Below are 72,089 nucleotides of genomic sequence, written 5' to 3'. Positions count from 1 at the left end.
TCCTGTCCTATCTTCTTGTTGTGGTTTAACCCCAGCCGGCAGCTCAACCCCACCCAGCCGCTTGCTTGCTCCCCCCCGGAGGGATGGGGGTGAGAATCTGAAGGGTAAAAGTGAGAAAACCCGTGGATTGAGATAAAGACAGTTTAATAGGTAAAGCAAAAGCCACAGGCACAAGCTAAGCAAAACAAGGAATTCATTCACCGCTTCCCATTGGCAGGCAGGTGTTCAGCCATCTCCAGGAAAGCAGGGATCCATCACGTGCAACGCTTACTTGGGAAGACAAACGCCATCACTCCGAACGTCCCCCCCTTCCTTCTTCTTCCCCAGCTTTATGTGCTGAGCATGACGTCATATGGTATGGAATACCCCGTTGGCCAGTTGGCGTCAGCTGTCCCGGCTATGCTCCCTCCCAGCCCCTGAAGAGTCCTTGACTAGCAGGGTACTTAGCAACAACTGAAAACATCCGTGTGTTATCAACATTCTTCTACTAAATCCAAAACACAGCACTATACCAGCTACTAGGAAGAAAATTAACTCTATCCCAACTGAAACCAGGACACTTGTCTGCCTTTCCCACCCACTTCTTCGCCCCTCTGACACACACTTCCTTCCTTCCCCCAACAATCAGTTTGGAACGGTGGAAACTCAGCGTTTCTTTCCACCATCTACAAGCCCATACAGATCCTGGACAACCTTTCTCAGTCACCTCTCGCAAAACACATGTAATGCCCTAGAGATTCTCCTGTTCCTCTACTTCTGGAGGGAAGCAGCACCATCAGTAGTCCAGGCGAGAGCCGTAAGATGGCTGTGGAGTCTGCAGAAGGTATTGTCCTCACTCACCGAGGCGTATCAGAGAGCAACAGCAAGCAGCTGAGCGTCTTCCCCAATCCCTCCACATTAAGGTATGATGATGGCTACAACCATGGACATACCTAACTAGGATATATGGGTGGCAAGATGGGGGGGCCTGAATGCACGGTTAGTGGAAGGAGGGCAAGAAACAGACTAGAGCAAAGTAGGAATTGAATGAGTAAGTCCGTGCCATTAAATAACTTCTCAGATGGATTATATCCATCCCCGAGCTTTCTTTTGGAGTGTGCAGAAGTGGTTCCTTCGAAAACAGTCATCCCTGAGTGTGAAGACCATTTTGCTTCAGGAACACCGTCTATGAGCCCACCAAGTGGTGTCTTCCTGCCCCAGAGTCCTCTAACATCACCGAAGCAAAGCACAAGTTGCACCCTTGGGCACCAGAATACACCCCCACCATCACCCCCAGGCATGCAACATGTACCTCACCTTCCTGCCCCGGGAACACTACTGCAGCGAGCTGCCCCACAGCCCCCTGCTATCAGACGCTTCCAGAAAGGAAAGGAGGGAACACACAGCCGTGTGTGTTCCTACCCTGCTGGAGGGTAGGAAGGCTCTGCAGAGGGACCTGGACAGGCTGGATCGATGGGCTGAGGCCAACTGTATGAGGTTCAACAAGGCCAAGTGCCAGGTCCTGCACTTGGGTCACAACAACCCCAGGCAACGCTACAGGCTTGGGGAAGAGTGGCTGGAAAGCTGCCCAGAGGAAAAGGACCTGGGGGTGCTGGTTGACAGCCGGCTGAACATGAGCTGGCAGTGTGCCCAGGTGGCCAAGAGGGCCAATGGCATCCTGGCCTGTATCAGAACTAGTGTGGCCAGCAGGAGCAGGGAGGTGATCGTGCCCCTGTACTCGGCACTGGTGAGGCCGCACCTCGAATCCTGTGTTCAGTTTTGGGCCCCTCACTACAAGAAGGACATGGAGGTGCTGGAGCGTGTCCAGAGGAGGGCAACGAAGCTGGTGAAGGGCCTGGAGCACAAGTCTTATGAGGAGCGGCTGAGGGAACTGGGGTTGTGTAGCCTGGAGAAGAGGAGGCTGAGGGGAGACCTCATCGCGCTCTACAACTACCTGAAAGGAGGTTGTAGTGAGGTGGGGGTTGGTCTCTTCTGCCAAGTAACAAGCGATAGGACGAGAGGAAATGGCCTCAAGTTGCGCCAAGGGAGGTTTAGATTGGACATTAGGAGAAATTTCTTTACTGAAAGAGTGGTCAGGCCTTGGAACAGGCTGCCCAGGGAAGTGGTGGAGTCACCATCCCTGGAAGTATTTAAAAGACGTGTAGATGAGGTGCTTAGGGACATGGTTTAGTGGGCGTGGTGGTGTTGCGTTGTTGGTTGGACTCGATGATCTTAGAGGTCTTTTCCAACCTTAATGATTCTATGATTCTATGTGTTTGTCTTACGACAGGGGCAGTACACAGGTGGTGGAGGCGATCCAAAGTCAAATGCAATGTAGTGCAGATCCAGCCCGTCTAGAGGGGACAGCTCTGAGCACTGTGGGTGCAACCTTTTGGGTGGTGGTGGGAAAAGAGCCAGGGGGAGGGAATCACTCCCTGGAGCAAGTGTATTTGTCAGTATAGATGTAGCCTGTACATTGGAGAGATTCAAGTCTTAGCCTACATCTTATTTACGAGAAGAAACTTTTCTATCCCTAAACCAAAATGCATAAGCTCTTCCTAACTTCATTAACAACACTTCACAGATGCACAGAATGTACTTGCCTGCTTGTAAAATAAAAAAAGGTATTTATCAAAAAAAAGAGGTATGAGATTTAATTAAAATGCTTCTACATCAAAAGGGGCTGTTTTAATAAGGTATTACAGACTTTGTTGTGCATCCCAATACATCAGCTGAAGTAGTAATAAGCTAACATTCTTATCAGCATAGCCCTAGAAAAAACTTCACTAGATCTTGATTTTTCTTACCACTACTATATATACAGTCTTTATGGTACAATACCTTAAATTTGCAGTTTAAGCAGTCAAAATAAATAGGAAAAAAGTTTTAAGATGAAGATCTGTATGGAAATTATTTCTGATTGTTCAACATGCAATAGATTTTTCTATTCTTAAAAAAAATGAAGATGAAAAACTATATCCAAAACTTTACTCTTACCATGAAACACCATCCAGGATTATTTAAAGATTTATTATCTGCTACTGATCATGTGAAATGGCCAAAGTTTCCATTTCCTGAATTCACTGATTAAAAATAGGAACTTTTAAGTGCAGTAGCGAAAACTCAAAAAGGTTCAGAAAAGAGCAAAAAATTTAGAAATCTGGGAAATCTGTGCTTCACCAAAAGCCTACAGAAGACCAATCGATTTAGTTGATCAAGAAGCATATAATCATAATGTAGAGAACAGAGGTGGAAAAGATTCCTCACAACTTCTTAAGTTAATTCTCACTAAGATTTCTACTGAGAGGAAGCCAGAGCTAAACATAGATGTAAATATATTTACTACTGGGAAATGTAACATCGCTGTTAGAATTCCTGCAGAACAGAAAGAATATAAATAAACAAGTGAAAAGGTCCTTAGCCCACCGTGTTTACAATAAGGCATTAGAGAGACTACATCCATACGAATATGAGAGTCAAATGGTAGAGTGCTCAGTATGGCAGGCAGCTGTCTCAGAACAGCACCTAACCCTGATGAAAAACCCAAACTTACCAGATCTGACACAAAGAGAGAGTTTTAATGAAGGTTTCCGAGGGTAATGAGTTCATTTTTAACAGATGTTCAGGAGAGACTCCAAACAGCAGCTGTGCTCAGGGCAGTGGCAGTAAATAGATGACTTTATACAGATGGGCTGCTTGTGTATGTTGTCATATCATGATTTACTAGAAAATAAACACAACGTTTCAGTTTGGGCATGAAGCTCTTTTTTTTTGGGGGGGGGGCATTTTTTGCCATTTTTTAGTATCTTAGTTTAGAAGTGGGCAAGCAAAGTCTACCACTCTGATCCTTTTTTTTTTAGTCTACTTATATTTAATATATTTCAGTAAAATTAGATCCCATTTTTGCTTCAAAAAAATCAGTTTATAGTCAAATATTGATTCTTAGATATCTTGAAGAAATGAAGTTTTATTCCATTTTACAGTAAAGAGACATATTACTTGTTCCCTCCCTACCAACTGTGTGTTTAAGTATTGCTAGCCAACGAAAGTTTAACTAGCAAAAAAAATTCTCAGGATTAAAGTTACCAAGGGTACAATTTAAACTGTTCCTACAAAGCACTTAAAATCCTTATAAAATGTTAAAGTCGTCTTATCACATTGAGAATAAATTAGGAGCAAGTTTCCCCACGTTCCCGTATTTACCAGTCAGTTGAGTAGGTGTCATAGTGTACGTCCAATGTACTTAAAACCAAGAGTGATAAAACAGTACTCAGAATACTTCCTTTTGCTTAATATTTTGTTACATGTCTGTGACAGAAGTCATAAGAACACCACATATTGGCAAACCTTCAAGTAGCAGAAGATAAAATTTTCACGTAGCGTGCTGACTTTGGGAAATACTATTTTCAGGGCTATTTAAGCACTTAATTACTTTATAATCCTTGAGAATTAGAAAATCATTTTTTAAGTGGGATATTCTCACCCGATTCACTTTCATAGTTTTGATATTTCTTTTTTTTTATTCATAATCTCAAAAAGTTTGGATTCTTACGCTCTGTGAAGTTTTCCTATTCTACGTAAAATACGAAGACCGATCTCCATGTCTCCAGAAACCCCTGAGATCGGACTCTGTCCTATGTAATGTTTGTTATGACAATTTAGTTGTCAGAGAGGCACAGTTTATCTTCATAATATCAATTAAGCTTTTGGGCCTTCACAGAAGCGTTCTCCGAATTAGAGGATTGGGTGAATCCTCTTTCCCCGGAGAATATCATCTGTAAGACTTGCCTGGTACCTTTCCACACCTAAGAAAATGCCATCCTGTGCACCCGCTAGACGATACCCTTGTGAAGCATTCCTAGCTGCAGCTAACCCTGACCATGCAAATTCCTTAAAGCACAAAACAGCACGATATTCCCTACTCCGCGCGTTTACAGCTCGGAGTGAAGAACAGGCTCTGTTTAAAGCAGTGAAAAATTACGTACCTGCTCCTGATACTAGATCTAAGCAAAGGGAGCCTGAACTTACTCCGCCCTTAGAGACCAAGGCAGTCTTGCAATAACCCTTGTTCGGACCCAGCAGCTCTTCAACGCTGCATTCAGACGGGTGCATCTAACAAATTTAACTACCGAGCAAAAAGTCACCTCCTATAAAACAAACAAAAAAGGAGGGAGATCCTTGTGAACATTTCTGGATCCTTGTGAACATTGTCCGGTGAACCCGGTTCACTGGATAATCCCTTCTTCTGTTTACTGTCTACAAATAAGGTTGGTACTCTGGAAACTCTGGCAAAAAAAAGGTCCTTCATACCTCTGTCTTTGTTACACTTGGAGGATTCACTCCTTTCCTGTATCCTCAAACTAAGGCCACCAAAGACACCCTCTCTGCTTTTGCCTTACTGGCACTTGCTTCTCTATTCTCCTTCCTTGGGAGGGAAAACTCCTCCTTTACTTCTGAGGAGGCAAGTAGGAGTGAAAGACAAAGAATTCCTTTATTGCAATTAAAGGAATTCTGCATTTCCTTTTGTCTGAAGGGAACCTACTGGAATGCTCTGATTTCCAAATTTGAACAAAGCTCTGCACCTTAGTTTTGTGAGTGGATTAAAAAAAAATTCAAGGACCAATACTATACCCCACAAAATAAATATAAATTTGTCATAAACGTGTTCTTCTGTTTGCTTTCGGTGTCTTTTAAACATGGCAATCTAGAAAGTCCCAAAACATCTGTTTCTAACAATGTAAGTGCCAAAGTGTTTTTATTCCTGGAAAAAAATGGACAAAGTCCAGTTAAAAAAACCTACATCACCACAACATCACCAAAACATCAAAACATCATCATAAGCCTAGTAATTCTTATTTTCTGACACTCAGGTGTACGCGGTAGGGACCACAAGCTCCGAAAAAGGAAAAACACAGTGGAGGTAGTGACCTGCCAACATTTTCTGTACAGATAGACGGGCAGATCTATATGTGTGTGTGTGTCTGATAACAGGACTTAATACTGCAGGCTGCATTAATCAGTCTCTATGGGAGTACATAAAACTTTATCACAGAAATAGCAATACTAAATTCCTGCACGTACGTTCACCGCACAGTAATCTCAAGCTGTGGGGAACACCTTTTTGTGCTTAGGACAACACTAAAATGTGTTCTGCTTACTCCCTTTTTTTTTTTTCCAAATTGTTCGTTAGAAGGTAGCTAGCCCTTGTGTCTACAGGGGCGATCTTCAAGAAGGGAAATCAGTGATGGTTTTGTCAAAGCAGTTCTTTGTTCCGATCATGCAGCCAGCCGGTATATTCCTGAGCACCAGCAACGCTCTGGACAGCACATGAGGGCCAGAATGTCTCCATACATGGAGGCCTCAGACTTTTTTGTTCTCTACGAACTGAGACAAACACACCACCAGCCTGGTAGGACCCTACAACACTGCGAGAACATCCCACCACGAGAGTGGAGGAAGGAAGACACCTTTCAATAATCAGCTCCTTCATTTAAGTAACATTGCTTTAAATAGCATTTATATTAATTGTATCAAAATAGTTTGGGGTAGGGGGAGATATGCCTCATCATTAAAATTTAAATTTTGGACCCAAAACTTTGAAGAAGCCTGGAGTACTTGACAGAAAAAAGGAAGACTCCAACAGAATAAAGAAGCAGTTCACTGAAATGGAGAATTCTTCAGTAAGTAATGTTCCGTTCTTAGGTAAATGTCATCAGGTCCTTGGAAGTGGAAGTTTCTCTTCAACATTGCAATTTGAATTAATACATGTCTTTAAAATACAATGTATTCTACAATACAGGCAAGCATTCTGCAGTTGAATGCAATCATTATCGCCCCTGCTGACGAGGTAACAGGTATTGACGGGCTTGGTTCTGCGCAGAAGCTTTCCCCCAAGTCCGACGGGAGTTGTGAAGGCAAGAGGTAGCTGCCCAGAACAGGTCAAACAGATGCCATGGACTAGTGACGCCATCACTCCCCTGCAGCTCAAAACCTAACCAGTCCACGCTTCCAGAAATTCAACACCAAGCAGCAGAATATGAAGTAGAGTTTGAAAAATTTGGCACATTTCAAGTAAACAAATAATGCAGGAACATGAACGTCAGTAGTAGCATTTGAAAGCGTATATTCTAGCAGTTAAACACCCCGAGCTGTTCCTGATTAACTCCACATGAGAAAACGAGTATCTTGTTTCCATTTAGCTTAAAACACGTTCACTTATTTGGGCATAAATGCATATAAAACTAATCTGGAGCCATTTTTGGACCCAAAGTTCAACATAAAGCACAACGTACAAGTAAAATAATGGAAAATGTTCTTATCATTCTGCCACTTACTCTCTAGCGGTACACATTGCACATACGGTGGTATTTAGGCATTGAGAATGGAAGAGAAAGTTTATATGGCAAAATTAACAAAACTAAAGATGTGTCTGCATTTTAATGTCATCCCAAGAAGTTAAGACAAAAACGGAAGTCCAATCCTGCTCTCCCTGGAGCTTAAACTGGCTTCAGCAGCTTTGTTTACATACATAATATACTAATAAGTATAAATCCCACTTACGCATAACTCCCTTGTAGAAAACAAGAATTTCTCACATTATTGAAAATACGCAGCAGGCATATTAACCAAAATTAAGTATTTTCTGAATGCTGCTCAACTGGAATTATAAACAACCTATTTTATTCTTAAAAAGTTGAAGTTTATTAACATGCATCAAAATGAGCATAAAAATTTTGTCATCTCTAATGCAAATCTAGCATTTTAAGGATTTATCATTAGAACTTCTAAACGATATGGTCTAACTACATAAGTGCAGTGGCAAACAGTCCTGTATGAAACTGTTTGTGCAAAGTAGGGCTCTGTTACTAGCATATAGCTGTCATTTTGTCGTGGTTTAACCCAGCAGGCAGCCAAACACCATGCAGCCACTTGCTCACTCCCCTTTCCTCCCCCCCCCGGAGTGGGACAGGGAGAGAATCGGATGGATAAGAGTGAAAAAAGTCATGGGTTGAGATAAAGACAGTTTAATAGAACAGAAAAGGAAGGGAAAATAATAATAATTATTAATAATAATAATAATGATGATGATGATGATGATGATAGAACATACAAAATGAGTGATGCACAATGCAATTGCTCACCACCCGCGCTGACCGATAACCAAGTAGCGATCGGTACTTCCTGGATCACGCCTACCCTTCATATACTGAGCATGACGTCACATGGTATGGAATACCCCATTGACCAGCTGGGCCAGCTGTCCCAGCTGTGCTCCCTCCCAGCCTCTTCCAGAGCATGGAAGCTGAATGTCCTTGACTAGCCCTGCTAGCCAGGGCACTTAGCAATAACTGAAACATCAGTGTGTTATCAACATTCTTCTCATCCTAAATCCAAAACACAGCACTAGGACGAACTTTAACTCCATCCCAGCCGAAACCAGGACACATTTAAAAACTGCTCAAGGAGTTAAACAGTTGACTGAAAAATCTCAAACTGTGCAAGCGTCCTCTGAATTGAAACTGATACTGTGTATACAATCTTCTCGAAAAATTTATTTCTGAATTTTAGTGCTTCTCCTTCCCTTCTCTAGGTTTCTTATTTGGAAGTAACTTTTCTAGAAAACAAGTCTCTACGCATTTAAAAATGATGGTGTTGGTTTTTTTTTTTGTGGTGGTCTTTGATTTTTAATCAGCTTTAGCAAATAAAAATGGGAGGCAGCAGTAAATTTAAGATACAAAGAAGAATACCTCAGTTCTCTGAAAGAGAACAGGTTACTTCAGTTAAGATAGCCATTTTGGGATTTTTTTTTCCCTTTTTCAGCTTTTCAAAGAAAAGTTACGAAGCGATTTTTCGGAGTTTGTATCTCAGCCATACCTGCAGCTTTCCCTTCACTTAATTTGGTGTTGTGAAGCAGAAGCCAACAGATGTTCTCCTGGCCTCTAGCACCAACACCACCCATACACTAGTGCCTCTGACCTGGAAACTCTGTATTAAAGTACCTTTTTTTCCCCTTCCTCATGAAGATTCCTCCTTCTGATAAGATCCAGTTTGCTTCTTGTTTTCCTGCCTCTATCCCGTAACACCAGCTTTTTTATGACTGTAATGTATGCAAGAAGGGGTAGGGCGTGTTTCTTTGTTTAACAGCAGAATTCTGTAGCAGATTTTGTTAACGCTCCTCTGAAGGCGACTGTATGAAATCTGTCTCCAGCTGACAGAGCTAGACCAGTAAAACCCTTGGCATGTGATGCAACCCAGAAGTGCCGACACCTGGAGAACCAGAGTAGCTGCAGAAGTGGAAATACTGGGTATACGTTATGTCTCCATTGCAGGTAGGAGGAAGGCAGCAACCTACGATAGCTACAGCAGACAGTTTAATAGGATAGACAAGACTTCAGGTGTAGTGGGCACAAAAGAGATCGTATTTCATGAAATCACACTCAGCTGTAACATTTCTGTTGACTATTAATTGAAATCCAGGATAAGTAGAGATTTTCTAGCTTACAATTACTTAGACTTTAAGTGTGAAACATCTCCAAAAAAGATTACTAATATATCACGTTTTCTACTAGTTAGTAGATAGTCAAGTCAACTGATTTATTAATATTTGGGGAAACGTGTTTATAAAAAAAATGCATTAAGCTATGCACTCAATGTATATGTTTTCAGCGTGTTTTCCATAACCTTAACTAAACAGAATTCAGTTCACAAAGCATCTTTCATCCATGCCACCTCCCTTTTTTCCTGCCAGAGATAACGCTTGTGGAAAGTTTGGAAAAATAATTTTCCACTTTATTAAAATTGCAGATTTTTAAGATAGATAAAGCCATATTGTTTACAGGAAATTATTCCTCTACTGAGAAAGCGATGTTATCAGAGCACAAATGATCCAGACTGACATAAACTACATTTCCTTCATTCTGCTTACAGGGCCCATGCATTGTTTCACGGGTTAGGCTTTCCTCTCTTAAAGATGCACACGTTGGAGCTCTGCTATTCCTTAACAGAGGGGAAAAAGACCCCAAACTTAGAGCTTTCCTGAACTGTCTGAAGAGACTTCAGCATCAGAGTTAAGACTCTTACTACTCACACTCAACTGCTACAGAATCGTGTGATTCAATAGTGGTTCAAGAGTATTACATGGAAGTTTTAAGTAGTTTTAACTATGGCCTTACTGACCACACACAGAGAACCCCTATAACACGTGAACTAAGCTGGTTAGAACTGGCAGAGCTGGTTGAGGGAATGCACTGAATTACGGGAAGAACAGTCTTAGTGAACACCACAACGGACAAGAAAGGTGGGTATCGATGTACTTTTATTTAAATAAGCATTTGGATTTCTAGCATAAGGCAAAACCAGGAGGAATTAAACAGAAGAGTAAATGCATATTTTAAAAATTGCCATGAAAAAAAACATTATCTGTGCCTATGTGTTTTTCAAGAGAAATTTCATTTTTGACTAATGTTAAGTGACTTACCGTTGCCACAATATCTATGTAAAATCAGCTGAACAACCTGATCTAGCTGATGATGTCCCTGCCCATGACAGGGGGGTTGGACTAGATGACCTTTAAAGGTCCCTTCCAACCCAAACTGTTCTATGATTCTATGACTCTAAACTTCCAGACAATCTCATAAATCATGCACACTGTATCCCTTTCCCAGCTATTTATTCAATTTTGTTTTATGCTGTCACTGGCGCCACGGGATTATGACTTATCTGTTTAAAAAGCATCAACAAAATGGAAGAAAACACTGAACTACGTGATTTAACACAGAGCTTCGAATTCTGCAGTGTTATTTTATGCTTGGCATCTTTGAGCAAATATTCTAGGTTAGCAGTTTAACTTTTTGATTTACTTTAGCACAAACTAGAATGACAAACATTACCCGGTAAATACGGCTGAGGAGAAATAGTACGAGAATTAGTCTATTTAATTCTCAGATTAAGACTTTCACAGACAGCAGAACAAGTTAACAGCTGACACTTTTACAACACCCGCACGTGCAGCCAAGCACATGGGAGGATGCACGCAGGCACAATACTCATTCTCCTATCAAATCCTCACTAAAAAAAACACAACAAAAAAAAACCATCAGTTTGGCTTACCTTTAGAAATTTCATCTCATGATACTGGTCCTGACACTTTTCAGTGAGTGTGTTGTAGCCCTCAGGAGGAGCCAGACTACTTGAAATTGTTGACGAGAATATCATTTTAACCTACGCTACTGCCCTTTTATCCAAGAAGTAGCTAAACAAAATTTACCCCCCTAAGCCTGAAACCACTGTAGAACTCAAACTACTGCAAACCCCAAATATTCAAAATACGTTAATTAAATTTCAAGCTTCAATAGGCTCTTTGTTTTCACTAATTTTAGCATTTTACTCCTACTTGATTTTTAAGTGTTCCATCAAAAGCAGTCACAACTCTTCTTTCTATAATAAAAAACCAGTAAGACTCTAGTTTTGGTCATATTTATATTTCTGCAATATGAATTCTAAATCTCCAATGTATTTAAAACAAACCTGCTGAAACACCAAATACACACCCACATCCGCTCAGATTGTTTACTCACTATCCACGCTACCAATTAGTTCCAGACGGAGGCACTTGCTGAAAAGATGAATCTTTACACCTTTTGGTTGGCAAGAACATTGATTTGAGGATAATTTCTTGCCATCAAAGCCTTTTTTTTTTTGGTCGCTGCACTATCCCATGGCTACATCAGCACGTGGCGCCGCAGAATCCACCAAGCAAGGGAACCGATCCAGATTGAGAAAGAACAGCACGTGCATTTCACTGCGCTCTCGGTGACGTAACGCAGGGGTGCGTACAGACCGCACCTTCCTTCGTATGAGCAAGGGTAGAAATCATTAGCGAAACGGGTCAGGAGCATCACGTCAACATTAATCACCACATAACGCACAACAGCAAAGCCGCAACGTGCTACAGCTTGGCAGGTATATCCTTCTCGCCTCTCACCGCCTCCTCTGTGCTTCTGTCTGCGAGGGTGGGCTCCCCTGACCTGACCTTTTCCCGTGACCCTCTCAAGCGATAACCGCCCGTGGCGACCGTGATGGATGTGTCTGGCCGTGACGGACGCATCCAGCTCAGGGTGGATTCAGGGGAGATAGATAACAACACAACAGGCGATGCGTCCACCTAACCGCCGTGCTGGTCGGTGTCCGACTCCAGCCACGTTTGGAAGAAACTAACTGCAGTGGGTGTGTAAATATGACTGTGAGTCAATCCTCTTACCCCCATACGTAGTGGGCAGCCCAGGAGCCCTCTGAGCTCTCCTGCACGGCAGCGGCTGCACGCCAGGACCTCCCCTTGAGCAGGGACGCCTCTCGGGGTTCCTCCTCGAGGTCGAGAGATCCCTTGCGGCAGCAGATCCTCGGTAAGTGACTGATAGCATGCTAAATTTTGAAATCTTATCTAAGTGATATAAAGGATTGATTGTGTATATATAATCCTTTAGACATAAGCCGTTGACCAAGCCTGGGACTAGGACTGGATCCAGCCGCACCCAGACTCCTCTCTGAGAAGGAGTTTAGGACGCAAGGGGGTCCTTTCTGCACCGCACGACTCAACGGGAGGGTCTCCCTGACAGTTTTGTCCAACCCTTGTCCTCCATGCAGTAAATAATCAAGTGTACCTTGCCATCGAGTCTTGTTAACTCACTGTCGCATTTACTATCAAACCTTGTTAAATTGCCGTCTTACATCAGTAAACGTATTGCTGCTTCTCTCTTAGGAGTGGGGTGCATCCCCCCCTCTCGCTCCATCCCCGACACTGCCCTGCTGTCAAAATCTGACGTTCCCAGAGCATGGCAACTCACAGTGGGATGCTTTTTCAGAATGGAGAGGAGATACACCAGCAACCTCCAGTGAAGTTCTCTCAGACATAGTTAGGGACGCCACGAGGCATCTAACTCTGGGGAATAGAATAGAAAGGCATGCGGATTCTTTTTCTGGAGGTAAGCTTTTTTAACTTCATGATCTCTCCTAAGGAGGACAACTCCCAGCCCTCATACTTCCTTAGTTCACCCCAACTGGAAAAGTCAATGCATTAAACAGATGCACTAAATCAAAATCCACTAGAACTTTTTATATACATAGACTCGTACACTCAGTAAATACATGGTTGTACTGCAGTGTTCACACACTAGAATTCTGTGTAAATACAGAATTTGATGCATTTTCTTGCATGCAATTGTTTGCAGTGCCATATATTACGTATAACCTGCCCACAAGGACTTCTGCAAGTTAAAAAGACGTCTTTTAGTTTGGAAGCGAAAAATAAAAACCACAGCAAAAAGCTTAACTATAACAAAAAGGTGCTCATGTATGTGAATTTAAATGCAGAAAAATTCTCTTGATAATTTTGATAATGTATTTGCCTTATAAGTAAGAAATATGTGAGCCTTTCAAATATTCACGGGGATACAAAATCGTAAAAATGATCCTCAAGAAACCAGGTTAGGCTTCACAATGATGATGAATCCCATGTCCTTCATTCTTCCATTTTAATAAAAATATTTTAGTTCTTTTTGAACAGTTAAATTTGGAACTTAATATTCTCCAAATGCTGGAGCCATACTTCATTTAACAATCACTAGTAGGAATGGGATTCCAGGAGACAAGACATGATGTAAGAAGAGTTACAAGGAAAGTGAAAGATGCTCGTCTCCTTCCTTGCTCTCCTATCCAGATTCTCCCCATCAAAATTAGATGTTTCTTATTTTGTTAGATATAGAGGGCAACAGAAACGGTTAAATCTTAGTAGTTTTACTGCTGTAATGATCTGTTGGTTTGGGTTTTTTTTTTAGCATTACCCAATATATCTATTCTTCCTTTGACAATAAGCAAGTAGGTAACAAGGAATAAATCACTGCTGCAATTGAGGATTGAACATTCAATATAAGATTTTAGATTATTTCTCTATCATCAGTGTATCAGAAGCTACTTTTCAAGCAAAGATATATTATCACAGTTTATTTGCAATTAGAAAAAGATACAGATTTCATCAGTTAAAGACTGCTTCACAATAAAAATGTGTGCCTTTATACAGCCAATATAAATCATAATTTGAGTATTAAGACATTTATAGAAATACATACTAGTTCCACAGAAATTAGAGTATTTACAATACAATAAGCTTATTTGAATACTACTGAAAAATAGTTCTTGCCAATATGTCACTTGATCATTGAGGAAAGCTGCCTTTCCAAGTCAGTTGAAGTAAACATCCACCCCCCAGCCCTACCACTTGTTATAGCTGAGTGTAGGATGTTTACAGGAACTAAAAATTAGCTTAACAATATAAATACAGCATTGGCTTTCAAGATATCCAACAATGAATCTGCACATACTTCAATATATTGTGTGAGCTACAATTTGCGCAACTCATCAGGCACATGCAACACTTGCTAAGCCTTACTAACATTATGAAGTTGGAATGCATATTTTTAATATTTAATCCTCTAAGTATCAGAACACGGTAATACACATGTGCAGTCCCTGATGCTGTAGAGATACAAGAAGGAAAATAGGAGAAAAGTTTCTCACAGCCCGTGGAGATCAGCATTCTGTTGCACTTACCTGCCAAGGCCCTTGGTGCTCAGAATAGACACCTTCTAGAAATCTCAAATTCAAATAATTTTCAAAACCGAAACTCAACACCAAAATATAAATGGGAGATTAATGGGGTGGTACAAACTGGGTAACAGTCCTCAAAGATGTCCATCTCAAACTGTTTATGCAAAAATAAACCTTTGTGATGTTGAACATTTCAACAGTTTCCTTACTGTGCTAAATTTTACAGCTTTTGTTGCTACATTTGTACGTCTCCCTATTTGTGTCATATTTTCTTAAACTAATTCCCATTCCTCCTCCAGAACTTTTTCAAGGTACTCCTATTATTTCAATCTTTTTCATTCCTATTTTCCTCCGCATGGATTTAGCTACTCAGAAATACAAGTCATTATAACAGCAAGAGAGCAGAACACTATTACTTTAGCTTCAATGTCTTATCTTAGATTTTACAGGTATGTTTAATTTAATGTCTAGTCTCAAACAAGATCTCAGCAGTCCAGGAAAAGAATACTTCAATAAACTCAATCAGCCAGGAGGCCAAGCCTCAGCCTTCTCAAAGCGCTTGTCTGAACAGGTGTTTTGCAGATTTACTGAGGGGAAGGAACCACAGATGCAGATTATTTCATACGTAGAGGAGGGGGGAAGCCCTCCCAATGTTTAACAGTTGGTCTTTGTATGAAGAAAAACATGAGCTCAAGCATTTCTGCTGAATGCAGCTGCGAGTTCACAGCAAGGGAAGGCAGTGCTTCACGGAGGCCAGTCTAAAGTCACCGAGGACTTTCATGTATTGCTTTTAAGCGGCCATAAAAACCACAGGCAACTAATCCAAACACTAGTCTTCACAGCCACTCCACTTGCTCAGCAAGTGAGGACCTTTGTATTCTTCCCTAGCTTCCATCTCCAAAGGTAACTGTACATTGCACCTGCATGTACAGCATATACAGCCACCCAGAATTACTAGCTGTGTGTCCACAATTTCACTGCTGGCCTCTGGACCACCAACCTGGTTTTCATTCAGGCATTTTCCTCCACTTTGAAATTAGTGCACTGCAAAACATCAGAAACTGATCCACGACTCCTCATAGTACAAGCAATAGTCACAGGCCTTACGTTAACGAGATGGGGTAACTTGCTTGTTGAGCACCAGGCTGACGTGTCAAATCTGCCTCTTCCATTCCCAAAATTCATGGTTATAGTTGTGGCCCTGGGCTGCCTACTTCTGCAACAGTTGCTTCAACTCCTCCTCCCCACCAGCAGAATCACACAGCTAGCATGCCGAATTCCCATCATCCCTTCCCAGCAATCCCAGTACTTTGAGCTCACCTGGAATCACAGCATAAATATGCATTTGGACACCATTTTAAGAGACCCACCTTCTTCAGTTCCAAACAACAGCCATGTTTGAGACATGTTAAGATGTTCACTACTTTGTATTTCATCTATAGAAAAGGGAGATCCTTGCATTTCAAACATTTGGCAAAAAAACTTCAAACAAAAATGCAGTGTGGTTTTTTTAATGTATTTATTTCCTACAGTTACAAGCCACTTCAGTTTGTTTTCATGTGAAGACATATGACAGCTGTGTTTGAGTACATGTATTAAATACTAGTACAATATAAATGTACGCATAAGAAAAATTCCACAAGACTGACAAACTGCACATGAACTAAGCTTCTTAAAAAAAACCAGCACTGTTGTTATCTGGCATGTGGAAAGGCTAAGACAGCACTAACCAAATTGTCTACTAGATTAATTATGAGATAACATATTTACTTTGATCATTCAGAGAATTTTGTTAACAAAGAACACTTCCTTTCTTCCAAGTCCAAATACTATAGAGAACTAGGAAATGCTAAGTATTTACAGCAAAGAAAGCACTTTTTTTTTTTTTAAGAAATCAAGATCTGTAGATTCTGCTTCAAAGTCCTTTTTATAAATATACCTACATGAATTATGAAGCCAAACAGATAATATTTTTTAAAAAATGATTTTAACTGAGATTATATTAAGTGTGCAAGCTGCTTTAAAAACAAATCTTCGTAGAGGTGGTAGCAATGAATTGGATCAATAAGTAAGTTCTATCACCACACGTGTTCCTGTGTCACCAGAGAGAACACCCAGGTAACAGAAACAAAACAGTTATGGTCACGGGACCGTCACAGAAGAAGAATGGCTGTTCTTGGTTCACATTTGGTCATTCACTGCCTGCTTGAAAATCACTACCTTTCTAAGGCTTATTAGTATAGCTTTTGCAAGACTAAGAAATCATAATAGTTTTAATTCTGATAAATTAAAGAGAAAATCTTTCACTTTTCTAAGTACTTGTATCTTTGGACATAATCTTCTTTTACAGAATCACTATAGCAAAGTTGAACAAATAATACCTAAGTTTACTATACTATCAAATAAACTAAACAGTTTTTCTTTTAAGTGTTAGGGAATAAAAAGATAACATTTCAGGAGGGGAAAGAATGGAAAGCTAAAATAGTGATAGTGCAAGGATATTTTCTGTCTTAGCAGCAGCTACTTGCATAGGCCACTCCTTTAAAAAAGACGACGAGAGAGAAACAAAGGAGAAAAGAAATCCCAGACAAGATCCAGGAAACAGCATGTGCAGATCCCACTCTGAGAAGTGGAAATCGCTGAAGCTTTTTTGCAGACGGCTGTTCTGTTGACATGATTGCTTTAAGTCATTTTGGAACTGAATCAGTGAAGAGTTAATTCTGAAGAAGTACTTTCAAAAAGCTGTTATTTACATGAAAAATAAACCTTTGTAGTGCCATGGTGAGGGGGTAGCACAAACCAAGATGACCATATATGCTGGTTTTGGCTGGGATAGAGTTAATTTTTTTCACAGTAGCTAGTCTGGGGCTGTGTTTTGGATTTGTGCTGGAAACAGTGTTGATAACACAGGGATGGTTTCGTTCCTGCTGAGCAGTGCTTACACAGAGCCAAGGCCTTTTCTGCTCCTCACCCCACCCCACCAGCGAGGAGGGGAGGGGACACAGCTGGGACAGCTGACCCCAACTGACCAAAGGGGTATTCCATACCATATGACGTCATGCTCAGCACATAAAGCTGGTGGAAGAAGAAGGAAGGGGGGAACATTCAGAGTGATGGCGTTTGTCTTCCCAAGTCACCGTTAGGCGTGATGGAGCCCTGCTTTCCTGGAGATGGCTGAACACCTGCCTGCCGATGGGAAGTGGTGAATGAATTCCTTGCTTTGCTTTGCTTGCGGGCACAGCTTTTGCTTTCCCTATTAAACTGTCTTTATCTCAACCAGGAGTTTTCTCACTTTTACCCTTCCGATTCTCTCCCCCATCCCACCAGGATATGTGGTGCTTAGTGGCCGGCTGGAGTTAAACCACGACACCATACCACAAACAATTGTATACGCTATGCATTGTTAGCGCAAAAATACATCTTGTGTCATATTTTTTTAACGTTTATTTTGGCCTCGGGTTATATCCAGCTTACAAACAATAAAGCACCATCCACTCATAAGGAGACTCGGAACATGGAATTTCAGAAAAAAAAAGAAACAAGAAAAAGCAAGGCACATCAGACAAAATGCCTGCTAAGTATTTGACAGCATTTATAATAATTTTTCCTAAGAGTCATAAGTAACAGAAGCTGCTAAAACTTCATAAAGCAAGTCTGGTTTATGGATAAAGGTACAACAAATTAACCACCACTTGCCATTATGTTCCAGTGAAGCATAATTCCATAGCTCATACCACAAAGCAGCGAAAAAACTCTGTTTTGAGTGATACATATGCAACAGTTTTGTGTCTCCATTTCAGACTAGATTTCAGGAAATCATACCTACACTATTAATAACAATCAGGTTAATTCATTTGAAGGCGATTCAACTGTGTCTACAGAAACAGCGTTAGAGATAGATACATGCGTATATGTATTGATGACAGCTTTTCCTTCTGGTGTTGTCCAAGAATAGCCAGGCGCAGCAAACATCTGACTGAAAGCTAGAACTGGTACAGCTTCCAGTCGGGGATGTTTACAGCAACAGACTACTATACATCACTGCAACTGTCTAACAGTACAAAGCAGCCGGTCACCTTTAGAGGAGGGGAAATAAAAAAGAAAAGATTTAAGACATGCTTCTATAACATTCCAACCAATTACCGTTCAGCTAATTCTGAGGAAAACTTTATTTTCACATTCAGTTACAAAAATACAGTTCTAGATTCTCAACTTACATTAAATTAACAAAGTTTCTAAATGCAACATATTAGAATACAAATTCTCAATTTTTAATATACATTTAAAGACCTCTTTAGGTTCAAATGTATTTGTTTTTATTTTATTTACATATATTTCATTTTATATTTATTTATAAATATATTTTATTTATACATTTAAAGTATAAATAAATAAAATAGATTATTTTTTTAAAGATTCCTTGACTTTACTTCCCTATACCCTCATTCCTCGAGGTCTCAAAAATAAATGGACTTCCACTTCGAACATTCTATGAATTTTGCAGATAGCTATCCTTCCATAATTATTTATATTTTTAAATAAAGCTATATGCAAAATTAAAGACAGTAGCAAAACAAGCCATGTTCATAATAAAGAAAATAACAGAAACTTGACAGAATTCTGAAAACATTTCTTTTCAGTGTCAGAATCCTACCTGATCAGTTTAAAGCTCTATTACCACCAACTAATTAAAAAAAAAACCCCATACAAAAACAAACCCAAAACCAATTAGCTTAGGGTAAGTGTTAAAGGAGAGGGACATGGTGGGAAGGAAAACAATAACAGCTTCAGGATGGAACCATTTTACTTCCCATCTTTAACAAGTTACTATCAAAACTCCCACAAGACTGCCTTCTGTTCTTCAACAATCAATTTCCTCTAAGTTAAAAGAGCCTTTATAATATTAAAAATTAATATTTATAATGCATAACTCTTAAAGAGGAAATAATAAATTACTTTGGTTTAAATTAAATTAAGTGCATTGCACTGAGTTAGTTGTTGCATATTCTCCTAACGCTCCGATTCCACACTGTTGTGAATAGAAGTAATCCAAAAGTCAAAATTCAAAGGACTCCTGTGGCACTCCTGCTGTTGCTAAAGTTTCCCCCTTCTTTGCGATGGACGTGGAGGGTCTGAAACTGCTATCAGCAGACTTTTTTTTTTAACCATATAATTCTGGCTTGATCATATTCACATAACACTTATATGCCTTCATTTTGTAGTTTATTATGGGAATGTCTTCCTTTTACTACTGAAAGCAGACTAATATACTCCAATTTAGCAATCTTTATCCCCTCAGAAAGAAAAGAATTTTGTGAATAAAAAAGTTTTCTACTGCCAGATTATATGCAGACTTCAGTAAATTAAGGTTGCTTGTTCTGAGGGGTTCTGTTTAGGCTTCCACAGCAACTCATAAAAAAAAAACAAATTAATGCAATGAGTTTAAAAGTGAAGAAAAAATACAATATTCAACATTTCTCAGTTACAGAAACCCAATCACATTCAGTTTTCAAATAAAGGTTTCCTCCTGTAATGTGAAAACTTGTTAGTAGTAAGTGAATTTTGTTATTACAGCAGTATGCCAAGATTAACGAGGAAGCTGCATGCAGTCACTATGGATACCATGCTGACCTTCATTATTTTTGAGAATAAATAGTTAAAAAGCCAGTGGTCATTTGCAAGAAAGGCCTCTTCAGGCTGTTCCAAAACTAAAAATTCCTATTTTACATTGGAAGGAAATAGACTATTTCATGCAGAGGTAGGCACATGGTATTTGACTAATTAGGCTGCTGAGCATTAAGTTGCAATGAACCATTTCTTATACTGCTTACTTCTTAAGGAATAATGAAGGTTACTACAATGTCACCTGCCCAAAGAGAACAAACTCCACACAACCTCTTTTTGTTTTAACATGTAAATTATTGTAAAATAGCCAATATACATGACAATCAAACTCACTGTCAACTACAAATACTTACACAGCATCTTACAAAGTGATTATATTTGTATAAAAGGAGTTGAAATTTTCATTTCCAAATGTGGTGTTAAAAAAGGTAGAGCCATTACAGATCACTTCGTACAACTATGCTTGAAAGATACAACTTCTATAAAAGCTCAATCAAAACTTGTATTTGTTGTGTATTTATTACAGATAATTTATGACGAATATGTATGTTTGCTGTATAGTTATTATGAAGCATCTTCAGCTATTGTCCCACTTCCTTTTTTTAAACCAAATATAAGTAGACAGCATACTCCAGCTTTCATTAAAGGCACTGCCCTCTCATTTTCGTAAAGCTTAAAAGCACTGAAAACAAACAGGATTTATTCTAACGTCATCATAAACCGAAGAATCTTGACTGCTGGCTTCTGTTAATGCATTTAACTGTTTTTGTTAAGAACAGCAATAAAGATATCGTTCTTTGACATGTGAAACCCCCTAAAAAAGGGACCATTACGATACCTAAAGTTTGTGTTCATTCTCAATTTCCAAATCAAAGCCTTGCAAGGTCACAGAGATTTACTGCAATTTTCCTAAGCCTCAAGCAGTATTTTACCACGCTCGCTGAACTTTTACTGCACCTTATGTGAGCACCTTGAGCAAAAAGTTCAGCGAGATAGGAGGAAGGAGGGGAGGAAGGAGAAAGGAAGAGGGTGAGGAAGCAAGCAGCCAAGGAGAGCTTCTTCCTTCTCTTCTCCCCACATCTTAAGACGTCCTTACTCTACAACCAGCATGACCACTGTAATTCATTGAATTTGAAGCCTCAGTTGTCACACAGAAATAGCTAAATGTAAACGGAATCAAAGGAGTCTGTCTGTGCACGCATGCTCGTGTGTGTGTTTTGGATCAAGGTCTTGTCAATCAGTCCACCTATCAGTCAAAGCAGGTTAGCCACATATGCCTGATGCAAGCAAAAAAGTTACTAGAACTGACAGAGGGAGACAGATGGTCACTTTTGCTATCTTTTTTTTTTTTTTTTTTTTTTTAAAGTCATGTGTATTGACCAGAACAGAATTGAGAATTAAACATTAAATCCTAAGTATAAAAAGGATTCTGGAACCGCACACAAATTTAAAAAATAGTAGGAAGAACTTCACAATGGAAGTCAACAGCCAGCATTCTCCAATTTTCTAGTAGTTAAATCTGGATTTTAAAATCCTATAGTATACTATAGTATGGTCTGTTTAAAGACTAATGCTACATGGATTGATATGCTCTCAATATGCTCTTTTCTCCTTCTCCCACAAACTCCTCCTAAGTATAAATCGAGGCAAAAAAATTAATATCCAAACATTTAATAGATTCTTTCCCTTTTTACCTTATATTAATGTAATTATACCAAACTATTTAAATACCAACCCATTCTTCTGATACTGTAGTTAAGTAGCCAGAACAGATTTTATATTGGAAATGCCTATTTATTTTTTTTCCTTTCTTTGGTGGGGGTCAGGGAGAACAACTTCTTTTCACTAGACAGTTTATTTCTAAACTAAGTGCTCATAGAAATTTATCCAACTCTGAAGTATTAAGTGATTAAATTCTCACCATTTTTATACATTTTTAACTAGCCTTATAGTTCACAAGCATTTTTATTCCACTTTTTCAGGTATCACAAGGAATAAATTAAGCTGTTTGCCCTGGGTCAAACAGTGTGTCTGAATTTTAAGAACCATCGCTGCAGCTCATACGTAATCCAAATCACATCATCTCCAATAGCACTTATGTCATGCAGTGACTCAGATGTGTGTTACTGCCTTGAATATTGATTGTATGTGGTAGCGAGCTTCTAACACCCACAGAGAGTTCTCTGTAGCGCTAGAAGTTGTTAACGCACGACGAATTACGATGAAGTAGGAAGCATACATAAGTAGTTTTAACACTACATTTCCTGTGTATTTTCAGGAAAGCACACTATGCTTCTTTTGATCACTAACACATACGCTGTACAACTGGCAATTTTGGTACAAGGAGATAGAAGGATTTTTTTAAATTGGGCTGTGAATTCTAAAACAATGAAAGAGATTGAATCTAACATTACAAATTGTAAAGAAAGAGGAAAAAAAGTGTCTTGATATTTTAAAAATGTATGGGAAAGCATGAAAGTACAATGTTACTAACATAGCTGAGGTCGAATTTACTGAGGGCTGGATGCCTATGCCATATATAGATATTTTAGAAAAACAAACACCTAAAAGTCTGTGTTGTAAAACAATATTCTTATCTGAAAAAAGGAGATCTAAGGAGGACAGACCACAGAAAAAGGATGATGGTGTGAGCCAAAATAAAGTTCAGATTCAAAAGGCCTTCTGCCCAACTGCCCCACATCTGAGTCTGAACAAAGTTAGAACAAAATAATAAATTTAGTCTGCTATGGCTAAGAATGATGGCAGCAATTAGATATCGCCCACCCCACCACCACAGTCTTATATTCCCCGGGCTGAGCAACACGGCTCAGCCTGAAGAAACCGTATGTTTATTCACAGAATACCATCCTGGCTCTCCATTAGGTGGAGTAACATACCCAAGAAGTTATTTAGCCAAATTAAGCCTTTATTTCAGGCAACTTGGGAAGTTCTGCAGTAATCGGTCATCTCCACAGTCACCACAGGGGGCAGGAAGGGGCTAATCCAAGATCATTTTGCTTTAAAAATGAACTAAAAAAACCCAAAAATCCATCTACCACACTAAACTTATAATGAATTACCCTCATAAAAATCCCAACCAGTAGGTTAACCTGCAATCAAGAACAGAAAAAGGAAGAAAGAATATTAGCACCCTTACTTGTATTTTTTTTCCTCGGAGCACAGACATTCAGCAGTTTATACTGCTATATGATAAACAGCAACATGCACTGCTATATTTGTTTTTCGATTTTAAACTTTTCTAGCAGGATAACTGCATTGACCATAAGAGAAACCTGAACAACTAGAACTACAAACCTAGGAGAAACGTGAATACTCTGAACATATTAGGCCAGATTTCACTTAAAGATTTGATCCCTTTCCTTATGTTCCCATAAATGTATTCCTCATGGATGGGGGATTAAACTCAATGGGTTTAACATATAACCCAACATTGCTCCCCACAGTACGGTTCTAATTTCATAGTTTCAGCTATTTACCTTTCTCTTTGGTCCCTCTTACAGGAAAGGAATTTTTGCCTCATTCCAGGTAAAGAGCTAAACTGAAAGTAGATTGTTTAATCTAGGGTAGATTCTTGGAGATACTTAAGCTATTAAAACAAATCACTAAATATTTTACAGCTACCTCTACATGACATGTCTCCACGTTATCCTGAAGAGCCTTCCAGTTCCTAATTTGGGCCCATAGTCTGCCTCTTCTTCCTTCAAGGTAACCAATATCTCTGGTCCAAGATGACAACGCTGTCTGTAGAAAATGAGCTCCTTCTTTTTAAAGGCATCTTTAAGTACAAGATTCAGAAGATCCTCCAGTCTGAAAAATACAAAGTTCACATTACTGAATATACAACAACTGATCTGATCATTCTCTCTTTCAGAGAGTGGAAGACAGAAGCAGGAGGGCAAAGAACAACCCTAACACTTGACAAGAAACAGAAACAAAGAATACATTTAATAGATATTCTTTGCAGTAGTATCAGAAGAGCTCTACCCATAAAAACATAGTCTAAATACAAATTAATATAGTCTTTACTATTTCCAGTAGCAAGTTTCCTAAAATGTTGAAGCCCTCCATGGCTGCCGACTCAAATATGGCCAAGCATGAATGGAAAAACCTCCCTAAAAAGATCAACACCAAAAAAGCTATGTATGTTAGGCTAGGTTTTTGGGCTTTTTTTGTTTTGGTTTGGTTTTTTTGTTGTTTTGTTTGTTTGTTTTGAGTGGATATCAACTGAGTCTGGTGTAGCAGACTCAAATCAATGACATGTTTAGCATGCTCCTTCACTTAATGACTTTTCATCACATTTCCAATTATAATTCTCTGGTGATACCAGCTGCCAACAATAGTTCTCTGTAACACTGTGATGGAAACAAGTTGAGAATTGCAAGGAGACATTCATACTGCAAAGTCCCTTTGCTTACCTTTGCTGAACAAGGGCACATTGGGATAGTCTGCTAACATCAGCAGTCCAACAATTAAGTCTACACCATATTGCTAGACTGCTGGAGAAGCTGGTAAGGCCCAGGGCACCAAGAGATCTACAGGCAATACAAGGTAAGTGTTCCTATTTTAAGGGTAATCCTATGTGAAGATACTCCAATCCTTGCAAACGAGTATGGTTACAAATATGACAAATCCTGGTATTCTCACACTTAATTTCAGTAAGCAGAGTCTGGAGATTGTTACTACAGCCTGCAGACTTTTGAAGGCGCTCACAAGCCATGTCTGGGACAACCAGGGGATCAGGCCCAGCCAGCACGGGTTCATGGAAGGCAGGTCCTGCTTGACCAACCTGATCTCCTTCTATGACCAGGTGACCCGCCTCGTGGATGAGGGAAAGGCTGTGGATGTGGTCTACTTGGACTTCAGTAAAGCCTTTGACACTGTCTCCCACAGCATTCTCCTAGAGAAGCTGGTGGCTCACGGCCTAGACAGGTACACTCTTTGCTGGGTAAAAAACTGGCTGGATGGCCGAGCCCAGAGAGTTGTGGTCAACGGAGTTAAATCCAGTTGGCGGCCGGTCACGAGCGGTGTTCCCCAGGGCTCAGTGCTGGGGCCGGTCCTGTTCAATATCTTTATCAACGATCTGGACGAGGGGATCGAGTGCTCCCTCAGTAAGTTTGCAGACGACACCAAGTTGGGCGGGAGTGTTGATCTGCTGGAGGGTAGGAAGGCTCTGCAGAGGGACCTGGACAGGCTGGATCGATGGGCCGAGGCCAATTGTATGAGGTTCAACAAGGCCAAGTGCCGGGTCCTGCACTTCGGCCACAACAACCCCAGGCAACGCTACAGGCTTGGGGAAGAGTGGCTGGAAAGCTGCCCAGAGGAAAAGGACCTGGGGGTGCTGGTTGACAGCGGGCTGAACATGAGCCGGCAGTGTGCCCAGGTGGCCAAGAAGGCCAACGGCATCCTGGCCTGTATCAGAACTAGTGTGGCCAGCAGGAGCAGGGAGGTGATCGTGCCCCTGTACTCGGCACTGGTGAGGCCGCACCTCAAATCCTGTGTTCAGTTTTGGGCCCCTCACTACAAGAAGGACATGGAGGTGCTGGAGTGTGTCCAGAGGAGGGCAACGAAGCTGGTGAAGGGCCTGGAGCACAAGTCTTATGAGGAGCGGCTGAGGGAACTGGGGTTGTTTAGTCTGGAGAAGAGGAGGCTGAGGGGAGACCTCATCGCGCTCTACAACTACCTGAAAGGAGGTTGTAGCGAGGTGGGTGTTGGTCTCTTCTCCCAAGTGACAAGCGATAGGACAAAAGGAAATGGCCTCAAGGTTGCGCCAAGGGAGGTTTAGATTGGGCATCAGGAAAAATTTCTTTACTGAAAGAGTGGTCAGGCCTTGGAACAGGCTGCCCAGGGAAGTGGTTGAGTCAGCATCCCTGGAAGTATTTAAAAGACGTGTAGATGTGGCGCTTAGGGACATGGTGTAGTGGGCATGGTGGTGTTGGGTTGACGGTTGGACTCGATGATCTTAGAGGTCTTTTCCAACCTTAATGATTCTATGATTCTATGACTTTGGTGAAAGCACAGTGTCGCAACAACATATTATCCCTGCTGTACAAAGTAAGCTCAACTCCTCCATTGCAATTAAATCCTGAAGGATATAAGACTGAGAAGTGATCTGTACACCAGTATCAATCCTAACCTGCTCCCAGAGAATCTACAAATTTTTTTAATTACTTCAAAGAAAATAATCTCAACCCAGCAAGCATGCAAGTCACGAACATCAGATTAAGTGCATGGCACTTGGTTTTACAAAGCATCTTTTTTTTTTTTTGAACTTGTGCATAAGGACAAAGTTAATTATTTGCTATGCAATAATACCCAAGAGACCCATTCTTTTAAGTACACATATACAGCCTGCTTCCACAAAGGAAACAGTCCACGCAAGTACAGCATGCAGTCATGGCATCCACTGCAGGTTCCACCACCTCAGAACAAAAACCATACAACAACAAAAAAAAAAAAGATACAAAACACCTTTCAACTACTCTCAGAACGATCATCTCCATTTAAAATGTAGATTTTACCAAGTTCTCTTCAGAAAATAATTTTCAGGATTTACTGACAGTAATTGGAAACAGACATAATGTGCTGGCAAAACAGTTCATTTTGAAAACTTTACTCCATATTCTCAATCAATCTCACATAGGATCTGACAAACATACTTAGAAAATTACTACTTTCATAGCCTCTCTCTCAAACATGATTTCTTCTAGAATCAAGCCACCTCCTTCAATAACTTAGTACACAACAAGAATTAAAATAGACTTTCCTAGTCTGTAAATATGCCAGGAGTATATCTGACAAATTTGAGTCATGTTTCCCTACTTGGAGCAATGTAAGCATTTAACATTTAGTTATTGGACTACAATAAGAAGAGGCACTCAATTTTTTTTTTGGAGAAGACAGAAGTGACTTTTAGCAGGAAATTTTTTTCTAAATCATGAAAACAGTCTTTGATTTGTATGAAAATCAAAAATTTGTATGACTTAAAAATTTTGCTTACCAACTACTAAATACATTAGTCTTTTGCTGTATTCTATACAGAATTACCAGTATCATCTAGAAAAAAAAAAGTGTCATGGCATTCACAGAAGCTTCCTGACAAGCACAAAACCCACCATACTCACGGCTGAGAAAGTCAAAAGAGGAGGCACAGAGTACCACCAACTTCTGGAAGGCACATGGAACACAACCATCTGGAATTAATTTTTAAAGACGTGGACAAAAAGATAATTGTGAACAGGTAAAGATTTATCAAAGGCAGAATGTACCCAACCAACCCCACATGAAGAACTGGGGGGCTACTTTGATGAAAGTTGAATGGCGCATTAACACACTTTGACTTCAGTGTGGCTTTCAGAGTCTCCCACCACAGTCTCACCTGGGAGCTGAGGAAGCCCGAGCTCAACACACATAAGGGAAGATGAGCCAGAAAACTGGCTGCATCTCTGGCTCACGCAGCTGCAACCAACGGCTGAACATCCAGCTGCAAGCTGGTAAGGGAGGACCCCAGGGCCCAACACAGGGCTCCAAACACACTCATCAGCAACCAGGAAGATGATGCAGAGTGCACCCTCAGCAAACTGGCAGGTGGTAATGAAGTGGAGGGGGGCAGAGAAGAAGAGGGGGCTGACACAGTGAATGGCAGCGCTTCCACCAACAGAGACAGACCATGACAAACCCGAGGAGGGGGCCAAAAGAAACCTCATCAGGCTCAAGAAGGAAAAGCGCAGAGCTCTGCACCCAGGGCAGAAGAACCCCATGCATCAGCACAGGCTGGGGAGAGCTGGCTGAGTAAGAGCTCTCCTGGAAAGGGCCCAGATGCTGGGGCAGAAGCCAGCTGAAACGGGAGCCAACATCTCACTGCAGAGAAGGCAAACCGCAGAGAGGACTGCAGGTAAGGGATGTTATCCCTTCTCTGCCTGCCACTGGCAAGGCCACTCTGCAGACACCGGGTGCTCAGGTGAGGATCCCCACTTCAAGGATGCTGAGGAACCAAGGAGGGTCCAGCCCTGGGCTACCAAGGTGGTTAAGGACCTCAAGGCATCACCCACAGGGAGAGGTTGAGGGAGATGGGCCTGTTTTCTTTGCCAAAGAGAAGGCTAGGACCATCTAAGAGCTGTCTACAGCTACCAAGATGGGAACTATAAAGACAGTCAAGCCCAACCCTCTTAGCACTGGCAGATAGGATAAGGAAGAGCAATGGCCACAAAAGGCAGCATGGGAAATTCAGGTTGGACATGATGACAAACTTTTTCACCAGGAGGGTGGTGAAGCCCAGGAACAGGCTTCCCAGAGAAGCGGTGGATTCTCTGTCCTTGGGGGTTTTCATGGCTTTGTAGGACAAAGCCACAGCTGATCCCACCAATTGCTAGTTAGAGCCCTGCTTTGAATCAGTGGTTGGACCAGAGACCTCCAGAAGTCTCTTCTGACCATTATACTTGCAACTCCAAGATCTCATTAATCCCTGTGATATGCTTTCAGCTCTATAGCCTTGTTTATATCCTCAGACGTGATGAAGTCAGTAAGTCTTTGGAAAAAGAATTATCCATAGATGACATCAGTACAGACTTTCCTATAAATAGCCAGGTGTTACTAATAGACTACAGTGCCAGCAGCTCCAACAGTTCTGAAATCACAAATATTTAATGTTAAAACTATTTTAATCACCTGGTGCCAAATACTTTAAAAAATAAACTACAGAAAAAATAGAAATTGCTTACCTAAGCGTACTGAATTTAAGTATGCTGCCAAACACTATCCCATGGTCACCTTTGTAGATTACTCATAATGTTCTTCCAGAAAAAGCCTTCAAGATTATAATTTTATGGCAGTATCTTTAAGAACAGGCAATTTGAAAGATATTTTCACTTAGCTTGCTTGTAGAAGCTCCCTCAAGTTTGAAAGAGGCAGTAGAATGTTTCCGACAAGACATATTGAACACGAAATTTTTAAGATGTTACTCAAGCAATACACAAGGATGCCTCACATTTAAGGATAGATTACAGATTTTAAGTCTCTATTTCTCCCTAGCAAGCGTCAATTTTGTTTCCTCCCAGTATTAAAGACAGCTTTTCAGATCATAATAAACTAAACAGAGAAGATGGACAGCACGACCCATCAAACTGTTCTTTTGTCACACTACAAATGCAGAGCTTTAGTGATAATCAGAATTAAACCAATTACAGTAAACAAACAGTTTGGGAGTAATTTAGGAATAGAAGGACTGGTTCCTACAACTCACTCCTAGGACCACACAGATTAAGCAACAATTCAATGCAAGAGACAAAACAGCTTCGTGAAGGGGAAACCTAGGTCATTCACGTGACATTATAATCCTGCTTTTTGGGTACTTTTGGTCCAGTGAACCTTGAATTATCTCATGCTGTCACTGAGTTTCAAAATAAGAATGGAAGGTACTCAATTTAGTCAGTAAGACAGTAGCTAAAATGAACTCTCTCTTCCTTGCATTGACTGGTGTTTTTCACACCTTTGGTGAACTAATCAATGTATTAATCTAAAAAAAAAACCCTACACCCACATTAGTGGGTAGTGTACTGCAAGAGGAGATCTGCAAAACAAACCCAATTGTGCTGAAGACAATATTCAAACTACCTATATTCCAGGGGATCTCACTACAGAATAACTCTAGTCCTACCTATGGTCTAAATAGCCTTAAACCACATGCATTAGCCAAGTCCAGAAGCACACCTTTCCATTTTGTTTCATCCAAAAGAAGTTGATTTGCATGTTCCACAAGAACTGCAGAAGAGTAATTGGAGACCATCAGAACAGTCATGTCAAAATTGCATTCCTGATCCCAATTAAAACATGAATGTAGTTCACTACATGACCTTTAACTGTTGTGCATCAGTTTAGTGAGATGTCCACTGAGTGCCAAAGTAAAGTAAATGGCAGGAGAAGCACATACAGCAGGAAAGCCTTTCTGAAGCTTTAAGCCATTAGATAATTCACCAATTTGAATTAGAGTAATATCCCAATGCAGTTTCATTTGGCAGCAAATTTTCTAAAAAAGTTGGAAATTTACAGGTCCATTCTGGGGTTCACATCAGTGTTCACAATGTCAAGAAATATCCTAAACCTGCATTGCCAAATGCTATCCAGTCAGAGCTACTTCTACTATTTGAAGAGCCCTGCTCTGAGCAGGATTTCAGAAAAATTTGTAGGATCTGCTACAAATTATTCCTACATTCAGTCTTGGCAAAGTACTCTCTCAAAGAAAATTATTTAGGATTCATCATCTTCATCTTTGAAACCAACCAACCCCCCTAAAATAATCTATTTCTTAGGGGAAAAAAAACAGGATTAGCAGTAAAGAATGCCGTTATCCAGCCTACAGTGATAGGCATTCTGAAGATAATAATGCACAGTCATTCCAAAGTTAATCCTGAAGCAATTTTTATTAGCTGCATTTTAAGTCACAGAACCTAAACACTTAAATTTTATGCATGCCTGCAAAATACAGTCATGCATGAATGCAATAACTACATGCAGCTGAGAACTTTGTCACACCTCAAATAGAGAACAACTGTGCAGTAAGATGATCATTTAGTGCAATTTGGTATTGCTTTATAATTATTTTAATGAGGGAGGCTGTTGCACAATGACCGTTCCGAAAACATGAAGAGAATACTCACGCCACAGAGCCTGACTACTGGTGCGCTTTCAGGATGGTTTAAATTGAACATGGTAAGAGCACTGTGGCAGAAGAGTAGTCCTGCTGTCTCTGTCTTCCAGCTGAGGGATTCCTGCTTCCTCCACTGTTACAGCAATTTTATAATTTCACGATGCAAGTTACTCGGACAACCACTATATTAGCTGCAAACTAATCCTGGGAAAAAAAAAAAAGAAAAAAGATCAGTTTTCTGCTACAGCAGGTAGCTGATCTCCGTTACTGGATGGCAGTAGAATCCTTAGCACCAACAGGAAGAAGGTACCGTATAGGGCAGGACTGCCTGTTCTAGTGGCAATACAGTGTTAAATCAATATAGGTGAATTGTTTAACCACAACTGGAACCTTTCCCCCACACCCCACCCGCCCCACCACCCTCAAGAAAAAGATAGCAATACTTAAGATCTCTGGTATCAATGTTTTGAGTGGGGAACAGTACTGTGAACGAGCTGTGCATCTCATAAAGACACACTAAACAACAAAAAAATGAATTTGGCAAAAACATGCACCTTTAAAGGTAGTATCAACTTTATAACCATTCAGATGTAGCTTCAATACTTCCATGCCTTGCAACAGGAAACTGACATTTGAGAAAAAAAAAAACAGCAGAGGAACACCAAGTTGCCTTTCACACTCTGCATCAAAGTTCACCCCAATTGCAAGTCTGAAAACTAACTGTCAGCATTTTTTGTTAACGCCGCATGTTAACGTGGAGGTGTTCCCACAGTCCATGCCAAACCCAGTCAGCAGACTCCACCTCCACAGAAATCAGCTGTGCAGAACTTACATGGCAATCACTTTTCCTAAATGCTGGAGGGAGTCAGAAGTCTGTCTGATGTTACCAATGCTCCACCTGCTGGTATGTGGACAGTACAGATTAGTCCAGAAAGTCTCCTGACCTTGGAGAGGCAAAGACAAACCAAAATAATGCAAAAATAAACAAAAATGTTTCCCAGTAGTCAGAAGTATCTGAAGCACCTAAGGCAAAACCTCCTCTGAAGAACTTGGTAGTATAATACATTTCTGAATACTAATATTCTTGAAAAGTATTTATGAAAACCGCTAACCAAGGATGTGGTTCAATCCTTTGATGGCTGGCCGGCTACTAACACGTTAACATTACTTACTTCACTAAGTCAAGGGTACAGCTCTGCAGAAAAGCTTGCATGAGAGATGCAAGTGAAGCCTAAAAGTGGAGCTCCCACACAAAAACATCATTAAGTCTGGAGCTTCTACATTATAAATTTGATTTTATCAGGATTTTAAAGTGAACTTTACTAGTGCCCAAAATAAAAATCTCATTAAAGCCAGGCATCTCCGCAAAACAAAGAAAAAAATTAAAGCTCATTTCACCACATTTACATATGAAAAATGATGTGTTTACAAAAATAAAAAATAAGCAAACGTGTGGCTTTTCATAGGAATCCTGCCATACCTATTTCATAAACCAGATGACATTCCCTGAAAGACGTCTGAAGAGCAAAGATGCTACAGTCCTTAAGACTTATTTCACCTGTTGAAAGAGCTAACAGACATCTTCATTCAGCTTTCCATAAGGGCTGTCATCTGTTTCAATTGCTTTTTTATAAGCCAAAGAAACCAGGATAGGTACCTGAAGAAAACTCTCAGGGTGTTTGGAGATTGACTCAACTTGTAAATCAGCTATTTTCCTCAACCTCTTCTATGTTGTTTACCTGCAAGTGTGGGACAAGTTACTGAAAGCACTTTTTACAGACACCCACTACTTCTGTTCTTTATCTGAGTGACCAACTGCAAATTCTCAGTCAGTTTTGCAGAACTGTTGTATCTCAAGCAGACGTCAGTGGAGACCACATCAGCTCAACAGAAGTGTTGTAAAAACATCAAGAAATTCCTCTAAGGAATCAATTCAATTAAAAAAAAAAAAAAATTCATGTGCAGTTTGTACTCTTCTTTCAATGTGAAGAATTAAAACGTAACTGGTACTAGAGTAATAAGCATCAGCCATAGCATTTCTAGAACAAGTATGTTCTGTGAAAATAGTTAAATAAAAGTTAACCTGTACAACAGGACCAACGAAGATACACTTAAGGAAACGCTGCAAATATAGGCTTCCAGTCATTGTATAAAATAAACTCAAGCACCAACAGCAGACCAAAACTCACCGCCCTTCCACAAAGCCACAAAAAATCAGCTGCCACTTAAACACAAGAGAGTATCACAGCTGGTGATATTTGTCAAGCTCTGTATGCAAATGAAATCTTACATTTAATCTTTCAAATTCCAACTTAACTCCGATACTATTTAAAAATAGAACTCTAATTATATTCTCCAACTTAAAGCAGTAGCTTAAAAGACAGGAAACATCACAGAGTTATCAATAACTTGTACACCACAGTGCTTCAGTCTCCAGTGATCTGAAAGTCCTATCTGTGCAAAGATTAACCAGACAGCTAAAATAACTTCTTGATTCTACAGGAGGTGAAGAAATGACTGAAGCAGACAGACACACAGTTAAAGTTAACAGCATATTATAAACTGTCTAAACTATTAAGGAAAATTCCGCAATAGTAGATTTGTAGTGTACCAGTAAATTGACAGAAAACCAGTATTCACCTTTTCATTTAAAGCAGGTGACTTAGTAAAACATTCCCCTTTTCACAAAAAGAAAAATAATTAATGATTAACCGTCTTTGAGAATTGCAGCAGAGGTTTGGTTTTATTGGGATGCCTGGTATTCTTAGGAGAAATTTAAAAGTAATACTATGCATAACAGCAATTCAAGCTGTGTAAATAAAGGTCTTGTTTCTTAATTTACATATAAGCAAGAAGGGAGATATCAGTAACTACAACAATAAGGAACTTCACACTGACATTTGTGTTGTGTAAGAAAGAGCAACAAATAAACCAGTACTTCCCTCTGATGTTGTAGTATGCAACTTCACATTAACATACAGAATCACAGCTTCAATCGGTTTGTTAGAAGCAAGGAATGTTTAAGTACATAGATTCATTTTACTTTCCTGAGATTTTCCTGCTTCTAGTTAATATTTGGCATAACCTGACTTTTAACTGCTTAGTGGATTTGTGTGTATCAAGACAAGTCATTTAGTCACCATATTCAAAGTGAAAAAAATAATTGTAAAATTTTGATTAGGCTTTTGAACTCAAAGCAGTCATACAGGTTGAAATCAAATGAAAAACACAAGACCAGACAATCATGCCTAATCGCACAATATCTGAGCATATCAGCTACTACATTTATTTTGTAATTAGTAATATTAAAAGCATTGGATCAGATGCAGCAACTTGTTTTTCAAGTTACAGAGTAATTAAAAAAAAAATCAGAGGAAAGGGAAGAGTCAAAATAGACAGATGTGTACTTTAAGCAAAGAAAATATCCCAAGTTTCCTTGTTAAAGAATCTGTCTCATATCACAGCTGATTCAAGTTTTGAACATGGCAAGCTCTGTTTAGTGTTACGGTTTTCTTTCTGCTATAAAGGCTAGAGATACGGCATACCAATCTTCATAAAGCTCTAGAAGTCACCTTAACTTTCCTTGGTATTTACTTGAAATACTCCCTTGATATATTCAGAACAGATGAGGGACAGGTTGCAGAAGAACTAGCTTCCCTGATACCAGAACATTCCCAATGTTCCAGTGACCTGAAAGTGCCTGATCCCGTCAGCAGACACCTTAGCTATCCCACAGCAAAGGGCCATGTGAAAATGAAGATGTCCTTGACCTACAGGGAGGTCGGAGAATTAGGCTCATAGAAACACTACCAAGAAAAACATTCTTGAAAACACTGCCTTTGTCTTACTGGAATAAAGTATACACCTGCCAAACTAATATTAAAAATTAGTTAGCTGTAGTATTTCTTGTCTTAACGTAATTTGATGGAAAAAATGTGTTTACTTATCCTTCTAGAAGTGAGTGCAATATTGATTATTCTTAAGTTAAAATTTTACTGGTTAAGTTTACTGAACAATAATTTAAGATAAGCAAAACTCCAGAAGAAATAGATTGAGGGGCAATGATGAGAAAGAATATTTATTTACAAGCACGATCCATGTAAAATCAGATCATTTAGTTACAAAGTTTATCAGCAGCGCTAATAATGTATCACATGTGGTCTCTATAAAAAGCTAAAGATACTCTCAGAAAACATCAGGTTAACAATACACACTACACTAAGCGTATGAGTATGTTGTAAGAATATACATTAAAATAATGATGCATATCAAATATGAACCAGTCAGCCAGCAGAATGAAAATGGATAAAAACAAAAAGCAACAGTCTTTAAGCACAAAGGTGCCCATCTCCAGGAAGAGCCACGAACACCACACAGCTTTCACACCCTCAGCCTGAGCGCTAGTAAGGATGAGGCAAAAAAAAGGAAGATGTGATGGAAAACTCACAGCAATTTTAACTTTAAATGCTTAATCAAAGCTAACACTGATGCGAGATTATTGCTACGAGTACTGACTCTCCAGATCCAACAGCTGAGACATGCCTTAGAAATTCTAGGTAACAGCAGCTAAACAGCTAGACAGATCACCATTTGCTTAAACCAGAACAGAGTTTTCAGTTTCTTCTACTTTTGTCCTTTTGTTTCCAACTTCTATCTTACTAAATAACTCTGCCCTCTATTTTACTATTCTGTTTGCCTGATACTGAGGATATGGGGAAAAAAGACAGTTTGGTGAAAGTTAAAAAAAAGAAAAAATACTCTGTGCCAGCAGCCCTGAGCAGTCTGTACCCTGCAATATATGCTTAGGAAGCTCACGCACTAAGGAGCATTTTCTGCCAAGCTGCAGAGGGTCAGCAGGGCATCTTCTGTTGCCAAGCATCAGCTTTGGGAAATAGTACTTTCCAGAAGGTACAAATTTGAGCCTTTTCTGCACGTTATCAATAGTACACAACGTACCTCACCACTCACCCAAAACTGCGAACTCACACTGTCATTTCTGCATATAAAAGTACTCGGTGCATTGAACACTCCAAACGATGAACTGAGCAGTTTAAGATAACACATTAGAAAAGAGCTCAGTCTTCAGGAACACTTAGAAACACTTTGAACATCAGAAGAATGACAACCCTGCATTTGGCTGAACCATGCTGTATCTGCAGAGAAAACAATGAAGTGAATGAAGAAAGTCCTCTGAGGCTCATGTGGCATTTTGATTTATTATACTCATGTTAAGCCTCCAACGTTCATTCTCCACACAGCTCTGACACAGCAAAAGATTTGTTTTGGACTAACTTATTTTATTTCTATATTCTTTACATAAAATGCCCACGTTCTTACAAATTCCACTAATACCACTTTGATATCTAACATTGTGTTGATTCAGTGTGAAACGCAAGAATCAAACAGCCTTTTAGTAGTTTAGTTTCCTCATTCCCACAGGATTCAACACGCCCTCAGACATGAAACAATCTTATCTAGGGCACTTCTTGTGAATATTTTAATCTTTTTTCCTTTATCTTTCTAACCTTCATTTCTGCAGAAATACAGACCTAATTCACTCAACCTTCTTGTGCTGTTAAAATTCTTTACTGGTGTTGTTCAGACTGAGGGACCCTAAGATGACAGTGTACAAGGAACAAACTGATATTACTAAAGGGTAATTTCAGGCATAGAAAACTTATCTGTACTAAATAAATTTTAAATTGCAAGGTGGGTTGTGTTTCTCATTAAGTGCCAACTCAGACAAAGCAATGCCTCTTTACTGGGTAGTAGGGCATCCTCCAGTTAGACCAGTTCACTGCTGTTTTAACTTATGGAACTCCCTAAAAAAGAAAAAAGCAGGAACATTTTGAAACAAATATAAACAGGAAAGACTGAGATTGCTATTGTATTGACAAAGTTACCGATAGGCTGATCAACAGGATCTCAATACATTCTCTTTCATGTGTATGCCTTATTATTATTATAAATTTTATTCTAACCTTTTTGAAGCGAGAATCAGTGGGGGAGGAGTTTTTCCATTTCTGTTTTTTTTTGTTGCTGTTGTTGTTGTTGTTGCTGTTCCCCCCCTGCCCAGTATAATCCTTAGCATTGTGCTAGGTGTTACAGGATCAATCATTCATCAGTACAATCATCCCTTTGTTCTTCTTTACCTTCATCACTCCAAGAGTGCCTCCAAGCAACAGTCAGAAAAGATCATCAAGCCAAGCAATGGTCAGGCTAGACAGCTACCGAAAAAGTTTTCAAACAAACTAGATAAAATACATTATGTAAACAAAATCACAAATATGTCCTGCCTCCTTCTAGATCATTTCAGGAAAAAAAAAAAAATCTATCATCACGCAGCATATCCATATTATCCAGGTACTAAGATTTTAGACCATTTTAATATTATTCTATGTTATGCATGCTAAAGATAGATCTGAATAAACTGCAGGTGAAGTCTATAAAACTGAACAGGTTTCTTTTTAAGGTTTTCCAGTCCAGATAGTTCTGAAAGCACTGACCTTTCTACTCATCCCAGAAGCTTCCTCTGACAATAGGAAGCATGCTTTCACCATCATATATGCTTCCAGCTACAAGATTTTTACCTCTCTGTTCCATAGATCACAAAAGGAAAAATCCCCATCACATTAACTAAACCAAAAACACAAGCAGCATGCACACAGCATACTCACTTGCACAGTCTATTCAGCTTGTTCTCAATCTGATTATTCACCTGTTTTGTACTGACTGCCATCTGCCCACTCCTCCTCCTGTCTGTCTCCCACACAGACTTTGTGCCATCTCATTAGCCTTTTTTTTTCTTTTTTAGCACCTTCCTGCACACTTCTTCCAGGTCACTGATACATACAGTGAATAAACTTAATTGCAAGATTGTTTCCTGGGGCTCCCCGTCATTACATTTCAAATTGACTCCAATAGAGAGGTTTTGCCATGTTAACACTTAAATAAAACCCTATATACTTATTTCCTGTCTTTAAATATATTTATATACATAAAATATGTATACCGATAAATTATACCTATTAAATATGTATATAATATATTTAAATACATATTTAAGACAGGAAATAGATTCAAGACCAAGTCAGCCACTACTCACACTTTTTTCCCATTTAAACTGCAGCATGAGCACTAACCACCAGTAGATACGTACAAGAGTAAGCATGCAGGTATTTGTATTTTAGACAAACAATCCACTGCTTCACAGAACTTGACAGTTGTCTCCATTAACTCTATGGTTGTTATAGCCAAATCTTATCACGTGTTGAAAAGGACGCTGGGATTAATTATGTAGTTCCAATCTGGCCTCTTTATTAGTATCAGGAATGTTCGTTTCCTAAGTTGTACATGACAGTCGCTTAAAAGTCCATCTGGCTTTTTTGATTTACACCAGGAACTTCCGTGCTAAGAGTTCATGAATATATTAACTGCACTGATTTTTTTTTCCCTTTCCTCTCCTAAAGAAAAAAAATGAAGTTTTCAGCAAAACGCTTCTGTACGAACGAACCTGTAAATGCCTGTTAGCATTTGGAAATTTAGGAAGTAACAAAGAAAGATTCCATGCTTCTTTACATAAGGAGGGTTTGTTTAAAAAAAAAAGTAGAAAAATAAATCCAAAAGAGCCTTCGCTTTGTCTGCCACTGACCTTTAGACCTGACACCCACTGCATCCTGTGGGAAACTTTCTCCAAGAGCCAACTTTCTTATAAATATTTTAGCAGGTTTAAGCATCCAGATTACATTTTATTTGCCTACATCTACAGAATGAAAAGGCTATTGAATAATGACAACATATATGTGGAATATCTGTAAAGCAATAAAATATAATGTAATGGAATCTTGAATGTGCTACATGCAGATGCTTTTGAAATAATTTTTTTTAATGAGGTTTACTCTTACAGCTGCTACAAGTCTCTAAAATGTATACAACTGCATTGATGTCCATTTTCCTGCATATGGTTTTAAAACAGATTTGCATATCCCCCTAAAGTAACAAAAGCACTAAAAAAAGCCCATGCATTCCTAGATTTCTGTGATAAAAGCAATAGTGATAATTCAATTCCCTACTCAAAAATGAAAATTCAAGTCCCTCTTAGATGTTTTGCCAATAAATTTCCTTAAACTCTGCAAGAATGGCTCACTCACAGGAATTTGTTTAGCTTTTAAGTGTCAAAGCACTGCACCTGTTCCTTTTCAGATAACCAGTCTCCTTGTTGAGTCTTATATTCCCCTTGTTTCTCCATTACAATACGAGATTGTTTCGTGCAGCATGGAACAGATCACTTGTGGAAAGTCACAGGAAAGATTTCTTCATTACTTCCACAGGCCTTCCACATCAGCACTCCTCTCCAGGTGCGCTTCTCCTCCACGTCAACCCTTCTTCCCTTCTTGTATATGGTTTGACTGCAGAGCTATATGTCTTGTACAGTCGCATACATGACTGCGCTACATCAGTGCTCATAAGGAAACTTTCCAGCTGTTCAAAACAAGCCAGACAAGGACAACCACGTTCAGCAAGACAGGTAAGCAGGAATTTTGCTCCCTCACACTGCTAGAACACTAACAAAAGAGACTAGAGTATACTTAAGGAACGCTTTTTATTTTTAAACTGAAACATTAGATACTGTTCAAAGAAGGTGCCCCATTTACTTAGAATTAAACTATAAACATTGCATTACTGCAGGATTTTATGCCAGCAAGTTTCAGCTGGATTTAGCAAGCACGAAAAACAGAAGGAATGTTTGGTTTTGAGAGCTTATAATGGAGGGTTTGCTTCAATTTCAGCCATCAAGTGACAGTATCTTCTTTATACATGACTAAATGCTAACTACAAGAACAAGTTTAAAGCATCAGTGTTGGAAGGCACAATTGCTCTCCAAGACCTTGTAACAACAAGCGCACAGTAATAGTATAGAAAAGCCTCTATTTTCCAGTCCTAATATTATTCAAGCTTCTGTTGAAACCTTAGTCTTTTGGGTTTTATGGCTGTTTTATCACCAGCCATCAAAACTGCATTAGTGGTCCACCTCTGGATGATACAGATCGAGACTTCTGCCCAGTAAAACCTCTCTCTCACGATTATCTCCACAGACACGTTACTTCACAGTGGTTACAGTTCCCATTACCAAAAGGAGCAGGAGGACAAGCTGTGTCTCACTGCAAGTTATTCCTCTGATGTCTCCTAGGAGGACAGTATTATGCTCCTGGCACAGATCTCTTTGGCATGCTCTTAAGAAATTTGCATGTAGACTTTTGAGATAACAAGCAGCCAGTAACTATTCAGCTCTCAAAACCTACAGTAAGATAACGCCAATGAATTTTCATGCATGAGAACAGCAGGACAGGATGTACAGTGCACGCTTACATAAGACACAAGGCACTGCTGGGAACCAACAGGAATGAATAGCATAAATGGCTCAGAAAAATGCTGATGTCACTCGTACACGTTTGGGTTGCGCCGGCTTTCTGTACGCCAAGTTTCTCGGATCCTAAAACTGGCCTTTTTGGTTCTTTGTAAAATCTCACAGTTTGCTCTGTTTTACCAAGATCTTGAAAAAGAACTTGTTTTCAAAAACTTGTGTTTCTTCCTAATATTAAGATGAAAGATAAAAATAAAATCCAAGAAGACTCTAGATTTACTGTAGCACTTAAAAGCAAGAATCTAAAGAAAAACAGAAAATGTAATGGAGAACTGGAAAAAACATGTAATATGTAGACAAATACTCGCTCCTAATACTTACTGAAAAAATAGTTCAAGCACAACTTATCTGTGTTAAAATATGACCTCTGCAAACCTACAAAGGTCAATGAGACTTAGAGTAGTTACTCAGTGAGCCCTGCTTACATAAATTAAAGATGCCTAAGGGTAACTATGAAACCGGGTATTTCATTTTTCCAGGGCACCTACATATTATGAATTAACAATAAATTGCCATTTTACCAGAGCAGCTTTCAATTTTGTTAAGGAAAAAAAAAAAACAAACCACAAAACCAAACAACCCCAACTGTGTTGTGCTTACCTCCTCCTCAACACAGAAAAGCCTTGCTATTTAATGTTAAAACTGATTATGGAAGTTTCATATTAACTTGAGTAGACAAATGAGAAACTATAGATCAAATTACTTTCAAAAATCCCCTACAATATCAGTCAAACAGTGCTTCTTCCTCAAGTATCCTTCTATAATAGTTTTTAAAAAAAAAGAAAAAAAAAAAGAGAGACAAGTAATCTAGCTGCACAAGTTAGTATAAAGCAAAACTGTCAAGAGGGAAAACTTAGCTCACTTAGGTCAGTATTCACAGGAGAAACTCCCAGCTCTGCGCTTGGCTGCTTTCACCTGTTACTGCAGTGGCTGCACACCACTTCAGAGCAGCGCGTGAACCATGACAGGTAACCCCTTCACAGTTCTAGGACTCCTGTATTGAAGTTTTTGCCTATGGCATACTTAAGGCATTTGATTTTCTACAGAGAGCACCATATAAGGTGAGAGGGAAAATACTGCTCCTAAAACTGAACTACTCAGTTTATCTTTCATTACACATGTAGGGAACTTATTGTCACTCCCTTTAGTATTTTCTTGCAAATACAGAGGCACGCTGAGATAGCATCAAGTTAATGCAACCACCCAACCCTGGCAAGTAACACTAAACAGTATCACAGTAAGTTACAAACCAATGCCAGAAGTAATTTCCTCATCATATCAAGTATATCGGAATACCTCTCTTCTAGTTCCCTACCAGAACACCAAATCTAACACCATATAGCTCAGAGATATCAGCTATCAGAGATAATCAGCCACATTAGAAATTCCAAGGTTTCCTTAGCAGTGGAAGAGGACACCAGCTTTGTTCTAGGCAAACAGGAGAAAAAAACCCCACAAACTATTTGCACTGTAGAATGGCAGCTCTTTGAAGCACTTAAGAGCACACTTCATAAAAATATGAAGTGTAAGATGACCACACAGTGCAGATCATGCAATATCACAGGTTATTAAATGTCTTTTTAGGCACGCGCCTATTTCCATCGAAGTGTAGCTACTACAGGAAAATTCTGCAAGCAAAACATTCGCATCCTGGCTACAGCCTCTATGCTACTATAGTAGAAATAATATCGCTATCTACCTGTTATTACTACAGCAGATAAGCATTTCACAGTCATTAGTATATTTATTCACAGGATGTTTTTGGACAGCATCCGATTTTGGACTATTCCCGATTCACAAGCAAACAGAAGACTGATGCAGAAAGATTGATCCAAGGTCACAGAGTGAGTCTGTGGTAAAGTAAGCAACCTCACCTGGTTTCTTTCTATTAGTAAGTCATTGCTGCTCCTCTAAAGTATTCTTTGACCATGAAGAGACAACAGACTGCCTGTGGCATTCAAACTCTACATGCTAATAGCAGCTTCACTCCAGGGTTTTCTAAAAAAAAAAAAAAAAAAAAATCACACCCAAGGGCCTTGTACTATACTATCACAGAATCCTACTTCAGCATTGGGCTGCTGTGGAGAAAACAAGGGAGATATACAGATATATATATATAATTAGGAAGTCTGCATTGTTTGTGATCCAGCTCTCTCACTACAGAAAAAAAGACCAGTCCTTGAATAGTTTTACTCCCTCATGCTACAGACCACCGGGCAAGAGCAAAGTGCAGGGAGGAAGGGACAGTCAACTCTGGAGACAAGTTATGCAAAGCTGGGGGCCGGGGCGGGGGCAGAAGTCCCTACAGCCCACAAAAAAACAAAAAAAAACAAAAAAAAAAACAAAAAAAAAAAACCAAAAACCTAACTTCTGTTCCCAGGTCAAGGGGGTCAAACGACGGGTGGGGGGCACAGTCCCCAAGGGCTGTGCGGTGGGAAAGGGACCCCCCGGCCCGGGAGGGCACGCTGAAGGGTGGGGGGCTCTTCTCCCTCCCCGCAAGATCCCCGTCCCACCTCGCAAAGCGCATTGGGGTGGGGGGCCTCTCCGCAGGCTCACTCCCACCGCCAGGCGACGGGAGGCTGCAAACTGCCCCCCCCCCCGCCCCTCGGCCGAGTAAGGGCGCTCCCGCCCCACGGCCCCCTCCCCGTGCCCCGCTCGCCGCCCGAGGCCGCGGCCTGCCCCCCCAGCCCCAGCCCGGGGGCGGCCTCGCCGGGGCGCCGCTCGCCCCTACCTGTGAGGGGAGGCGGCGGGGGGCGGCCGGCTCCGCCGCGGGGACCGGAGGGGCTGCCTCGCTGGGGCTGCCTCGACCGGCCCGGCCGCCCGCCCGCGACCCCCCGCTGGCGGCCACCGCCCTCGCTCGGCCGGCGGGTCCCGCGGAGCCGCCCGCCCCGGCCCGGCCCGGCCCGGCCCCGGGCCGGCCCAGCGGCCGCGTCTCCTTCTCGCCTTTAGTTTGACCTTTTCCGTGTCTCCGCTCCCTGTCCCCGACACACTTTGACGTCACTCCCATGGCAACCAATCCCCGCCCCCTTCCACCTCGCGCGCGCGCTGCCCGCCCCCTCCGCCTTCTCCCCGGACGCACGCAGGCAGGCAGGCAGGCGCGCACGCGCCGCCGGGAGAGGAGGGGCCACCTCCCTCGTGGCCAATGAGCGCGCGCCGGGGCGCTTCCACCCCGCCCCCCGACAGCGCGTGCCCTGAGCGTGCCGGGTGCAGGGCGTGCTCGGAGTGCGTGTCCGGGGTGCGTGGTGTATATGGTGCATATGGTGCATGGGTGCGTGGGTCCGTGGTGTATATGGTGCACAGGGTGTATGGGTACGTGGGTACGCAGTGTGCATGGTGTATATGGTGCACAGGGTGCGTAGTGTGCGTGGTGTATATGGTGTACAGGGTGCGTGGGTGCATCGTATATATGGTGCACAGGCTACGTGAGTGTGGCATGCGTGGTGTATATGGTGCTCAGGGTGCGTGGGTGCATGGTGTATGTGGCGCACGGTGCGTGGATGCATGGTGTATATGGCGCTCAGGGTGCGTGGGTGCATGGTGTATGTGGCGCACAGGGTGCGTGGATGCGTGGTGTATATGGTGCACAGGGTGCGTGGGTGCATGGTGTATATCGTGCACAGGGTATACGTGGGTGCGTGGTGTATGTGGTGCATGGGTTGCCCTGAGCATGGTGTGCATGATGTATATGGCACATGGTGCACGGAGCACATGGTCTTTACAGACCATCTTGCGCATTGTATGTGTGCATGGAGAACTGTGCGTATAATCCACGTACCACGCGCTGCGTGGCAGCCACCGCCACGTGCAGTTCACCGCTTTCACCCGGCAAGCCCTGGGAATACTTGTCAGGGATGCAGGAGGGAGGGTTGGTGGCGGGCGAGCGGACAGCACGTCGGAGGGAAGGCGAGGTTCTTGCGAGGGAGGTGTTGCGGCGGGAGCAGAGGTAGAGGGATGCAGAGCAGCGGCGGGAGGAGTGCTGCACGTGGCTGCTGTGGGTGCAAGGGCAGAGCAGTGTGTTACAGTAAAGGCATCCTTCCGTGGGAAGAGGGAGGACACGCTCTTCCACACTCCTCAACGGAGTGAATCCTTCCCTCCTCTCCAGCGGGAGACAGGAAATCTTAACGTGTGAATTTAAACGCCACCTTTTGTCTGCACACACGTACACAAGCCAAGCTAGCGCCGTCATAGCTTGCCTCCCCCTTCGCATCCCTAGCATTCTTCCTTATCCCACGGTGCTTCAGTATTCCCCGAGGATCAAACTGCTTCCCCAGTCCCACAACTTACGGCACGTTCCCATTGTTTGGGGAGCATATGGGCAATTGCATTTACTTTCTCCAAAATATTTGGCATAGATATATATGTAATATGCATAACATATGGAAAGCTGCGTATCTCAATGCCTCAGTGCACAATGTGTGCATAAATTTTTTATGTGTAAATACTGCGCTTCAAACACTGTCAGCTGTGGAAAGGTTACGCGCACACTGCATGCAACCCGTGCAAGGTCGGTGTACGAGACGCTTTGGGTTTGCACCTTGTTTCATGAAAGGTGTATGCATTAACAACACGTTACGTATTGCAGGCTCTAAGTTGAGATAAGTAGGCAGGCGTGGTATTTAAATACACTATCAATTAGCAATTACACTGCGTCTTTCATCTACCCGACATGCAGAACACACCGCGTACTTTATACGTGCCACGTATCTGTCAGAGCTCCAAAACGACAGTTTCAAGCGATTTTTAATCGGAAACATTCATTCAGAAATACAATTCAATATTCATCAGAAATTCATACTGAGATGTATTCACCAAACCCTTCCCGAAGGTGGATAAAAGGGCACGGATACAATTTCCCTGCCTTTGAAATGCATGATAACTTTCTCCCAGAGTATTAACAAACCAGTTTAAATCCTATCATGGCAAGACCAGGATCTGCAGGTCTGGGTTTTGCTCATTTGACAGCAAAGATCTAATGAGGAAATTATTTTAAAGAGAGTTTTTTAATCATCAATCAAGTTGTGACATGGCTCATTTCTCATCAGCCCAACTGGGTTTAGTGTTGTATTACCGACCACCGGCAAAACACTGAAGTTTGGTGATACTCAGAGCAGGAGCGTTCGGGTGGAAGGTGGCTCTTGCGCAGGAGCAGCGTGGTGTGCGCATGGTTGGGTGCTGACCTGCCCGGCGAGGGTGACACCATCCCAGGGAGCCCATGCGTGGATCTGCCGGCTTTGCACAGCAGTTCTGGTAGCTCGCAGCTCTGCTGGAGCTTGCTTTTTGATGGGTCTCTTTTTTTTCTTCTAGTCTCCAAACCACGAGCCTGAGTGTGGCCGGCTCGCGGGGCTGCAAAGGGGATGAGTTTGGCCAGTCAGCAGCAACCAGGAGCAACCTTATTCTAATGTACCAGATGACCCTCTGCGGCCGATGCGACTCTCAACCACGATGGGCTGCACATTAAGACACCAGGACTTGGGCCTTCATATTTGTAATGCTGGAAAACTGCAGCATCTGTGTTACTGATCCCCCCACAAAATCCCTCTCGAGTCAAATCAGGAGGAAGACTTTGAAATGCAAACTTTTGGGAAGGCCATAAATAAATAGGCCACCAGAGATATGTCGATACAACACCAGCGTGTCCCCAGGGAGGTGGTTTCCTTCCTGCACATCTCCTGTGGCCCTCCGGTTCAGCAGGGACAATGCTTCCTTTTCTCCAGGGAGTAATGGGTGCTTGTGTGCCATATATTGAGCTAGATAAAGACAGTCCTCAGCGTGAGTAAATTCATGTCAAATCCACTTATTTGGCATTTTTATCCATGAGATCTTAAAAATGGCAAGATAAGCCCGTAATGACTAATTGGACGTGACGAAGAGGAGATGGCGCAACAATGTAGGTGAGGGAGGAGATGGAGAAATCAATCCTGAGGAAGGATCTGGCACTCGCGAGGCGTGAGAGAGCCAGAGCTCATCGGTTCAAATATAATCTCCCAGAAAGGGAGAGGAAAGAAAAAAAAGCAACGTCTCTCCTTCTCGCACAGACAATGCCGGACTCCCGCGCCTGATTTCCATGAGAAAGGCCACTTCTGGCATTGACATTTTGTGGCATCGAGTCCCCGCCGCAGACCTCCTCCTCAATGCGAGGCTGAAAGAGGAGGGGAGGAATAAACTCGGCTTTCCAAAAGGGCTGGAGCTGCCAAAGAGGCCCATGGAAAGCCAATTGTGCAACGAGGGAAAACAGGGAGAGGATCCCTGCTCATAGATGCAGTGAAACGCCTGCCGAAAATAAGCGGGAGGAGGGCTAAGAGGCATTTTGATGCATTTGTACAGACTTCCAGCGAGTGCTTGTTTAAAGCGAAGTTGTTGACAAGGACACTGACGTAGGGTTGATTTTGAATACTGGAGTGTTGCACCGAAGTCTTTCCTTCGTATGCATAACATCCATAAGTGCTGCTGATTTCAAATCCCGGCTCACACAGTGTTTTTATGAGTATTTTTCATTCTTAGATCTTGGAGGGCTTTAAAAAGGAGAGCTATAAATAAGACAGATGGGAAAGTGAGGAAGAGAGAGGGGCTTTTAAAGGGCAATAGATTGTTTCTTTAAGGGTTTCTGTGTATAAGAACTAGATGAGAACTGTCATTTTACTGAATATAAAATATTTTGCAATGGCACACTGTGCCAAATTACTTGTGCATAGATATTTATGTTATTAAGGGAAAGTTTTGCTGTGCTGTGTACAAATTGTCTCTCGCTAAGCTTTTGGAAAACAGAAAAAGAAAAGCGTTTAATGTTAGATTTTAACACAGTGTATGCATGTTTTAGGCACTTTTAAATTGAACAGATCAAAGCCTTTTATTCCTAAATGCCAGAAATCCAGTGATATTTGTGTAACTATGTAATTTGACCTGTCTGTTTTACATGTTCCCAAGGGTTTATTATAGACAGCTTTCAAATTAAGTGGGCTGGAACATTTGATGCTCTCTTCCCTGGTTTTCAAAACCCGTGCAGAGCCCATACTGTGTGACTGACACTGCTGTTAAAGTGGTAGCATTTAGTTTTATCATAAGGTACGGAGCGTGGCGAGGGAATGGAGATTACCCTGGTCCTGATTCTGGCTCTGCCACTCCAAGGCAGCCATTTCATGTCTATCTCCTTCATCTTTCCCCTCTGCGGAACTGGGTACAATATTTTCTTATCCTCACGAAGCTTAATTAACCTTAAGGCAAGGAATGGGTAAATTGCAAACAACCGGGACAGAATGGGGAAGGCCCCAGCAGTTTAAGCATCTCCGTGTTCATACTCACCTGCGTGGGGCCGTTTTACCCCTGATGCTCCGCGGCGCCGCAAACTTGGCGAGCTTGGGAGAGCCTCAGATACTTTCCCTGCATTTGAAATAACATTATTGTATAACCAGGAGGCAGCCATAGGCTGATGGCTCAGTAATGTTTTATGCAGCAATCCTTTCACCCAACGGTGACCTTGTAACTAGATAATAAAAGTCATATTCCACTCGCAATTGCACCTGTGCTGCCACTATTTACATTGCAATAGCACCTAGAGGCCCCATTGTGTAAGGCACAGTAAAACTGTCTCTGTCTGGAATAGACTGAAAGTGGGAGGAGAAGCAGTAACAGAAGCAAAATGTTTGTCTCAAGGTCATATATCAGAAAAGTAGCTCTGGCAGGAGAAAAACTCAGGTCGCCCAAGTCCCAGTACTATGCCCTGTGAACAATGGCTTTTAGGGAAAAAAGGGCATATTTACTTCTAGGAATATAAATATAAAATGCTGGGAGATCACAATGTCTGCAGCAGGATTTGCCCTTTGTTTATTCTTCTGGCTGTAGAAGTGCTTGTCTGGTAGTTTCGGGGTTTGGGTTTTTTTTTTTTTAGATACTTTAGGCAAATTTTAAATTGCAATTACATTGTCAATGCCTTCATGAGAGGCATGATTTTATCTGAAGTACACTATGATTTTCCTAATAACAGACCCAAAAGATAAACATTTCTCTTTTAGATTATTCTTTGTTTGAAAAGTGAATTGTTCCTGAAGTAATGCTTGCTGGTTTTGCAGTGGTCTTTTGCAGGTCATGAAACAATGAATCTTCAAGTCACATCATCCTACTTTCTATCCGGTGTGTTTCTATGTCACTATCAGCTCTGCTTTGGTTTGATCTAACCAGATGGTATCTCACAAGATGCTAGACATGAATATTTCATATGGTTTAGAAACTGTTTTGCTGCACTCTTCAGTGGTAAAATGTGTTGATTTAAGACTTTTCACAACTTGAGATACTTTCTGGCAGGGTGCCATAACTCAGGCCAAAGACAGCTGAGCATTGTTTTCATCTCACAATGTGGGAAGCAGAGCATGTTTTGGACTGCTGGAAAAATGGAGCCGAAATTTTCCGTTAAGAGGGAAAAAAGCATTTGTCAGGCAGCAATCTTCCAGTCTAGCTGTACTTAGGTTACATTTTCTGGTCATAATGTGGAAAGTCAGAGGCATTAGATCAATGCAATTTTTGATCCATTGAAAGTTAATCTCACATCTCTGAGCCAGTGAACACTATGTTTTCATTCAAAGTTGGTCTTATTTCAGTTTAGGCCATTTCTAACACTGTTTTCTTATTTACAGTATCAAAGTCTTCAGCCACTGTATCCTGTGATATAAATCAGTTAACAGTCACCTACCTTTATCATTTTTCACTCAGACTTTGTTTTTGCTCCTCTTTGGAGACATAACTGTTCTTTTTTTCTAGGTCTGTGTTGTTCTTAGTGGATAATCAATATCAGGTTGCAAGTGTTGCACTGAAACTCTGGAGCTTGCAAAACCAGTTTATTTGGTTTCTTCAGCAGCACGTGAAAATTTTTATTTTAGCTGTAAGCCTTCTCAGGGGCGATCCAGCTCCAGATTAAGACACACAGAGCTTCATTCAGCTGCGCACATATAGAACTTCAGTGCTATTTAAGATGTCCTAGAGGACTCTGCCTAACTTCCGTCTCCTGCTCCAGAAGGTCACAATTCCACTGTAGATTCTGGATAACTTCTGCCAGTCCTGTAAATACATCTGAGATACCCTGGGGCATCTCCAATGGCACTTGACACTTGCATATGAATTGGTTAAATGTAAGTGTTTGTATGTGTGCATCTACCTCTGAGCTGGGTGTCTAAATTCTCATTAAAGTCAACAGAGATCCAGTCAGTAGAGACTAGAGAGCATCCAGTCGACCATTTTAGAGTCCAAAAGAGTCCATTGACCAAAATGGTCCGTTGACCAAAAGAGTCCATTTTAGGGTACATAATCATCGTGCTTCTCTGCTTGACTTTCAGATGACACGTTTTTCAGAGCAGGATGTGTTTTGCTCTTTAGTGAGCACTCTGGCAACTAATTTAAACACCCTCTGCATACCAGACAACAGTCAGACATAGAAGGAGCCATGTAGCAAGGGACTGGGGATCCAGGACTTACTTTCCATCTAGAAGGCCGACACCTTCAAAAAGGAAGGCAAATTCCCAAGCGAAAAATCCTTCTTAACCCAGTTGTGCTGCTTCTTTGTCCCCCAACACATGCTTTGCAATCTCCTGGAGTCTTTGATGGTCCATTTACAGAAATGAGCAGTTGTAGTCCCTCAAGCCACACTTTATATCAATGTATATCTGTTCTTGTTCAATTTATGTTCTCCATCATATGACACTCTTGTTAGGCACACACTCCACAAAGAATCTGGTAGGTATAGATTCCCATGTAATATCAATTTGCAGGTAAGTAATATCAACCCCTCTTCAGGAAGACATGGGAGGCAAGCGGTGAACGGTGGTGGAAGAAGAGCTGGGAGTTGAAGTCAGAGATCCAGGATGATAGGGAAGATCAAGCAGGTGTAGCACAGGGCAGAAGAAAAGAAATAAGGAGGAAGAGTGAGATGGATGGGAGAACATGGAGATAAAGGAGAAGAGGGAATAACAGGTATGCTGCTTCATAGGCAGCGTCAGATGATACTGGAAAAAATAGAGGATAAAGGACAGAAGAAGGCGTTGGTCCTTTGGCTGGACTACAGTGTCTCCCCAGGACACCAGGGGAACAAAGAAGGAAGAACAGTGTTGAGATTAACAAGAAATTTGTGAAAGCAAAAGAAAACAGTCAGGCTGTGTTTACTAAAGCAATTTAAAGAGCAGTGTAATTTTGCCCTGATGGCAGAACAGCATAGGGGGGTGCATCTCTGCCCTCTGACACACCAGCCCTGCAGGGCCAGAGGCAGAGCAGCTCCTGGGTGACTGAGTCCCATCGTCTGCTATTACAAAGACACATGATCTGGTTCAAAACCTGTCAAACTCTGTCAGAAAAATAGTATGGATGCCCCCCCTCACCACACTGCAGCTATTAGTCAGCCTTAGGACATCCCTGTCGGGCTGGTTAGAAATCTTCCGGACTAATTTTTTTCTGAGCGAATTTATACCACTTCGTTTTGCACCAGAATTGGCTTTTCACTTAAATAGTTCTCCCCAATGTTTCTCTCCCTGCTGTATTTATAGAAAGCTTTGTTCCCTTGCAGCCACTCTTCTGCCAGACTAAACAAGACTCGTTATGAAACAGGACATTATAAAATAGCCTCTCCATTCCCATGGTCCTTCAAAAAGCTCTTGCTTTCACCTAGTCCACACTGAATTTGTCTTTTCTGAACTCGGTCAGTCAGATGTGATCACAGCTTTTCAGAGAGGATGGATGGATGGCAGCGTTTGCTTGACCATAGCTGCACACCACAAGTCTCCGAGACCTGCTTTCAGCCTTGCCAGTCATTACGCACTTACAGCATCCATAGCGGCTATCAGTCATGGTCCCTACACCCTCTCGCTGGTGGTAACTTGCCTTCAGGGAGGCAGTGATTCCCACTCCTCACTTCTAGAAGTGTGGAAACCCTTTGCACAAGATGGGTTGGATCCATACCTATATTTAAGATGGCAGCTCTCAGCTCTTGCTTAGTTTTGGATCTGCCACCTGTGTCCAAGCCCCAGAAGCTTGGAGTGGACAGGGAAAAGATGCTGCCACACAGCTGAGCAGCACTGTTGGGGCTCTGCGAGGGATCCCAGGCCCACCAGCCCTACAGCAATTGTAGTAAGATAGCAGCAAGTTGCTCAGCTATACCTTTGCTGCAAGGAGCATTTTCTGCTATGCTTCCCTTGAAAAGACAGCAGCAGTTTTTTTTTCTAAAAAGCAGAACAAAACAAAATAAATGTTCAAAATAAAGAAGGTGTGATCCCCCAGGTCATCTATCTTTATGATCTCACCAACTTTCTTTATACCATCTTTATCTTTATTGCAGTTTTTCCTCAAGAGGACTTAACCTTCAAACTCCTTATTCCAAATGTGGGAACTCTTTTGCAGTGACTGCAAATATTCTTCCTGACTTCTATTACTTTCCTTACTTTTCAAAACTAGTCAGCCACATTTTTGTTTTACAGCTGTTCTAATCACAGAGTCATTGAAGTGCTGGTCAGAAGAGACTTCTGGAGGTCTCTGGCCCAATCACTGATTCAAAGCAGGGCTCTAACTAGCAATTGGTGGGATCAGCTGTGGCTTTGTCCTACAAAGCCATGAAAACCCCCAAGGACAGAGAATCCACTGCTTCTCTGGGAAGCCTGTTCCTGGGCTTCACCGCTCTCCTAGTGAAAAAGTTTGTCATCATGTCCAACCTGAATTTCCCATGCTGCCTTTTGTGGCCATTGCTCTTCCTTATCCTATCTGCCAGTGCTAAGAGGGTTGGGCTTGACTGTCTTTATAGTTCCCATCTTGGTAGCTGTAGACAGCTCTTAGATGGGCCTAGCCTTCTCTTTGGCAAAGAAAACAGGCCCATCTCCCTCAACCTCTCCCTGTGGGTGATGCCTTGAGGTCCTTGATCACCTTGGTAGCCCAGGGTGGGACCCTCCTTGGTTCCTCAGCATCCTTCTTGAAGTGGGGATCCTCACCTGAGCACCCGGTGTCTGCAGAGTGGCCTTGCCAGTGGCAGGCAGAGAAGGGATAACATCCCTTACCTGCAGTCCTCTCTGCGGTTTGCCTTCTCTGCAGTGAGATGTTGGCTCCCGTTTCAGCTGGCGTCTGCCCCAGCATCTGGGCCCTTTCCAGGAGAGCTCTTACTCAGCCAGCTCTCCCCAGCCTGTGCTGATGCATGGGGTTCTTCTGCCCTGGGTGCAGAGCTCTGCGCTTTTCCTTCTTGAGCCTGATGAGGTTTCTTTTGGCCCCCTCCTCGGGTTTGTCATGGTCTGTCTCTGTTGGTGGAAGCGCTGCCATTCACTGTGTCAGCCCCCTCTTCTTCTCTGCCCCCCTCCACTTCATTACCACCTGCCAGTTTGCTGAGGGTGCACTCTGCATCATCTTCCTGGTTGCTGATGAGTGTGTTTGGAGCCCTGTGTTGGGCCCTGGGGTCCTCCCTTACCAGCTTGCAGCTGGATGTTCAGCCGTTGGTTGCAGCTGCGTGAGCCAGAGATGCAGCCAGTTTTCTGGCTCATCTTCCCTTATGTGTGTTGAGCTCGGGCTTCCTCAGCTCCCAGGTGAGACTGTGGTGAGAGACTGTCTCGAAAGCTATCCTAAAGTCAATCTTACCCGGGTGTCGTGGGTTAACCTTGGCCAGCAGCCAACACCCCTTTAGCTGCTCTCTCAGTCCCCCTCCTTAACAGGACAGGGAGAAAAGAGGATGAAAAAGTGAGAGAGAAAGAAAGGCAGATCATTTACCAAGTACCGTCACAGGCAAAACAAACTCGACTTGGGGAAAATTAATTTCATTTAGAATCATAGAATCATAGAATCATTAAGGTTGGAAAAGACCTCTAAGACCATCGAGTCCAACCGTCAACCCAACACCACCATGCCCACTAAACCATGTCCCTAAGCGCCTCATCTACACGTCTTTTAAATACTTCCAGGGATGGTGACTCAACCACTTCCCTGGGCAGCCTGTTCCGAGGCCTGACCACTCTTTCAGTAAAGAAATTTCAGCTGAAATTGGGCACCATGATACAGGCCAGGATGCCATTGGCCTTCTTGGCCACCTGGGCACACTGCCAGCTCATGTTCAGCCAGCTGTCAATCAGCAATTTGTTGCCAATTAAAATATATTCAGGTCATGAGAAACAAAGAGAAAAGATTAAAATGACACTTTCCCATGCTCACTTTTCCCAGGCCCAGCTTCACTCCTTTAATCCCGATTCCTCTCCCTGCAAGTGGCATAGGATGTGGGGATGGGGGTTAAGGTCACAGAATCATAAATATCTCAAGTAGGAAGGGACTCATAAGGATCATTGAGTCCAACTCCCTGCTCCTCGCAGGACTGCCTAAAACTAAACCATATGACTAAAAGCGCCATGGTGGCCGTGACCACTTCCCTGGGGAGCCTGTTCCAGTGACCAACCACCCTCTCAGTGAAGAACCTTTTCCCAATGTCCAGTCTGAACTTGCCCTAATGCAGCTTCATCCCGTTTCCTCGTGTCCTATCGCTGGTCACCAGAGAGAGGAGATCAGCACCTCCCCCTCCGCTGCCCCCCTTGAGGAAGTTGTAGACTGCCATGAGGTCGGTCCCCCCCAGCCCCTCTCGGCCGCTCCTCCCTCCTCCCCCGTCTCCCTGCTCCAGCGCGGGCCCTTCCCGGGCTGCAGCCCTTCAGGGACAACCTGCTCCCGCCGGGGCTCCCCACGGCCGCAGCTCCCGCAGGAAATATCCCCCTGCTGCGGCCTGGGGCCCTCCCCGGGCTGCAGGGCGGGTCTCTGCTCCCGCGGGCTCTCTCCAGGGCTGCCGGGGATCCCTGCCCCGGGCCTGCAGCCCCTCCTGCCCTCCTCCTCCTCCGGCCTCGGGCTCCCTCTGCTGCTGCTCCCTCCTGGGCTTCCTCCTCCTCTGCCTGTGCCGCCCGTGGCCCTTTCGGAAACCTGTTTTCCCCCCGGCGCCCCGGCTTGGCTGAGGGGCTCAGCTGTGCCCTGCGGTGGGGCCGCTGGAGCCGGCCGGGACCGGCTGGGACCGGCTGTGTCCGGCACGGGGCAGCCCGGCCTCTCCCCGCAGAGGCCCCTGCAGCCCCCTGCCAGCGCCTGGGCATGGCCAGACCCTGCCAAAAGCAACACGCTGGGGCATTCGACTTTCATGGAAGCTGCCCCTCAGCTCATCATGTGAGGCTGGTCAGGCACGATCTGCCCTTGAGAACTTTTCATTGACTATTTCACAAGTGGAGACCATACGGAGGAAAACTTACTTAGAAAATCTTTAACGCTGAAGTCTCTCACCCAGAACATCCAATTTTCCCTATTTTAAAAATTGATTGTTCTAATTTGTCTTCTAATAAAAACAAACTCATCATAGTCAGCTCTCTTTTTATGGTTTGGTGTGCTCACTTCGAGGACAATTTGCAAGTGGATCTGCACTAAGGCTTTGGCTCCGCTCTGGTCCCATCAGAGAGTGTCAAACCCGCCACCACATCTCGCCCTTGTCACACTTCTGCTCTCTCACTACACGTGCCAGAAGGATTTTGCTGGAGATCATTATAGTCTCTGCTCACTTCTGAGTCCCCTCCACAATAGAGAGTCATCTGTCTCACTGAAAACTGAAAAAAAAAAAGTGTTTTTTCTGGTTTTAAACTGTAATTGGATTATCTTTAGTTATTACTCCACTCTCTCTGCTGAATAGATATGCTTTTACCCTCTTCTCTTTTTAATTATAAGGCTAGAAATCTTTTACTGTGATATATCTTTTGTTTTGCTATGTTAACTTTTCTCTCTAATGTTTCCCTAGATCAGAACAACATCTGTGTACACCACGGAGGCCATGGGTCCCATCATTTTTTGATGAATGGACCTCTACCAACCTTCAGCATTCCTCGCAGAACACCATGCACCACTATTACCTAAAAATTAATTGGAAACATTATTGGAAGCATTGCTTAATGTAGCTCCAAGAGACTGGCTGTGAATTAATTGCTACTGCTAAACTGTACCCCATCCAAATTTCTTCTGAAAAACCTCAGGTGCTGAGGACAGACTGGATGGAGAGCAGAGGGAGTGATCCAGCCCCAGCAACTGAGCTGTGGTCCTGAAGGGCCATGTGTGATGCTCTGTTTTACAGTATCGAACCCCTGCTGATGGGGATATATCAAATATACAAAAATTTTTGACATCAGCCATTTCCCCAAAGTCTCTTTCTTTTGTAGTACGTGGATCATATTCCTTCATTTACCTGCTTGATTAATTATTTTAAATCTCTGAAAGTATTCTGTTGGTTTTTTTTCTACAGTGATTGGTAATAAATAAATAAATAAAAAGAAATAAAAAACATTGGGACCATTATCTTGCTCAGGGCTGACTGGCATGGTTGGTACAGTTATATTTTTATACTTCGACCATCCAAAACAGGATGGCCTCATCCAGATTGCACCAGCTCTTGCATGGGGTGCAGGAATTGTTTGGGAAAATGCTAGCTGGCTGAGATAAAACCATCACTCTTTTTGCATTGTAACATAGGGAGGATTCAGTCCCAGTGCCCAGGAACTTTCCCTGCATTGTTCCATCCATTTGTATGGGTGTAACCTGCATGGCAGCTCTACTGATTTATGTTAAAATAAATTATGTCTTTAAAAAACAGGGAAAGGGAGGACCCACAACTGTAAATCAAACATTGCAGCTCTGATACTTGGAAAGATACTGAAATTAATTATTTGCTCATCCCTAGAGGATTATAAGCCTATGAGAAGCAGCCAACATAGATTTGTTAAGAATAAAGCATATCACATTAGTTCAGTTTCGTTCTTTAACCCAGTGGATAAAGGCAAAACAGTTTTGTCTTGGCTGTAGTAAAACTCTTGGCATAGCCCTGTGAAATGTCCTCACTGACACAGGAAGAAAACTGGTCTAGATGAGCATTGCTTAACCCAGATGATACCCCACATCAGCAAAGTCCAGCACATCAAGTCCCTGAGGCCACTTTCTGTTGATGAGACATGAGGAAGCTCCACCGGCTGGAGGAAGGCATGAGCTCTTTGAGAAGGAGGAACATCCCCGTTCAGAGGAAATTGCTACGAGGCGGAGAGCACAACTGCCTGAAAAAGTCATGCTCAAAGAGAACTTATAAATTATTCATTTTCCACCACTGAGGTCATTTGGGGCTGACAGGTCTGCCCCAATTCCAGAATGATTGGATGTTCTTGTTGCCAAGTTTTCAGGTGATACAGAGCATACTCCTACACAATTTGCAGAAGATAACATTCTGGGAAGAGATGCAAGTGTTTTGGAAGACAGCGTTAGAATTCAAGTAATCACGATAACTTTGAGAAATAGCCTATAATTGATGAAGTAAAAATCAATAACAGCAAGTGCAAAATGTTTCACCTTTGAAAGAAAAATGAAATGCAAAACAACCCCAAAATTGTGAATATTGGTCTATGCCCCAGTATAGTTAAAAAAGAGTACAGGGTTGTATTAGACCAGAGACTGAATATAAACCAGCAGATAAGATGCTGTTGAGCCATTCTCGTGTATGTCACATGTCAGAGATGAAAGGCTATTATTCCACTCTATTTAGCAGGGGCAAGACCTTTCCTGGGGTATGTGTCCCGTTTTGGGCACACATACTTTAAGAAGTAGAGTGTGCATATGTGCATGCATACATCTGTGTATATAAGGGAGAGCTCGGCAAGAGCGACAGGAGTGCTAAGAGATTTAGACAGCATGACCTATGAAGGAAGGGTGACCAAAGGGCAGTTGTTTAGTTTAATAAAGAGGGCGTCAAATGTGGATGTGGAAACAGGCTTCAAACAGAGAACAGTGCTGCAAAGGGGACACTCACCATTTGTTCCCCAGGCTGCTCACAGGACTAAAGCGGCGTTTGTTATATACTAAAAGCAACCTTGCTTAGACATTAGGAAACACTTAGCAATTAGGAGGATAATTATATACTGGGACACGTTACTGGGAAGGCTATGAAAGCCCAGGATGGGGGCAGCAGGCATCTTTGGAGGGTGTAGGTACCTTTCAACACACCTTGGAGTGAGGAAGTGGTGCGGTTTGAGTTCCCCTCCGGCACTGCGGTTCCCGAGAAAGGAGCCTGCCCGCTTCCCTGCTTTCTGTCAGCCTCCGCAGCAGGGCAGGAGACATTTCCAGCAGCTACAAACAGGAGGTGGCTTTGTTTTTTTTGACGTCTGTTCTCTGTTCCTATCCCTTAGGATATTCTTAAACTTTCCATTCAACTCACATTGATAATGTTTTTAAAGCAAGAATTGCTACTTTTTTTCACTTGGTGCTATTACAAATGACAGGTTTTCTCTTCTTCTTTTTTGGACTGAATATTTAGTTCAGTCATTTCCAAGAGTTGGGATAAATTGCGACTGTATGGTTGAGTTTGCCCTTTAGTATGGCATGCATCACAGTAGTAACATTACCTTCCTTGCTGGTGCCCGGTGTAACTCTATATCTATGCCTTCCAAATCCTTTCTGCCTTCCCTTATCACCACATTCACTCTCTGGAAGCTGGCCAGATCCACGGCCACAGGCGAAGGGGATCAGACAGGGTGAGGGAACAGAAAAACAGTGTTTTCTCTGCAGTCCTACACCCTCAGGTAGGAGCTGCCAGGCCAGCAACAGCTTCTCTGAGGAGGGCTCACAAACACAAAGCAGCTTGGCGAGGCAGAGGTGGGTGGCTGGAGAAGCAGGAGGAAGCCTGAAGGACAGATGCAGCTCACACCATTTCCCCAGCCTAAAGAAAAGGCAATAAAAAGTGAATGCACAGCCTCTCTCCCTAATTTTAGACCCCTCTGGCAGATACATTATATTTTCAGGGTTTGCCTATAATTACTGTGTTATATTTTTTATCGTCTTTCATCAAACGACTGTGAAGAATGTACAACAGCAACAACCGAAAAGCAATCAAAACAGTATCCAGAAGAAAGGGCAGCAATTTCTTCCTTTGGGATATTCTTCTTCAAAATCTCTCAGCTCCTCCACCCTCCTACTCTGATTAGCTGTTTTCCCCCACGTCTGAAATTACGTTGATTTGTTGGCACAGTCATTTCGGGCATGAGTTTTGAAACCGCAGTTTTAAAGCCAAGGAAAATCCTACCAACTCATGCCCAAGAAGTCAGGAGTTGTCAAAACAAACATTGCTATTTTCTGAACTGCCTCAATCTGCACCTTCTTGTGTTTGTTTCCTCTGTGCCCTGCAGGAGAGTAGAAGCGGGGCTATGGTCAACAGGCACATGACCTTCCCAACCTGAGCTTTGTTTAAGCTTGAAGAGAAAGGAACGTGACCTTTGCAAGTCATTTGTGGCATCTTGCAGTTGGCTTTATGCTTTGCATCGGTTGCCCTAATCCCAACTTGTTGTTCAGTCACAGCATGTCGCGTGTGGGTGTGTAAGGGGCATGCATGCTGCATGAGTGCTCACGACAGATACAAGCAGACTCAGACGCATCTCACCTGCAGATTTTACAGATACATTTTCATTATGCCACGGATTGAAAAGCCCGTCAACCTCAAGCTATACAAGACTCTTGCTCGTTGCAATGTACCCCAGATTTTCCTCATTTAAAAAGCTTACGAAAATTATTTTACCTGTGTTTTCCCTCTTACCGTATACTGGATGTGGAATAGCTGTGTTGTATTGCACTGCACTCTTTTTTTGCAGCCAGGTTGCTTTGTACACTTTAGCTTATTAATGAATGGAGCTTTTCAGGAGCAGGGGGGGAGGCATTTGCATGTCTTTGAGGCAATTACCCAAAACCTTTATGAGATGTCTTAAGCTTGTGTAATTCAGAAATTAAGAGGGAGCCCTTACACATACTCCAAATTAGGAAACTTTGAGTTCTAAGGGGTTTTCTTATTATTTTTAAAATTCAGCAGATCTATGTCTTAGATAAGTTCATAAACTTTCTGGGAATGCCTGCAAAGGAGCAGCCAGTACAGGAAGGGGTACTGAAGCTTGGAGGAGCCAGGGATGCTCATGCCAGGGATGCTCATAGAAGTAATGGCTTGGAGGATTCAGGAACTGATGGTCGATGAGGTTGACCACCTGGCACACGAGCTTGGATGAGGTGCTCAGCTTGGTGACAGGTGGTTTTCTTCCTGAGCATTAGCTCTGTCAGCACAAACCCATTAATCAGTTTTAAATAAATGTCACTGTAAATACAGAATCTGGCCTGAATCCGGCATAGTGCTAAGTACCTCCATCCCTTTTTCATTGAAGCTGGAGTTGCAGGTGGTCTGTCCTTTCGAGAATTTGCTGCTGTTCCGTGAAGAAGCAGAAAGAAACCGTAAAAGGCTGTAAAAAGCCTATGTTTTTCCTAAAGAATATCTGACCTCATGAAAGGAAAGTTATAGTTTCTCTTCTCTTTGTTACCAGTGTTGTAAAACTGGGATTTAAATAGCATTTTCTCCCTGACAATTCAGGGGAAATATAAAAATTAAAATGGCACAGATAAAAGCACCTACATTTTCTAGTAACCTCCTCCCCATCTCCGAAAAATCCCCAAACAAACCAAACAAACCAAACAAGGAAACTAAGAAAACCAGGGTTACTGGCTCATTGATGTAACAGTAAAAAAAATCAGGCCTATCAAGAAATTTCTTGTTATTTTCAATCCTGCTCGGTATGTCATTTTTGTGGAGCACTATGTTCTGGTGGTGCCCTGCTGATGTGGTAACAGGAACGATCTATCAGCATTGCCATTATAAACCTCATCTTTATAACCTGGATGTGCACATTTGCTGTTACTTGGTATTTGTTATAAAAACATTCCACTTTCTTTTTAATGACTTGATAATTTTTAAAGTAGGAAAATATAAAAGGTTTCAGAAAGCAAGCAAGAAAGGCAGTTTTAAAAAAGAGAGAAGAATCTATAAATGACAACATTGTTCATTATTTTTAGTAGTAATAGCTGTAAGTTTTATTTGTATTGCAGTAGTGGCCATATACTCTGTAGAATTAGGTGCTGTACAAACACTTGATTTTTTTTTAATGGATTTAGTGCTGGCAGGAAGTGTTGGACTGAAAGCCTTATGAATTCTTATTTATTATTTTTTTGTCTTTGATAGTGCCCTAGTATCTGTCTGAGATTTGGCTTTTATTGTGATAGATGTACATGTACTCAATTATCTCCGTTGTGAAAAGCACTTTAACGCATGCTTACCTTTAAAAGGGAGCTGAAACACTCGCCCTGGAAAAGAGCATTTTTGCAGAGCAGAGAACAAGCCTCATCAGATAAAGCATATAAAGCACCTATTTCTTGCAAAGCCACACTGTAAAGGTGCAGCAGAGATATCTGAGCAGTCTCCCAATGTGCTGCTGTGTTTACATGGTGCTGAAGACAAGGGCTATTGGCCCAGATGTTGGAAACAGCGCAGCCATGTTAGTGCAAAACTCTTACTGCACTAATCTGCAGGTACTCCGTGGAGCTACCTAGCTTGGGTGGACCTCCAAGCTGGTGAGTCCATATAGCTGCTAGGCCCCAACTCAGTGAGGCCCTGAATCTGTTTTTTCCTTGGCCCTGTCTTGCGCAAGGAGGATGTACACTTTCAGCCTAAGGCTAAATTCCTACGTATTGCAGTTGGGTTGGGCTGCTACACCTCTGCTAAGGCCCCATGGAGTTTATAGCCTCTACTGCTTAATGAAGGAGCAGGTGTCCTATTGGTGACCCCAAAAATGCATGGGAAAAAAAAAGCACTTTGCTCTCCATTTTATGGAGACCATCATTTGGGTATTGGTATCCCACTAAGTGGCTTGCCCAGGATCACAGAGGGTTACAGGGCACAGACACAGCTGGATCCCAGGATCACACACACAACCGTGTTTCTGACACAGTGAGTAGCTGATCCCAGGCTCCTTCATTTGTACTCCAGTGCCTTGCACAGGATTTGATTTGTCCAGAATCCCTCTTGGACGGATGGCTTAATACAGTCTAATTGCTTTTTTCTGCCCTCAACTAAGCTTGTCAGAGTCAGACTATGATGTAGTTGAGGATAAAAGCAAACAAAGGAATTGAGGCACTTCTAATTTTAGTAATATACAGTTTATCCCCTTCTCACTATCAAGTCTTGAGCACCATGCTCTCAAATTTACTTTAATTTTTACTTTAGTTTTCTTAGATTAACCATCATGTCTCGGACTGGATCTAATCACACACGTACTAACTCTTTGGTTGGATGCAGCATGCCCAGACAAAGCATATTGTGCTCTTTTTTCATGACGAGTCACGCACATTGCTCATGTAGACTCACATTTAAGCCTCCCTGTCTCATGATGCATTGTGCTGCCTCTAAAGACTAAGTGAGCAGTAACTTTCATTAAAAAAAAAATCATAAATATATTTTACTACTTGGACTTAGTGGAAACGCAGAACTGACTCGTTGGCTCGATAGATGTAATTGCTCTCAAGGAGCCTTTATGGTCTATTGTTTCAATTATAAGTGAATTACATAGTCCCCCAGTACTTACTCATTCTGCTTTCAAGGAGAGTGAAAAGACCAAGTCAAAGCAGGAAATTAGACAAAAAGGACATCATTTTATTGAAACTCTTCACCTTCTGAGTGAGGAAGGGAAACACATCAAGTACAGTCCAAACCATTCATGAATGACATATTTTATCCGCCTGAAACCATTACAAGCCCTAACTTGTACAAATTCAGATGCTGAGAGAGGAAGGCAAAAATCGAACATAATATACGCACATGGAAAAGACAAAGTTCATGAGAGATGAGGCAAGAAATAGAACGAAATAATCTTCCTTCCTGTGATGAGTGATTGGACAAAGGGAAAAGGAACAAAACCCAAGGACTGGGATTAGATCTCTGAGAAGCTAAGCTGTATTTTGGAGGACATCCTGCTGGTTTTCCTAAGTAGAAAAGGCTTCTAGGATCTGCAGCTTTCAGTACTGCACGCTCACCATCGGAAATCATGACATTCTTCAAGAAACTATAGCAAATGCTAAAATTAGACAGGAGAGCCACAGATATGATATTACTTCATACAATAAGACCTTATTGTAACAGTCTTCCCAAGACAAAGGATGACATACGGCAATGCTTTACTGACAACTTTGAATGAGTTTATGATAAGTAAGAGAATGGAAATAGTCTACGGTAACAGAACAATGCATGAACAATAAGCAAAGATATTCTGCATATTTCCTCTATGAAATATCTAAGAAGAGAAGGTATCATAATAGTTCCAAATTTACGCATTAAAATATTGGTGTTTTAACCTATATTTCATCAAGAACAATTAATTTATAAGCTGGAATGTGAATGCTTAGGTGAATCCCTTGGGATTTTAGTTCAAAAGATTTTCATGTGTTTAATTTTCTAGGAGAGGATCGACAGCTTTTTTGCAGTGTACAGGACCCTCTGAAAAATCCCACATTCAACTGGGATCAAGAAGGTAATATCAGTGGAAACATTGTTCAAGTACAGCAGAGCTGCGTGCACTGCCAACATCCCACAGCCACCAAACAGAAAAAAATATACAGGGTGGTTCGTGGTGTTGATGAAAGGAGATCCATAACTCCTTGAAAAGGGAGTGAAATATTTGTTTTCTTGTCATTTGGTGACTGGTTCGGAGGCTCTGCGCTTTGGTTGTGATCTGTGTCCGGGTGCTTAAATTGTGGACATGATTCTTGGGGAAGTTCCTGATGGAGGTGTTCTTTGCCCAGAGGGAGGATTGAGAGAAGTCATGGAAGAGATTACAGGGAAGCAAATGGAGAAAACATGGGGTCCAGAGATGGATTCAAGAATGAGGGAAGGCTGCACAGACAACTCAGAGTTTGTAGACTCCTGCTGAACAGGAGAGCCAGGAGGGCAGAGCTGCTCTGGAGCACCAACTACACAAGCGTAAAATTCTTGTCAAAGAGACAAATCCAAGCAGGAAAACATGGATAGACAAACAGACTTGGTTTGAATGTTGAAGAAGGAAAACTGAACAGCAAGGAAGCACACTGTGCCATGCGAAAAGAGGAGACCACATCAATCCTAATCAGCCACTGAGATCTAGAGTAAGAATGTGATACACAGAAGAAAATGAGAGCTGCTGAATAGGGAGCCACAAAAAATTATCCTACTCAGTATGCTTTTGCCCACAGCTGATCAATAGGAGAAAACCATCCAGGGACCACACTTCAGACCTGAAGGCAAGTGTCATGGCAACACTAATGCAGATAAACATCCCCACACACCTTCAAAACAGGGGACCGCGTCCAGCTTACCAACTGGAAACCATCCAGGGTTCAGTGTCCCGCTGATCTCTGATACTTCCCTCCTTCTGCAGCTCTCTCTGAGTCATGCCACCATCACCGCCATCAGAGATGTTATAATTTCTGACGTACTCATTTCTCCAGCTGCTGGGTGACTGCCCGGGACTTTCTCACTCATAATGGCCAGCTGAGACTCTCTTTGCTAGCACCATACCACAACGCAGAGGTGATATCACTCTTCCAGAGTTACAGTGTCATGTGGCCTTTAGGTTACATCTTGTGAAACCAACGCTGCTTGCGACCGTCAGCACCTAGAGCCCGGAGTGGTGCTGAGCTGTTCCTTTGACTGTATCTGCCTCTTCATGCATCCTTAAATCCCCAGGGACTTTGGTATGAGTGAGGTGTACCTTTGGTTTTTTTGCTGGACAAAATACCAGCAGATTACATTTATTTTTCTCTGGGGCTGTACTGAAATTTAAAAGCACTAAATACAGCTCAGAGTTTGACTCTCTTTTTCTTAGCATTATTATTAATTGTTATTTTAATGCCATTCTTTGCTACCCACGGGACTAGCAATGATGGAAACTTGAACTGACGTATGTAAACCACACACAATGCTAAAATTCAGATTCAGAGACTTGTGGTGTGCAGGACTTGGCTGTGTCAGCTATACCCTGTCTAACAAACTGACTCAGTGTGCAAGGTCACCTCTTATCTCTAGCATCTTCTGGTAGAATTAATTTAGGGAATTATCTAGGACAGGTACATTGTTTCCTCTAGTCGATAGAGGGAAATCTATGCCTATCTAGCTCCCGGGGACCTGTGTTTGCCACACTATCAACACAGGCTCTTTGACCAGACTTCAGGTTCAAGTGGCACACCTCAAATGCTTTTTTTCATTGTTTTGTATTTGCCACTTTTCCAGCAGGGTTTTTTATCTTGTTTGATCCCTGCATGATCTTTTTTTTTTTTTCCTTTCAAAAGTTTTCGCTAACAATAGGGGTTCCCATCCCCTTCCTCCCAGCTGATATATCCATACTCCAGCTCTGGACTCTGTGCGGGTTTTGCTGCAATCTGAACACCAAGCTGTGTCACCTGTGAAGGGATGGGGTCAGCACTTCTTCCCAGGAGAAAAGGCAGTGCGTCCTGGGTTAAGATATTCCATTTGCTTTGGGAGCCAGACCTAAGGCACGGTACTTTTCACTGTATGTCCTGGCGTCTTGGTCAGGTATTTGCCTTCTCCATGTGCTGACATGCATGGGCTCCATTTTCAGGAGTCCAATAACCCTGTTTGGAGCCTTCTCCCATGGACTGGCCCAGCCAGGAACTGGAGAGCCCTTCCCTGTCCTGTGTCCCAGGGCATGCCCAAACGCATCCCGTCTTCCTAACGGGATGAGACTTGGGCACGCAACATCCTCCCACCCTTCTGCTCATGGGAGGAGACCTGCATGTGTGGGCTGGAAGGGTGTCAAGAAGACGTTCACATTGCACAGCTGAGGACCAGAGCTGCAGCTGGTGCTACAAGATGCCTCCTCACCACGTACCCCGCATCGGTCTGTGGGTGGTTTTGAAACCCTCAGCACACAGGTTGGTGCCCATGCAGCAACAACAAGCTGCTCCTTTCCTCTGATGTGTTGCTGTAATACAGTATAAGACACCCAGGACTAACTGGGGGGTGGTGGTGGGGGAGGTGTATGTTTTTCTCAGACACCAACTATTTCCTGGAATAAGTAGGTGGACGTAAGCCAGTGTAGATAGATTTCAGATGACTGCAGGGATATATGCAAATTGTACAAGAGAATAAAAGCAGATCCAAGCAAATATGTAAGGGAATAATGAGATACAGAATAATTCTATATAACAATAAAATTATAATAATAACATAATTTAGAGCATAAATTATTCTAAATAAAAGTATTATTCTAAATATAGTTTTGAATAATAATCCCAAATAATTCTACATAAAATGGCATGAGAGTGACAGCTGGGCTTTATAGCCAGCATAACTGGAAGCAGTTTTGCAGAGTGATTTTGGATAAAGAAAAGGGATTTGAATAAAGATCTCTTACTTCTATCTGACCCTAGAATAATTTCCCATCCTCACATTTTCCAGACTTTTTAATAAAATGCAACATGAAATTGTCCAGTTCGCTAGATCTCTAAGTGGGGGTTTATTCTTTGATAAGCCACTGGGCTGTGCTATTACTCTACCTTTTAAGGTTTCATTTCTCATATACCAGCTTCCAACATGTTGTTCAGAAGAATGACTACTGCTAGTGGCAGATTTTAATTGTACAGTATCATAAGAATCTGGTCAATAATTAATGCCACAACAGCAAATAATGAGCTGAATTTTAGCTCAGTCATAATTTTTGTTTTCTTTGTGTACCTGTAAATGCATACAGTAAACCAATTTCTGTTGGATCAAAATAGTTTTCAGGCACATTAAAAGTATCTAGTGATGCAGATTACTTGTAATTGAATGCTGCAGTCCAGCTACCAGCTTCTTTGCAACCAGATGCTTTGTTCTCCATAGGTAAATGGAAAATTTAATCCAAATTAAAAAAAAAGAAGGCATAGCTTTACTCCATATTTTTGTCCATTTTTTTACAGCGCTGTCTCTTGCAATTGATCTCAATCAGTGAGCATCCAGGTTCATCTCTGTATTGCATGGGCTTGGTTTTTAAAGGTGTGGCTCCAGAAAAGTATGCAGCAGTTAATATAAAATATTAATAATATTTTAGGCAGAGCAAAAAGATCAAGCAAGTGGGAGTAACGCACTCCTCTGTGACAGTCTGCTTGATCCTTTTGATGTTCAAGGTTGCACTGTGTATTGCTTTTTTCTTTTTCTTTTTCTTTTATTTTCAGTGATCGAGCTCCCTGTCTGTGCTCACTGGGCTTAACCTTTGTCAGCCACTCAGCCCCAGATTTTGTTCCAGGATAAAATCCTGGAAATTCTGTGTATGATTTACAAGAAAATATTATTTACTTGCCAATATACTCTCTTTCTCCTTGTTCTCAAGTTATTCACAATTTTAAAATACTTATGAAGTCCTCTTATTAGGCCCATGTAATGCACCAAATCTGCTTGACTGTGGCAGCATTAAATCAGGAAATGAACTTCACATTCTTGAAATATAGCTTGGAGGACCATAATGCCTCTGGTATTATTCTCTGTGTTTTATATTGTGGCAAGGCTACTAATCATGGACCGAGATCCCATCACGCAAAGTACTGTAAAACACAAAACTAGACAGTAACGGCCAAGATCTTACAATATCTAAGTAGTTTACTGGGGCAATTTGTGTTGTGATTAGCACATGTGCTACAAGGCCTTCAGATCAAGAAATTCAATGGGTTAGGCATTATCGTGAGTGACGTCCCAAATAGGACTGGCTGAAAAAAGTACCTAAGTGCTTTTTCAATCTGGCAGCTAGTCCAGGGCTGTTAAAATGTGGTCTCTGCAGCGTGTGGTGTGATCTCAGAGCAGACCTCGCCAGACTCATGTTCACCCCAGCTGGCGGTGTCTCGAGAGGTCACAGACTCCATGGCCAAGGAGTGACCCATCCTAGGTAGTATTTCTACCTAGTCTGATTTGAGGCGTGACAGGGGAATAATGTTTGAAAACTTTTTTTTGCGCTGACCAAGCTGCAGAGGTTACGCAGCTACTTGTGGTTCCAAGACTGTCAATCTGTTATCTCTCGGGAACATTACATTTGCTGTAATATCTTGCAAATGGCTTTAATTTTAATGCACAGCTTGATCTATAATTAGTTAACAAGTCTCTCTTGAGCCAGCTATAACAATGATTACTAATTTTTAGTAGCATATTTATAGAACTGGTCACTAAGATATATGTAGTTCCTCATCTTTTTACTGCTGTCCTGGAGCATGTAATTATTTTACTGGGTCTAGGGACATAGCTGAAAATAATTCTCTAAATATATTATTAATAACACAGTAACCATTACAATAAATTTTAAAAATAACTCACCTTTTTTCCATTAGGAACATTTATTCACTGTTTACATTATGCAGGGTCTGGACAGTGGAGTATGTTATTCAGAGCTTTCTTTGTAGTTATTTTCACATTCTGGTTCTCCAGGACTATTATAATCAGGCTGCAAACATACCTTTTAGAGGCAAACAAATGACTGTTTTCACTGTGCTTTTGACTTTTCCTTGAATCACATATTTCTAGTGATTTTTACGTAGGCTTGATTTTGATCTTTGGTGCCAAATGTGGCCTGATAAAATAGCGATTTGATGTCTTTTAGAGACAGTTGTTTGGACGTGTCTTTGGAGCCCTGGAAGAGAGGGGTTGCCTCTGGGAGCAGATGCAGGGGACGGAGCGGGGTGTGTTTTTCTGCTGGAAACATCCCGGTGCAGGTCAGTTTGTGAAACATCCCTCCCTGCAGAGTCAGCTCCTCACCCTCTGAAAGAGGCTTTAGCATCCTTCACACACAGACATTCGCTTTCACACTCTAACAAGATTTCTAGGAGGTCGACCGCACTCACCAAGGGTGTTGTCCCGAGGGACGTGGCTCTTGGAAGTGCATCACCCTGAGCTGCCGACAGGAAAGCGGCTTATTATCAAACCGCCTCTCTCTTCCAGAAAAGTAAAAAGCCTGATCTCCTGCTTTTAATCCTTTTTCACCCTTTCCTGAATATAAATTAGACATTTCAGTGCCACAGGGTCTGCTAGCAAGGACTGATCCTACCACCTGAAAGGACACTAGCTACTTTTAGCCTTCGGCTTGCCTTTTTGCCATGGTTCCCCTTCCCCTCTGTGCCAGGGCACTGTGGGCACGCTGCTGCCACACGCCCAGACGTGGCCTTGCCGTGCAGAAAGCATCTGTTCCCTCTGCGGTACCACTTGGTGACATCCCACGTACCTCAGCCAATGGACAGAGTCCGGCTGATCTACTAATTTCCTAGGAATAAATACCCTGGTTAATGGTGTAGCAGAAGGGGATGAAATAAACTTTTCTTGGGTGCTGATTTCACGGGTGCCCTGGAAGATATTGCGGTGAGGGGCAAGAAAAGAGTTTCCAGGCACTTTTTTATGCAACACAGTCAGATGTGTGCTACTTAGCTTGCAACTTTTATTCCCGGTGAGTGCTTTTTGATGTCTTTGCCCAACAAGTGCAAACTTTCCTCTTAACCCAGCCACCTCCTCATAAAATGATGGTTCTAACTTGGAAAGAAACTTGAGTAACTCTCATAAACAGAGCCTGTGTCAGCGCATTTTGTGAAGAATACACAATGGGAGTCAGACAGACCTGGAAAAGCAGGGGGTTTGCAGGAGGACCAAGTACGGGCAACGTTGGATGCTTAAAAGAAGACGTCACTGTCAGAGATTCTCCACTTTAAAGTGCAGCTATCATCTGGAAAGTGTAAAAGTGACATCCTGGTATGCCACACTTATTCCTCCTCTGCAATTTCTGTTCCAAATTCACTCAGTCTTCAAGTCAATACCATGTTTTTTTCTCTGACTGCCAGCACAGCTATCTCAGCCTGTTACCTGAGAATCAAGCTGTGTTCTTTCTGCTTATTAAAGCATCGCCAACTGCAAAGCTTCTGGAATCAGGCATTAACTGGCAGGATTGTGGGAGAGGCAGGAGAGCTGAGCGCGACATGGCTAGCACATCCCTAGCTACAGGAAAGAGAGAGAGCGAGCAAAAAACCAAACGTTCCTTAAACTCAGCACATATGCCTCAGGAGACCCACAGAGAACACATATTTACAACACCTAGGTGCCATTTTTATGCAGTTACTTTTCTGACTATCACTACATTTCATGATGGAGCAGCTAAATAGGGAGCCAAAGAGCCCCTCACTCAAGCCCCAGCTGTGCCAGATTTCCAAAGGATTCATTATAGAGGAAAGAGGTAAAAAAACTATGCAGCCAGGATTTATTTACTATTGACTTGCTCTGTCATCTCTAAACTGCAGCACCTCCTGCAGCGTGTAAACCTGGCCAAGGTGCACTTACTCCTTTTCTTATATTGTATGTGTTTAGTTGCTGAGATAATTTAAACAGTATCTTCACAAAGGGATTAAGATTTCTGGGTAAAAGGAGGAAATGAGAAATGATGAGTGAACAAAAGCTTTAAATAGTTCAGAGCTTGTGCTGGATTCAGAAGAGCATCGCAAAGTCCACATGCTTATCTGGAGCTTAGCTGAAGAGTATGAACTCCCAGTGTCTGAAAACGCAGGCAGGAGCTCTCATCAGGTCTCTCAGGCGCCAGTGCTGCTCGTCCCATCTGGAAACACTGCAGGCTTGAGTCGTCACTGCTTTGCACCCCGTGTAACCACTTGTCTCTGCAAAGACTGAAAGCAAAGAAGGTGCAAAATGCTGGAGGATTACAGCGTTTCAGCACCTTCTTTCGCACACAGGCACAGAAAAGGATAATGAACTGTTCAGAGAGGCTCAGTCTGGTTCTCATCCCAGCAGCTTTGCCGATGTCTAAACACCTGCTTTCCTTGAGGGCAATATGGCTACTGAAGGCAGCAGATGAGCTGCCTTAGACAACTTTCTTGGTTTAAGTCCAAAATATATAGGACCAGGGAGCCTTTTGGGATCTTAATTTCTCCCAGCTGAAGAATGCACAGCTAACAGGTCCGCTGCCTGGAAAATTATAATCTGATAGAATAGAATAAACTAGACTAGAATAGACTATTTCAGTTGGAAGGGACCTACAACAATCATCTACTCCACTGCCTGACCGATTCAGGACTGACCAAAAGTTAAAGCAAATTATTAAGGGCATTGCCCAAATGCCTCTTAAACACTGACAGGCTTGGGGCATCGACCACCTCTCTAGGAAGCCTGTTCCAGTGCTTGACCACTCTCTGAGTAAAGAAATGCTTCCTAATGTCCAGTCTAAACCTCTCCTGGTGCAGCTCTGAACCATTCCCACATGTCCTGTCACTGGATCCGAGGGAGAAGAGCTCAGCACCTCCCTCTCCACGTCCCCTCCCCAGGAAGCTGCAGAGAGCAATGAGGTCGCCCCTCAGCCTCCTTTTCTCCAAACTAGACAAGCCCAAAGTCCTTAGCCGCTCCTCATAGGACCTGCCTTCCAGCCCTTTCACCAGTTTTTTTGCCCTTCTCTAGACGCATTCAAGGACCTTCACATCCTTCTTACATTGTGGGGCCCAGAGCTGCACACAGTACTCAAGGTGAGGCCGCACCGACGCTGAATACAGCGGGACAATCACCTCTTTTGACCAGCTGGTTATGCTGTGTTTGGTGCACCCCAGGATGCTGGTTGCCCTCTTGGCTGCCAGGGCACCCTGCTGACCCATATTGAGCTGCTGTCGACCAGCACCCCCAGATCCCTTTCTGCAGGGCTGCTCTCCAGCCACTCCTCTCCCAATTTATAATTGTGCCCGGTGTTACTCTGTCCTAGGTGCAGAATCCGACATTTCAACTTATAGAATCATAGAATCATTAAGGTTGGAAAAGACCTCTAAGATCATCGAGTCCAACCGTCAACCCAACACCACCATGCCCACTACACCATGTCCCTAAGGGCCTCATCTACACGTCTTTTAAATACTTCCAGGGATGGTGACTCAACCACTTCCCTGGGCAGCCTGTTCCAAGGCCTGACCACTCTTTCAGTAAAGAAATTTCTCCTAATGTCCAATCTAAACCTCCCTTGGCACAACTTGAGGCCATTTCCTCTCGTCCTATCGCTTGTTACTTGGCAGAAGAGACCAACCCCCACCTCACTACAACCTCCTTTCAGGTAGTTGTAGAGCGTGATGAGGTCTCCCCTCAGCCTCCTCTTCTCCAGGCTAAACAACCCCAGTTCCCTCAGCCGCTCCTCATAAGACTTGTGCTCCAGGCCCTTCACCAGCTTCGTTGCCCTCCTCTGGACGCGCTCCAGCACCTCCATGTCCTTCTTGTAGTGAGGGGCCCAAAACTGAACACAGGATTCGAGGTGCGGCCTCACCAGTGCCGAGTACAGGGGCACGATCACCTCCCTGCTCCTGCTGGCCACACTAGTTCTGATACAGGCCAGGATGCCGTTGGCCTTCTTGGCCACCTGGGCACACTGCCGGCTCATGTTCAGCCGGCTGTCGACCAGCACCCCCAGGTCCTTTTCCTCTGGGCAGCTTTCCAGCCACTCTTCCCCAAGCCTGTAGCGTTGCCTGGGGCTGTTGTGGCCGAAGTGCAGGACCCGGCACTTGGCCTTGTTGAACCTCATACAGTTGGCCTCGGCCCATCGATCCAGCCTGTCCAGGTCCCTCTGCAGAGCCTTCCCACCCTCCAGCAGATCAACACTCCCGCCCAGCTTGGTGTCGTCTGCAAAGTTACTGAGGGAGCACTCGATCCCCTCGTCCAGATCATTGATAAAGATATTGAACAGGACCGGCCCCAGCACTGAGCCCTGGGGAACACCGCTCGTGACCGGCCGCCAACTGGATTTAACTCCGTTCACCACAACTCTCTGGGCTCGGCCGTCCAGCCAGTTTTTTTACCCAGCGAAGAGTGCACCTGTCTAGGCCGTGAGCCGCCAGCTTCTCTAGGAGAATGCCGTGGGAGACAGTGTCAAAGGCTTGGCTGAAGTCCAGGTAGACCACATCCACAGCCTTTCCCTC

General features: G+C 42.3%; 1 long non-coding RNA gene across 6 annotated transcripts; it reads right to left on the bottom strand.

The window, feature by feature from the left end:
- Positions 1-16,075: 16,075 nt before the first annotated feature.
- On the bottom strand, positions 16,076-43,287 carry LOC142078510 (uncharacterized). 6 transcript variants are annotated; one of them, XR_012672249.1, is made up of 9 exons: positions 43,024-43,287; positions 42,167-42,290; positions 35,837-36,021; positions 34,441-34,632; positions 32,526-32,607; positions 31,701-31,812; positions 30,879-31,072; positions 23,848-24,033; positions 16,076-18,656 (listed from the first exon to the last, which is right to left on the bottom strand). It is a non-coding gene; the product is annotated as an uncharacterized LOC142078510 (long non-coding RNA). The 6 variants fall into 6 exon arrangements; XR_012672248.1 differs by lacking the exon at positions 35,837-36,021 and having other exon boundaries at positions 34,441-34,638; XR_012672247.1 differs by lacking the exons at positions 34,441-34,632; positions 35,837-36,021.
- Positions 43,288-72,089: the final 28,802 nt, after the last annotated feature.

This window comes from Calonectris borealis, chromosome 2 (assembly GCF_964195595.1).
Source record: "Calonectris borealis chromosome 2, bCalBor7.hap1.2, whole genome shotgun sequence".
Lineage (NCBI taxonomy): Eukaryota > Metazoa > Chordata > Aves > Procellariiformes > Procellariidae > Calonectris > Calonectris borealis.
This window is presented reverse-complemented; position numbering and strand designations above follow the sequence as displayed.